The 71200-nt window shown below is 51.5% G+C and overlaps 1 protein-coding gene across 1 annotated transcript; it reads left to right on the forward strand.

Moving 5' to 3' along the window:
* The first annotated feature begins 21266 nt into the window (after positions 1-21266).
* Positions 21267-27530, forward strand: LOC138520150 (uro-adherence factor A-like). The gene is made up of 11 exons (XM_069632634.1): positions 21267-21416; positions 22021-22374; positions 22433-22721; positions 23285-23661; positions 23720-24019; positions 24104-24322; positions 24588-25121; positions 25546-25824; positions 25915-26148; positions 26414-26947; positions 27213-27530. The coding sequence occupies exons 1-11, from the start codon at positions 21267-21269 to the stop codon at positions 27528-27530; spliced, it is 3588 nt and encodes a 1195-aa protein (XP_069488735.1).
* Positions 27531-71200: the final 43670 nt, after the last annotated feature.

Raw genomic sequence — 71200 nt, forward strand, 5'->3', positions numbered from 1 at the left:
GTGGCTATAGACATGGGCGTGGCTGATTGGAAGGGGACGCTGCATAATGATGTTGGTTTAAAAATCTCCGGATTTTTTTTTATTAATTACAGTTTGTGTTTCTCTTTATTTTGTGGCTTTTTGGTTTTTCCTTCTATCCGTTTATGCACTTGTTGAACTTTTGTTTGTCTGCTCGCTTTTAACACTTAATTTACATTACAATGCATTCATGTCAGTTGGCAATCTTGTCCCAGCCCTGTGGAAGAGCACTGCTCGAAACACTTGTTGGCACTTGAGCACTTCATGGCACTTTATTTTGCTACTGTTAAACACTTTGGAGCACAACGTAAAAAGCAACCTTGCTTCATTTGAATAACCAGGAAGAAAACTCAATCACTGTGATTACTTTGCAGAGGCGCCCTTTGAAACTGGCTGTTTCTTTTTTGGAAGCCCCGTTACAGGACTAACCGGCGAGCGCGGCTGCTGCAGCGGAGCACGATTCAATGCCATGACATATGTTATTCATGTTACATAAAAAAAGATGCCCACTGGCGTCTCTGTAACAGGCAGCCAGGAGGGGACCACTAGTGCCCACCTGTATTCTCTCAGCTCGGCAATGTGAGAGGGATGAGCCCACCCCACCCCCGACCCCCTGGTGCGTACGTCCACAGTAAGACTGTCTGCCACCAGGCAGCAGCTGGGTTACATGCCAGCGGAAATCCAGGAAGGGCGCTGATGTGAAGTGACGATGAACGCCAGCACTATTGAAAGCAGTGACCTCCACATCACCCCCACTTGGGTGTCATTGTGCCCACTACAGCCAGAAGTTCCCCTATGCTGAGCGCCCTGGAACCCAAAGGCCGCAAAGCCCCCGGCGAGGTCTATAGTCAGCAACCCTGGAGTCCAAGACCTGAGAGTCCATGGTGAGGTCTATGCTGAGCGCTCTGGAGCCCAAGATGTGAGAGTAGATGGTGAGGTCTATGCTGAGCACCCTGGAGCCCAACACCTGAGATTCCACGGTGAGGTCTATGCTGAGCGCCCAGGAGCCCAAGACCCGAGAGTCCATGCTGAGGTCAATGCTCAGCAACCCTGGAGCCCAAGACCCGAGAGTCCATGGTGAGGTCTATGCTGAGCGCCCAGGAGCCCAAGACCTGAGAGTCCATGGTGAGGTCTATGCTGAGCGCCCAGGAGCCCAAGACCCGAGAGTCCATGGTGAGGTCAATGCTCAGCAACCCTGGAGCCCAAGACCGGAGAGTCCATGGTGAGGTCTATGCTCAGCAACCCTGGAGCCCAACACCTGAGAGTCCATAGTGAGGTCTATGCTGAGCACCCTGGCACTAAAGGCCCCATAGGCCATGTGGGGTCTACACTGAGCGCCCTGGAGCCCAAGACCTGAGAGTCCATGGTGAGGTCTATGCTAAGCACCCTAGAGCCCAAGACCCGAGAGTCCATGGTGAGGTCTATGCAGAGCGCCCTGGAGCCCAAGACCTGAGAGTCCATGGTGAGGTCTATGCTGAGCGCCCTGGAGCCCAAGACCTGAGAGTCCATGGTGAGGTCTATGCTGAGCACCCTGGCACTAAAGGCCCCATAGCCCATGTGGGGTCTACACTGAGCGCCCTGGAGCCCAAGACCTGAGAGTCCATGGTGAGGTCTATGCTGAGCACCCTAGAGCCCAAGACCCGAGAGTCCATGGTGAGGTCTATGCAGAGCGCCCTGGAGCCCAAGACCTGAGAGTCCATGGTGAGGTCTATGCTGAGCGCCCTGGAGCCCAACACCTGAGATTCCACGGTGAGGTCTATGCTGAGCGCCCTGGAGCCCAAGACCTGAGAGTCCATGGTGAGGTCTATGCTGAGCGCCCTGGAACCCAAGACCTGAGAGCCAATGGTGAGGTCTATGCTGAGCACCCTGGAGCCCAACACCTGAGAGTCCATGGTGAGGTCTATGCTGAGTGCCCTGGAGCCCAAGACCTGAGAGTCCATGGTGAGGTCTATGCAGAGTGCCCTGGAGACCAAGACCTGAGAGTCCATGGTGAGGTCTATGCTCAGCAACCCTATAGCCCAACACCTGAGAGTCCATGGTGAGGTCTATACTGAGCACCCTGGAGCCCAAGACCTGAGAGTCCATGGTGAGGTCTATACTGAGCGCCCTGGAGCCCAAGACCTGAGAGTCCATGGTGAAGTCTATGCTGAGCGGCCTGGAGTCCAAGACCTGAGAGTCCACAGTGAGGTCTATGCTGAGCGCCCTGGAGCCCAACACCTGAGAGTCCATGGCGAGGTCTATGCTCAGCAACCCTGGAGCCCAACACCTGAGAGTCCATGGTGAGGTCTATGCTGAGCGCCCGGGAGCCCAAGACCCGAGAGTCCATGGTGCGGTCTATGCTGAGTGCCCTGGAGCCCAACACCTGAGAGTCCATGGTGAGGTCTATGCTGAGCGCCCGGGAGCCCAGAGCCCAAGAGTTCATGGTGAGGTCTATGCTGAGTGCCCTGGAGCCCAAGACCTGAGAGTCCATGGTGAGGTCTATGCTCAGCAACCCTGGAGCCCAACACCTGAGAGTCCATGGCGAGGTCTATGCTCAGCAACCCTGGAGCCCAACACCTGAGAGTTCATGGTGAGGTCTATGCTGAGTGCCCAGGAGCCCAAGACCCGAGAGTCCATGGTGAGGTCTATGCTGAGCGCCCTGGAGCCCAAGACCTGAGAGTTCATGGTGAGGTCTATGCTGAGCGCCCTGGAGCCCAAGACCTGAGAGTCCATGGTGAGGTCTATGCTGAGCACCCTGGCACTAAAGGCCCCATAGCCCATGTGGGGTCTACACTGAGCGCCCTGGAGCCCAAGACCTGAGAGTCCATGGTGAGGTCTATGCTGAGTGCCCTGGAGCCCAAGACCTGAGAGTCCATGGTGAGGTCAATGCTCAGCAGCCCTGGAGCCCAAGACCGGAGAGTCCATGGTGAGGTCTATGCTGAGCACCCTGGAGCCCAAGACCTGAGAGTACATGGTGAGGTCGATGCTCAGCAACCCTCGAGCCCAAGACCCAAGAGTCCATGGTGAGGTCTATGCTGAGCACCCTGGCACTAAAGGCCCCATAGGCCATGTGGGGTCTACACTGAGCGCCCTGGAGCCCAAGACCTGAGAGTCCATGGTGAGGTCTATGCTGAGCATCCTGGAGCCCAAGACCTGAGAGTCCATGGTGAGGTCTATGCTGAGCAGCCCTGGAGCCCAAAACCTGAGAGCCCATGGTGAGGTCTATGCTGAGCGTCCTGGAGCCCAAGACCCGAGAGTCCATCGTGAGGTCTATGCTGAGCGCCCTGGAGCCCAAGACCCGAGAGTCCATGGTGAGGTCTATACTGAGCACCATGGAGCCCAAGACCCGAGAGTCCATGGTGAGGTCTATGCTGAGCGTCCTGGAGCCCAAGACCTGAGAGTCCATGGTGAGGTCTATACTGAGCCCCCTGGAGCCCAAGACCTGAGAGTCCATGGTGAGGTCTATACTGAGCACCCTAGAGCCCAAGACCCGAGAGTCCATGGTGAGGTCTATGCTGAGCAGCCCTGGAGCCCAAAACCTGAGAGCCCATGGTGAGGTCTATGCTGAGCGTCCTGGAGCCCAAGACCCGAGAGTCCATGTTGAGGTCTATGCTGAGCGCCCTGGAGCCCAAGACCAGAGAGTCCATGGTGAGGTCTATACTGAGCACCCTGGAGCCCAAGACCCGAGAGTCCATGGTGAGGTCTATGCTGAGCGTCCTGGAGCCCAAGACCTGAGAGTCCATGGTGAGGTCTATACTGAGCCCCCTGGAGCCCAAGACCTGAGAGTCCATGGTGAGGTCTATGCTGAGCGCCCTGGAGCCCACGACCTGAGAGTCCATGGTGAGGTGTATGCTGAGCACCCTGGAGCCCAAGACCTGAGAGTCCATGGTGAGGTCTATGCTGAGCACCCTGGAGCCCAAGACCTGAGAGTCCATGGTGAGGTCTATGCTGAGCAACCCTGGAGCCCAAGACCTGAGAGTCCATGGTAAGGTCTATGCTGAGCGCCCTGGAGCCCAACACCTGAGAGTCCATGGTGAGGTCTATGATGAGCGCCCTGGAGCCCAAGACCCGAGAGTCCATGGTGAGGTCTATGCTGTGCGCCCTGGAGCGCAAGACCTGAGAGTCCATGGTGAGGTCTATGCTGAGCATCCTGGAGCCCACGACCTGAGAGTCCATGGTGAGGTCTATGCTGAGTACCCTGGTGCCAAAGGCCCCAGAGGCAGCTGAAGACGATGCTGTTTTACTAGAATTGACTGTGCTTAGCTACTCGCCACTCTTTCTGCCTCACGGCGCCTAGATGCCCACAGGCTTTGGCGCGTTACAAGCCTAATAACATAACAATAACATAACATAACAGAGCCCATGTGGGCTCTATGCTGAGCGCCCTGGAGCGCAAGACCCGAGAGTCCATGGTGAGGTCTATGCTAAGCACCCTGGAGCGCAAGACCCGAGAGTCCATGGTGAGGTCTATGCTGAGCGCTCTGGAGCGCAAGACCTGAGAGTCCACAGTGAGGTCTATGCTGAGCACCCTGGAGCCCAAGACATGAGAGTCCATGGTGATGTCTATGCTGAGCGCCCTGGAGCCCAAGACCTGAGAGTCCATGGTGAGGTCTATGCTGAGCGCCCTGGCACCAAAAGCCCCAGAGCCCATGTGGGGTCTACACTGAGTGCCCTGGTGCAGAAGGCCACAGAGTATGTGGTTAGATCAATACTGAATTCTGTGGAGCCCAAGAGCTTCGGCGCCACCTTTGAGGTGTGTGCACAGCCCCATAAGTGTTAATCAGAGCCCCTAGTGAGATCTGTGCTGATCCATGTTATGCTGTGTTCAGAACCGACACTGAGGTGGGTGCTGAAGCTCAGAACTCTCACTCAGGTGGGTGCTGAAGCTCAGAACCATCACTGAGGTGGGTGCTGAGGCTCAGAACCATCACTGAGGTGGGTGCTGAGGCTCAGAACCATCACTGAGGTGGGTGCTGAATCTCAGAAATAACCATCACTGAGGTGGGTGCTGAGGCTCAGAACCATCACTGAGGTGGGTGCTGAGGCTCAGAACCATCACTGAGGTGGGTGCTGAGGCTCAGAACCATCACTGAGGTGGGTGCTGAATCTCAGAAATAACCATCACTGAGGTGGGTGCTGAGGCTCAGAACCATCACTGAGGTGGGTGCTGAGGCTCAGAACCATCACTGAGGTGGGTGCTGAAGCTCAAAAAGAACCATCACTGAGGTGGGTGCTGAGACTCAGAACCGTCACTGAGGTGGGTGCTGAGGCTCAGAACCATCACTGAGGTGGGTGCTGAAGCTCAGAACCATCACTGAGGTGGGTGCTGAAGCTCAGAAAGAACCATCACGGAGGTGGGTGCTGAGACTCAGAACCATCACTGAGGTGGGTGCTGAGGCTCAGAACCATCACTCAGGTGGGTGCTGAAGCTCAGAACCATCACTGAGGTGAGTGCTGAGGCTCAGAACCATCACTCAGGTGGGTGCTGAAGCTCAGAACCATCACTGAGGTGGGTGCTGAGGCTCAGAACCATCACTGGGGTGGGTGCTGAGGCTCCTCAGGTGAGTGCTGAGGCTCAGAACCATAATTGAGGTGGGTGCTGAAGCTCAGAAAGAACCATCACTGAGGCGGGTGCTGAGACTCAGAACCATCACTGAGGTGGGTGCTGAGGCTCAGAACCATCACTGAGGTGGGTGCTGAGGCTCAGAACCATCACTGAGGTGGGTGCTGAAGCTCAGAAAGAACCATCACTGAGGTGGGTGCTGAGGCTCAGAACCATCAGTGAGGTGGGTGCTGAGGCTCAGAACCATCACTCAGGTGGGTGCTGAGACTCAGAACCATCACTGAGGTGGGTGCTGAGGCTCAGAACCATAATTGAGGTGGGTGCTGAAGCTCAGAAAGAACCATCACTGAGGTGGGTGCTGAGGCTCAGAACCATCAGTGAGGTGGGTGCTGAGGCTCAGAACCATCACTCAGGTGGGTGCTGAGACTCAGAACCATCACTGAGGTGGGTGCTGAGGCTCAGAACCATAATTGAGGTGGGTGCTGAAGCTCAGAAAGAACCATCACTGAGGTGGGTGCTGAGACTCAGAACCATCACTGAGGTGGGTGCTGAGGCTCAGAACCATCACTCAGGTGGGTGCTGAAGCTCAGAACCATCACTGAGGTGAGTGCTGAGGCTCAGAACCATCACTCAGGTGGGTGCTGAAGCTCAGAACCATCACTGAGGTGGGTGCTGAGGCTCAGAACCATCACTGGGGTGGGTGCTGAGGCTCCTCAGGTGAGTGCTGAGGCTCAGAACCATAATTGAGGTGGGTGCTGAAGCTCAGAAAGAACCATCACTGAGGTGGGTGCTGAGACTCAGAACCATCACTGAGGTGGGTGCTGAGGCTCAGAACCATCACTGAGGTGGGTGCTGAGGCTCAGAACCATCACTGAGGTGGGTGCTGAGTCTCAGAACCATCACTGAGGTGAGTGCTGAGGCTCAGAACCATCACTCAGGTGGGTGCTGAAGCTCAGAACCATCACTGAGGTGGGTGCTGAGGCTCAGAACCATCACTGAGGTGAGTGCTGAGGCTCAGAACCATCACTCAGGTGGGTGCTGAAGCTCAGAACCATCACTGAGGTGGGTGCTGAGGCTCAGAACCATCACTGGGGTGGGTGCTGAGGCTCCTCAGGTGAGTGCTGAGGCTCAGAACCATAATTGAGGTGGGTGCTGAAGCTCAGAAAGAACCATCACTGAGGTGGGTGCTGAGACTCAGAACCATCACTGAGGTGGGTGCTGAGGCTCAGAACCATCACTGAGGTGGGTGCTGAGGCTCAGAACCATCACTGAGGTGGGTGCTGAGACTCAGAACCATCACTCAGGTGGGTGCTGAAGCTCAGAACCATCACTGAGGTGGGTGCCGAGGCTCAGAACCATCACTGAGGTGGGTGCTGAGGCTCAGAACCATCACTGAGGTGGGTGCTGAAGCTCAGAAAGAACCATCACTGAGGCGGGTGCTGAGACTCAGAACCATCCCTGAGGTGGGTGCTGAGGCTCAGAACTATCACTGAGGTGGGTGCTGAGGCTCAGAACCATCACTGAGGTGGGTGCTGAGTCTCATTAAGTGAATTGAAGACTCTATGGTGAGCTCTGTGCTCGGCCTCATTAGCAGAACCACAAGTCTGGTCTGTTATTAACCCCATCACGTTCGGCACCCTCATTGAAAAGGTGCTGCACATTTGAGGGCCAAGTGTCCTGGCGACTTATTGGGAGTGTTGGGGAGGCTGGTTAGGCTGTCTCTCCGCCTCCAGGACCAACCCATTCTTAGCATGGCCACACAGAAACATGGCCACCTAAATATTTACACTTATGAACAAAGAAAGAAAGGACCATTTGGGCTTGGGTTCAAGATAGGTCACAACCAGCTCATTATCTGAGGATCAAATTAATAGAGGGAAAAGCGCCCCCACAAAAGTGTCAGCTGCTTATACCTGCCTTCAAGATGGTAACCATCACAAGAGATGCCCAGTGGCTTTTATAGAGTTATTTGGGAAATGATGCGTTCTAGCATGCAGGCGTGCATGCATGCATGCAGGGTCAGCTTCCACCGCATGCCTGTCTAGGTCCATGGCAGGGAAGGAGCTCACAGGACAACCTTCCTGTGCAAGGTTTAGAGACTGCATGTTATGTTAGGGCTTCTTGTATGGCGCACGGTCACCCAGAGGCATCATGGCGCTGGAGAGGGGAGGAGAACCCTGACAATCAACCATCATCCACCGTAACTTAGAAAAGATATGTTTTTAAGACCTTCCTAAATGCCAGATGGTTATGGATCTTTTTCATTTCGACAGGCAGCTTGTTCCACAGCTGAGCTGCTGCATCGGGAACAGCAAAGTGATGGTACACAGAGCAGACCAGCTGACTCACATCTTAAAGAGCGCTTAGGGAGGTAGCGAGAAAATTTAACACGCAAATATTCCGCGCCCTGACCATGAAGCGTACGATGCACGATACATAGTGGCCCTCATTACAACCCAGGCGTTAAGGGGTTAACGGCGGCGTAAAAGGCTGGCGGTGCCGTTAAACCCTTAACGCCTGATTACGAGGTCCCTTTGCGGGTGGCACTTTAACGCCTGCTTTTAGCAGGCGTTAAAAAACCAACCCGCAAAGGGACCTAGGAGTTAATTACGGCACCGTAATTTACGGTGCTGTAATTAGTGCCTTCCCCAGTCCCACTGAGCCCTATGGGGCAAAAATGGGAATGGGGAAGGGCCATGGCGGCATGGGGAATTAGCGCCCCGCCAACCTCGGAATGGGGAGGTAATTCCCCATTCCGCCATGGCGGAGTCGGTAAGTTACCGGCATGGACCATGGTGCTATTAGCACCATGGTCCAACGCCTGGGTCATAATGAGGGCCAGTGAATTAAATTCAATACATTGGGACCCTAGTAGCCAATGGAGATGGCAAAGGACTGGCGAAATATGTGCACCGTATGGTGATCCAGTCGCTACTCGAGCTGCAAAATTCTGAAGGCGCTGTAGCCGACGGATCAGCCCCTTAGGCTGTGCAGGATACAAGGAGTTGCAGTAATCCAGTCGACTAGCTACCATTGCAGCAACCAGCAGTGCCTGCAGGGGAGTTGGTATTAGATGAAGAATGTGCCGGAGAGTTTTAAAATGAAAAGAAAACGGACTGACAGACAGATGATATCTGGGCTTCCATCGAGAGGGTAGCTGTCATGATAACTCCCAGATTTTTTACTTTCATGGCAGGCACAGGAAGAGGACCCAGAGAGGAGGGCCAGAAAGTTGAAATCCAAAGTGAAGGGTTAGGGGGAGAACCCATCACCAACGCCTCTGTTTTGTCACCATTCAGCTTTACCCAATTAAGGCCCATCCAAGCCCCCACGGCCGTCAGGCATCTATGAAGGCACAATGACACCTCAGTCCGATCAAGATCCAACTGGATCAGGATCTGGGTGTCGTCGGTGTACGAATTGCACCTGACGCCGAAGGAGCGGATGAGACACACTAAGGTCCAGATGTATATGTTGAAGAGAATGGGTGACAAAGTGGATCCCTTAGGAACACCACACGTGAGACACGAAGGTTTAGAGAGAAAAGGGGAAAGCAAAAGAGATTGAGCTCTTTCCTTAAGAAAAGAAGAAAACCAGGCAAGGACTTGACCGGATATGCCGCCTTGGGCCAGCCAGGATAGCAGAGTAGGATGGTCGACCGTGAGATTTAATAATAGCAGGGCTCGGACACCTCCTGCATCCACCAACCTGGCCATGTCATCCTGTACAGAAAGCAGGATGCTCCCTGTGCCCCTGCCTGGTCGAAAGCCAGACTGGGCTGGGTCAAGACAGTCAGACAGCTCCAGGAAAGAAGACAAAAGAGGAGAAACCAGTGCTTCCAGAAGTTTCATAAAAGCAGGAAGAAGAGAAATAGGCCGGAGGTTAGCAGGTATGGAAGGATCCAGCGAGGGTTTTTTTAGGAGTGGAATTACTGTAGCATCCTTTAACTCAGGAGGAATCAACCCTGTTTGGCAGGAAGTATTAACAGCATCCGTAATCAGCCCTATGGGATCAGGTGTGATCTCTTTCAGGACTCTTAGTGGCACAACATCGGAAGGAGCACTTCACTTAATCTGAAGAAGAGCTTTAAGATCCGATTCTTCAGTAAAGAGGGGAAAAGAGGACCAGCCGGGGGTGTCAGTAGCTGTCTCAGGGGAAAGATTACCGGGGACTGTGGCGTTAGCAGCCAATGTAGTGTTCACAGACATATTAGCACGAATAATCTCAATGTTTCTGATAAAGAACTGAGACAAGGAGTCGCACAGTATGAGAGCAGTTTGACGAAGAAGATAAAGACTTAACCACTGCAAATAAAGTTTTAGTTTGAGCCACCAATGTTTCAATTTTCAAAGCAAAGTAAGATTTTTTTGCTGCGATAATTGCAGCAGAGTAGGCCATAGAGCTAACTTTAAATATGGTCCTCAGCTGCGAATCATAGTTGCAACGCCATTTACGTTCAGCTTGTCTAAGCTGTAGCCTAGCAAACTTCAACTCTTCTGAAAACCATGGCTCAGACGGAGGTCTGCGAGTTTGTATAAGCCGTGTTGGAGCCACGTGTTGGGCATCACATGATCCTTACCTGCCGGAAGCTCAACATGTCCTTCACTGGTATGAGGCCAAATAAGATCCTACCGACTCTGGAAGAATTCCTGTCACCAGACGCCTCAAATGGTGGCATCCCTTCCTCTCTCTGACAAAGTGTCTTGCCATGCCCCTGCTGTCAGCTTGGGTGGCCAGAGGGGGCCTAGTGCCACCAAGCGCTGCATGAAGCTGGGCATAGGGACGGTGCTCCTGAATACTGCACCGTGCCCATTTCTCCTTGAAGGGGCTCAGCATAGGGAGTGGGGCCATGCTCTTGTCCTTTTAATAGACACTCCCACTGTGGAGAGAATTAAAGGACTAGCAGCCTTGTGGTGGAAGTGATCCAAAGGTCTCCAATACAGAAAAAGTGGCAGTCCCAGTAAGAACATCATAATTCCTAGCATGCTACTAATAGGATCATTGGCAAAAGCTGACCCCAAAGATGGGACACTATTAGAAGCACTCGATTCGATGCAGAGGAATCCATGGCCCCTGGGTCTCACAGGGTCATGAATGGATACAGACCTGGCCTTCGGGAACCACGCTGAGCGCACACCCCAGTGGAAACAGAAAAGGTGCCAGGATATAATAACCCAATGACCCTTGCCATCCCCAGGGAGATGTAGATGGCCTCCGAGAAGTGAGAAAAAGGGAAGTGACAGACCCTCAGAACCTAAGAACTGCAGAGAAGGGGAAGACACAAACAGACAAGGTTATTTCCGGACTTCATCTCCCATTTCTTTGGCACTCTAACCTCCGTCAGTACGTGTCTCCAAGGCCCATTGCTCTTGGAAATTCTGAATGTAAACAAGCGGGTCTTCCCCTTCCTGCATCTTTTTTGTCATTATAGCTCCCATATGGGACGGGTCTGGATACAGTACTCTAAGTGCTTTCTAGACTGCCGCTCTGCAGTTATTGAACGGTGCTCCATCATGAGCAGTCTTAACCGTAGTAACACCAGCATACCCTGCTCTTGACCAAACGTCATCAGCTCTCTCACCAAGTATGGCGATCAGGAGACCCTTAATATCCCCGATAGCCAATGTATTTCCTTCCATCATCTTTTCTAATTCATGTATCCATTTCCCAGTGCCAGAAGTTAAACCCAGAAGTTTACACCTTAAATTATCCTTGTCCATAAGGGGCCAAGGTATATACTGTGGTCTAGCTCCCCCTTTCTCTAGCAAGGGAAAATGTGAAACCCCAAACTCACTCTCATCTCCCATCGTCTGTCTATTCACGGCAGGGACAATATTTCTGCACCGCCTTCTTCCTGGCAGCGGTCTTCGTCTGCTCACATATGGTGGCGATTCCCCCCTCTCACCATGAGGTTACCCCTTAGGCTGATCTGACTGCGTCAATGATTTTGACGCCCGAGGTATAGGTCTGTCTAAATCTGACCATCTCACTTCATTATCCATTGGAAAACAACCCTCAGGCCCACATACATCACCCCTCTCTTCTCCACGGAAGGTGTCTCTGTCTTCATTTGACATTTCCTGTGCCCAACTCGTATAACTTCTCTCCTCCTCATCTCTGTGTAGAGTCAGTCTATCTGAAGACAATCCTTGGGCCTCGTACTACACGAGGCTCCCTCTATATCGTACAAATGTGTACTCTCAAGTCGATAATTTTTTCCCTTCCCCTTTGACTCTTTCTGAGCTCTCATGTCATGATAAACTTCATCGATCACTTCCCCAATGCTCCTGGAGTCAAACCCGTCCTTCAGATTTACTCTAGATTGGCCTGGTAATGATTCATATTCCGGGAAGAACGCCTCTATGTCCTCCCACGCTGCTTCTGGTTCGGGATCCCTTACCTACTTCTCCAGGCGATCGAGAGTGTGTGCTCTTTGCCTTCTTTTTCATTCTATGTCATCATCAAGCATTCCTACGCTTTCTTGCTTCCTCCCTTATCCTGTCTTCCTCTTTTTTCTTCATGTCCCTTCTTTCGTTTGCCCTCCGTATCTTCTCATCCTTTCGTCTTTGCATTCTCTTATCCCTTAGCTTCTGTTTTTCATCTTCTATTCTTTTCCTTTCTAACCTTTCCCTCTCATCGATTGCCCTTTGTCTATTGTCTCGTTTTCTCTGCTCCTCTGCTTTTTCCTGCTTCTTCAATTGTTCATCTTGATATAGCTGCTCTCGTCATTGTCTATCTTTTCTTTTCGCCTCTTCTTCTTTCGATCGTTCCTCTCTTTCTCTATCCTTTTTATCTTGCCCATCTTAATCTTCTCTTTGTCTTACATCCTCGATGCCTTTACCATCAAGTTTGAGCAAAATCTGTCCACCCATTCATTCGTTCTGTAAAAGTGCTAACTCATCAGCTTTATCTCTTTCTCCCTTCCATCTCTTTATTTCTGTGGGTTTATCTAAAGATGTGCTTGCTCGATCACTTCTCTCCTTGTTGCATCTCTCCCTGTCCCTCAGGGCTTTAGGGATAATATCTTTCTTGGTATTTCTCTCCGATCCCTCGTCACTGCTGTGTGCAGGCGACTCATACGCCGGGTTACTATACCATGTTGCTGCCTTAAGCTCCCTCAATGGGTACAACCCATCGTCTTTCTTGTTTTCGCAGTCTATTTTCGGCGGGGCGGGGGGAACAGGAGGCTCCTCACCCCCCTCTTTGCATATATTAAGGATCCAATCTATAGGAGCCGGCTCTTCTCTTTCCTCCTGGTACATTTTCTAAAGTTCTAAACTCGATAGTCGGTTGTCTAGCTTTTTTCCCGTACATGCTGCATGCAAATATGTTGTCATATGATGCAGGACTACCTTCGATAGTGACCCTACTTGCAACCATGGCATAACATTTTATCTGCGGTTCCCTTAACCCATTCCGCACTATACTGTTTAAGCTTGGGTGCAAGTTTTGGCAATTGCAAAGGTGCACAAGTGGAGTAACATCCTCAATTTTTGACTCGTCACTCTTGACTATCAATACTCGTTTGCTTTTGTCAGAGATATAGAACAAATATGTTTCATAAAAATAATATAATATGAGCGTGTGCCAATCATCGCAGGCTCCAGTCCATTTAAACCATGTTTTTTACTTTAATCTTGCTAAAAAACACCATCAACTTAAATTCAAACAACCAATTACATTTTCCAACCTCGTGCCAGTAGGTGGTGAAGATTAAGAAGGTGATACAGATAAATGAGGTATGGGAGAGCAAGGAGGTACTGAAGAGTAAGGAGCTGGTGAGGATTACTGAGGTGGTGGAGAATAAGGAGGTACTGAAGAGTAAGGAGCTGGTGAAGATTACTGAGGTGGTGGAGAATAAAGAGGTGGTGAAGAGTAAGGAGCTGGTGAAGATTACTGAGGTGGTGAGAGTGAGGAGGTACTGAGAGTAAGGAGCTGGTGAAGATTACTGAGGTGGTGAGAGTGAGGAGGTACTGAAGAGTAAGGAGCTGGTGAAGATTACTGAGGTGGAGGAGAATAAGGAGGTACTGAAGACTAAGGAGCTGGTGAAGATTACTGAGGTGGTGGAGAATAAGGAGGTACTGAAGAGTAAGGAGATGGTGAAGATTACTGAGGTGGTGAGAGTGAGGAGGTACTGAGAGTAAGGAGCTGGTGAAGATTACTGAGGTGGTGAGAGTGAGGAGGTACTGAAGAGTAAGGAGCTGGTGAAGATTACTGAGGTGGTGAGAGTGAGGAGGTACTGAGAGTAAGGAGCTGGTGAAGATTACTGAGGTGGTGGAGAATAAGGAGGTACTGTCACGACTCGCTCCCTTCGCTCCCGTTCCCACCACTTTGGGGCATGATTTGGGGTTTATTCCCTACTGGACCTTTCCTCCGAACCTTATGCTACAGTGCTATGATGAATTGGGAGCGCTAAATCCCTATTTTCCAAGCTACTTCCCTTCCGGATCCATTCCAGGTTTTTGGCAGCCAGCATGCTTCTTTAACCAAATGACTATGCTTCCCAGAATGCCTGGCCCACTGCTCCACCTCCACCCTTGCAGGACAAGGTTGGGTGGAGGATAGGCAACACCTGTGGCTGCAGGTGCAGCAATCAGCACACCTGAGGCGTGTGCTCGTTAAGCAGCTTTAAAAGCCTCAGTCTTACTTCAGTCCAGCGCTGGTCATCGTTTGCAGTGTTCCTGTTGTGACTAGTCCCTTGTTCCTTGCCTTTGCACCTAGTTCCTAGTTCCTGTTTTCTTGTTCCTCCGCCCTGAATCTCGGATTCATGCGCTAATTGATTTCTGCTCCCTTCATTCCCTTTTTGTCTTCCTCTGTTTGCAGGCAGCATTTCTCAGTGCTTTCCCCTTTTAGATGCAGCCCAGTTTGTCTGTGTTCTATATTTCTTTGACTCTGTCCTTTGCTGCTGTAAACCCGTATGCCTTAGTCTTCCTCTTAGATTAGCTTCCTGTCTTTTCCTTGGAGGGGTAGGGAGAAGTTTGCATTGGTTATTTCGTTTTTCCCTGCTCCTGATCCTTACTTTCTATTGGGATCCATTCCATATTTTCCATTGCACTTCTACATTTATTTCCCATTTTGATTATTAGGTGTGGTGTGCGGTTGTAGCTAGCTCCTGTGTGAATGCTTATGTTTTCCTCACTAATTTGTAATCACTATTCCAACTTAGGTATTTAGTTTTCCTCCCATTGCTGTTATAGCCTTTCTGGGTCCCAGTTTCATCAACAGGATTCGTGGGCTAGCTGACATTCAAGAGGTTTATCTCGTCCTCGTGAGTACTGTTCTTTAGTTTCCTTATTTAATACCATCAAGAGTGTTAGTTCACAGATCCTGTCATTGCTTGCCCTCCACGTGGGTTTAGCGCTGTCAGTACCTGTAACAGCAATTGGGGGTAAGGCGCTTGCCGACTTTCCTTGCGGTCAGGTGCTTACCCCACATCCCTTTTCATATATTGGTTTTGTTGTCACACTCTATTTACACTCCTGGGTTCTAGCATACATGAGTCGTCGTTCCTGTGTGCACGTAGTTTAATTCGAAGCTAATCACTGTGTTATTTAGTGCACATTTCCCTTGCCATATTCGCTGCCTTTGTACTCGCCTGACTAATCCTGACAGAATGACCAGCCCAAAATACCCATTGAAGATGGCAAGTTTAAGAAAGAAAGGCAGCAAGGCCTCTAACAAGTTTGTACAAAAAGCTTCCCCTACGTTTACCTGTGACAATCAAATCACTAGTCCTGACTTAAATGAACTCCTTGTCACGAATGGGCATTTACGTGCAAAGTATTTTTCCCATAGGATGGCACATCCTACATTGCCTGATCCTAGTTCTATCTTTTGTTTTGATCCCGATTCTATGTCAGCGCACGCCTTAGCCGCAGAAAACAACACACTGTTAGACTTATTATACAAGAGTCCCTCTGTTGTTGAACCCCATGATTCCAGTTGTGCTTCACCTCAGATAGAACAGTTTCATGATACAAACATAAAGAATGGAGGGGTTTCTTGCATAACTTCTGTTTTCTACCCTCAGTCTAAAGCATACTCCGTTGCACAGGTACATACTGTAGTCCCTAATGCCAAGAGGTCTAATGTCAATAGTTTGTTTAAGGGAAACACAGACCAAGTTGGTAAGAGAAACTATAAATCACAGAACCTGCAAGCAGTAGAGGACAATGTACAATCGGTGCACATCCAGATTGCTAGTGCAGGATCCAGCCCTGATGCCACTATGCCTCCCCCTGTGCCTACTGATAGTGATGTACAGTTAATGCAGGGCATGCTAAGAGCTAAGCTTGAGGAGTTAAGACAAGAATTCATTTCTTTACAAGAGGAGAATAAAACCTTACACTCTTTACTGAATACACCTCAGACTTTATCTGTTGATGTGGAGGAAGTGAACACTGTTCAGCCCCTGAGTGCAGAGACTTTGGTAAACCATGATATTTGTCGATATGTTAGATCTATTGGGAGTGAAGGTCTTTCGTCTAGCACAGCGCTTAATCTGGGCACAGTTTCTAACAATTGTTCTGCTGTTTGTCAGGGATTGCAGTTAGCTGAAGATTTACAAGCCACTCCTTTACCTAAAATTTCCTGTGTAGCAGTTTGTCATAATTCTGAGCTAGCACACATACAAGCTTCTGATTTCCAAACACAATCCACAATGGTGGCATACACAGATTCAGTCACTACAGTAGGCTTAGGCCCTGCTCTTGATACAGCTGCTGAGACTGAAGTAGATGTTAAAGCTGATGTGGAAAACGATGTTACCTCTGGGTTCACTCTTCCTTCTGCCAATTCTGATCAATACGAACAGTCAGAGACAGTACAGATTTCATGTTCTGATGAACTCATTCCACAGGATACAGAACCAAAAAACCGGCAGGCGATTCCTGAACTGTTGATTGTTAATCTGCCTCTTTCAGAAGCTAAAACAGAGGAATGGACAATTGACGAAATCCTGATTAACAGAGACTTTACTATGGTGATTCCACTGGTTGATTTTGACTTCTACAAAGAAAGAGACTCTGTGTCACCCACTAAAGAAAGGGACTGCAAGGGTACAGCTCAGTCTTTGGTTACTGGTGCCAAGGAGTCTACTGCCCTAAAGGTGCCCTCCATTCCTGAGCCACCAATGTGTCTGTCAACTTCTGAGACTTCTGTCTGTCCTCCTACAACCATTGACTCTTCTATGATCCAATCCACAGCTCTGCCGTCATCTTTGGCTCACGTGTCTTCAACCAATGAACTGCTGCCATGTCTGCCATTTCCTCAAGAGCCAGTCCCAAAGACCTGGACATGTTTGTATTCAGCAACCGAGATTGCTCCAGCTTGCATGCCTTCAGCCTCAAGGTTTCCCCTGACCTGCCAGTCTTCAGCTACAGTGACTCATCCTGCAGATCATCCTTCAGCTTTAGAGCCTCCGGTAGTCCATCATAAGTGCATGTCTTCAGTCCCGGAGTATACTGAGTATTTGCCTTCAGTTCATGAGACGCCTGTATCCTGCTTAGCCTCGCTGCCAATATCAGAGGTATACCTGTCTACACCATCAGATCCTGCTGTATTTTCTTCTGCTCCAGCGATTCCTCCTGAATCCCAACCATTTACTGTCGATGAACGTCTAGCTTGCCTTTCTTTTGCTTCAGGAGGAGCACCAGAATGCCTGCCTTTTCCACAAGACGATTCTCCCAACTGCTTCACTTTAGCATCAGAGCCTCCTAAAAATGCAGCATCAGAGTTTGAGACTTTTGCCAGCCCCCGCTTCAGAGTCATCAAGCTGGACCAAGTGGTGAGTCAGAACCACTCACCTGGGTGTGCACAGGGGGTGGTGCAGACCGGCGTATTACCTGCAGGACTTGTGCAACAGAATTCCGCCAAGAAGCACCAGTTGGGTGCTAGTAACCAAAGGAAGGGAATGACTGCTGCAGTTCAAAATGTGTCTGTTATTGCTCCTTCTGCGAGTGTGCCTGAACTACCAAGTACTGCGTCTATCACTCCTATCAGTATGCCAAACGTCCCTGCTGTTGTATCCCACGTGCAACAAGGTGGTTACACGACTGTCACCAGGAGTACCAGCCTTGTACAACCCATTGGACTTTCAGGTCTCCAAGGCGTAGAACATGTGCAGTCAAACCTTAGTCACTTTCAACCACAAGCCTTTTCCCAGATGGATGACAGAAGAAAATCTGAACCTCTACCTCAGCCGCCACCTTCTCTAATGGCTGAACATAAACCTTTCCTGAAGCCAGCAATTTCCTCTCCTCCCGCATGTCCACTCTCGGCAGAAAGGCTAACAGGGCTTCTACCATTGTCTAAGGCATGTTGCACCAGCCTGCCTCCCTCCTCAAAGACTTATAAGGGTCCACTCCCAGTGACTGAGCTTCCTGGACCTTCCAACTCTGCTTCAGGTCCTGCAAGTCCTTCATGCCTTTCTTCGAACCATGAGTCTCTTCCTCACCAGAAGCCACCGTTTCCATCAGTACCACCTCCAAAGACAAAGCACTCCAATCATGGAAGTCCATCTGCCTTTGCCCACAGGCCACCATTTCTATCAGTGCCACCTCCAAAGAAAAAGCACTCCCATCATGGAAAGAAGATGTCTCGTGCGGGTGGCGGGCACCCGAAGACGGCCGTAGGAGGGGGTATACTGTCACGACTCGCTCCCTTCGCTCCCATTCCCACCACTTGGGGGCATGATTTGGGGTTTATTCCCTACTGGACCTTTCCTCCGAACCTTATGCTACAGTGCTATGATGAATTGGGAGCGCTAAATCCCTATTTTCCAAGCTACTTCCCTTCCGGATCCATTCCAGGTTTTTGGCAGCCAGCATGCTTCTTTAACCAAATGACTATGCTTCCCAGAATGCCTGGCCCACTGCTCCACCTCCACCCTTGCAGGACAAGGTTGGGTGGAGGATAGGCAACACCTGTGGCTGCAGGTGCAGCAATCAGCACACCTGAGGCGTGTGCTCGTTAAGCAGCTTTAAAAGCCTCAGTCTTACTTCAGTCCAGCGCTGGTCATCGTTTGCAGTGTTCCTGTTGTGACTAGTCCCGTGTTCCTTGTTCCTTGCCTTTGCACCTAGTTCCTAGTTCCTGTTTTCTTGTTCCTCCGCCCTGAATCTCGGATTCATGCGCTAATTGATTTCTGCTCCCTTCATTCCCTTTTTGTCTTCCTCTGTTTGCAGGCAGCATTTCTCAGTGCTTTCCCCTTTTAGATGCAGCCCAGTTTGTCTGTGTTCTATATTTCTTTGACTCTGTCCTTTGCTGCTGTAAACCCGTATGCCTTAGTCTTCCTCTTAGATTAGCTTCCTGTCTTTTCCTTGGAGGGGTAGGGAGAAGTTTGCATTGGTTATTTCGTTTTTCCCTGCTCCTGATCCTTACTTTCTATTGGGATCCATTCCATGTTTTCCATTGCACTTCTACATTTATTTCCCATTTTGATTATTAGGTGTGGTGTGCGGTTGTAGCTAGCTCCTGTGTGAATGCTTATGTTTTCCTCACTAATTTGTAATCACTATTCCAACTTAGGTATTTAGTTTTCCTCCCATTGCTGTTATAGCCTTTCTGGGTCCCAGTTTCATCAACAGGATTCGTGGGCTAGCTGACATTCAAGAGGTTTATCTCGTCCTCGTGAGTACTGTTCTTTAGTTTCCTTATTTAATACCATCAAGAGTGTTAGTTCACAGATCCTGTCATTGCTTGCCCTCCACGTGGGTTTAGCGCTGTCAGTACCTGTAACAGCAATTGGGGGTAAGGCGCTTGCCGACTTTCCTCGCGGTCAGGTGCTTACCCCACATCCCTTTTCATATATTGGTTTTGTTGTCACACTCTATTTACACTCCTGGGTTCTAGCATACATGAGTCGTCGTTCCTGTGTGCACGTAGTTTAATTCGAAGCTAATCACTGTGTTATTTAGTGCACATTTCCCTTGCCATATTCGCTGCCTTTGTACTCGCCTGACTAATCCTGACAGGTACTGAAGAGTAAGGAGCTGGTGAAGATTACTGAGGTGGAGGAGAATAAGGAGGCACTGAAGAGTAAGGAGCTGGTGAAGATTACTGAGGTGGTGGAGAATAAGGAGGTACTGAAGAGTAAGGAGCTGATGAAGATTACTGAGGTGGTGGAGAATAAGGAGGTAAGGAGCTGGTGAAGATTACTGAGGTGGTGAAAGTGAGGAGGTACTGAAGAGTAAGGAGCTGGTGAAGATTACTGAGGTGGTGAGAGTGAGGAGGTACTGAAGAGTAAGGAGCTGGTGAATATTACTGAGGTGGTGCGAGTGAGGAGGTACTGAAGAGTAAGGAGCTGGTGAAGATTACTGAGGTGGTGGAGAATAAGGAGCTGGTGAAGATTACTGAGGTGGTGGAGAATAACGAGGTGGTGAAGAGTAAGGAGCTGGTGAAGATTACTGAGGTGGTGAGAGTGAGGAGGTACTGAAGAGTAAGGAGCTGGTGAAGATTACTGAGGTGGTGAGAGTGAGGAGGTACTGAAGAGTAAGGAGCTGGTGAAGATTACTGAGGTGGTGAGAGTGAGAAGGTACTGAAGAGTAAGGAGCTGGTGAAGATTACTGAGGTGGTGAGAGTGAGGAGGTACTGAAGAGTAAGGAGCTGGTGAAGATTACTGAGGTGGTGAGAGTGAGGAGGTACTGAAGAGTAAGGAGCTGGTGAAGATTACTGAGGTGGTGAGAGTGAGGAGATACTGAAGAGTAAGGAGCTGGTGAAGATTACTGAGGTGGTGAGAGTGAGGAGGTACTGAAGGGTAAGGAGCTGGTGAAGATTACTGAGGTGGTGAGAGTGAGGAGGTACTGAAGAGTAAGGAGCTGGTGAAGATTACTGAGGTGGTGAGAGTGAGGAGATACTGAAGAGTAAGGAGCTGGTGAAGATTACTGAGGTGGTGAGAGTGAAGAGGTACTGAGAGTAAGGAGCTGGTGAAGATTACTGAGGTGGTGAGAGTGAGGAGGTACTGAAGAGTAAGGAGCTGGTGAAGATTACTGAGGTGGTGAGAGTGAGGAGGTACTGAGAGTAAGGAGCTGGTGAAGGTTACTGAGGTGGTGAGAGTGAGGAGGTGCTGAAGAGTAAGGAGCTGGTGAAGATTACTGAGGTGGTGAGAGTGAGGAGGTACTGAGAGTAAGGAGCTGGTGAAGATTACTGAGGTGGTGGAGAATAAGGAGGTACTGAAGAGTAAGGAGCTGGTGAAGATTACTGAGGTGGAGGAGAATAAGGAGGTACTGAAGAGTAAGGAGCTGGTGAAGATTACTGAGGTGGTGGAGAATAAGGAGGTACTGAAGAGTAAGGAGCTGGTGAAGATTACTGAGGTAGTGGAGAATAAGGAGGTACTGAAGAGTAAGGAGCTGGTGAAGATTACTGAGGTGGTGGAGATAAAGGAGGTGGTGAAGAGTAAGGAGCTGGTGAAGATTACTGAGGTGGTGGAGAATAAGGAGGTACTGAAGCGTAAGGAGCTGGTGAAGATTACTGAGGTGGTGAAAGTGAGGAGGTACTGAAGAGTAAGGAGCTGGTGAAGATTACTGAGGTGGTGGAGAATAAGGAGGTACTGAAGAGTAAGGAGCTGGTGAAGATTACTGAGGTGGTGGAGAATAAGGAGCTACTGAAGAGTAAGGAGCTGGTGAAGATTACTGAGGTGGTGGAGAATAAGGAGGTACTGAAGAGTAAGGAGCTGGTGAAGATTACTGAGGTGGTGGAGAATAAGGAGGTAATGAAGATTAAGGAGCTGGTGAAGATTACTGAGATGGAGGAGAATAAGGAGGTACTGAAGAGTAAGGAGCTGGTGAAGATTACTGAGGTGGTGGAGAATAAGGAGGTACTGAAGAGTAAGGAGCTGGTGAAGATTACTGAGGTGGTGAAAGTGAGGAGGTACTGAAGAGTAAGGATCTGGTGAAGATTACTGAGGTGGTGGAGAATAAGGAGGTACTGAAGAGTAAGGAGCTGGTGAAGATTACTGAGGTGGTGAGAGTGAGGAGGTACTGAAGAGTAAGGAGCTGGTGAAGATTACTGAGGTGGTGAGAGTGAGGAGGTACTGAAGAGTAAGGAGCTGATGAAGATTACTGAGGTGGTGAGAGTGAGGAGGTACTGAAGAGTAAGGAGCTGGTGAAGATTACTGAGGTGGAGGAGAATAAGGAGGTACTGAAGAGTAAGGAGCTGGTGAAGATTACTGAGGTGGTGGAGAATAAGGAGGTACTGAAGAGTAAGGAGCTGGTGAAGATTACTGAGGTGGTGAGAGTGAGGAGGTACTGAAGAGTAAGGAGCTGGTGAAGATTACTGAGGTGGTGGAGAATAAGGAGGTACTGAAGCGTAAGGAGCTGGTGAAGATTACTGAGGTGGTGAGAGTGAGGAGGTACTGAAGAGTAAGGAGCTCGTGAAGATTACTGAGGTGGTGAGAATGAGGAGGTACTGAAGAGTAAGGAGCTGGTGAAGATTACTGAGGAGGTGAGAGTGAGGAGGTACTGAAGAGTAAGGAGGTGGTGAAGATTACTGAGGTGGAGGAGAATAAGGAGGTACTGAAGAGTAAGGAGCTGGTGAAGATTACTGAGGTGGTGGAGAATAAGGAGGTACTGAAGAGTAAGGAGCTGGTGAAGATTACTGAGGTGGTGGAGAATAAGGAGGTACTGAAGAGTAAGGAGCTGGTGAAGATTACTGAGGTGGAGGAGAATAAGGAGGTACTGAAGAGTAAGGAGCTGGTGAAGATTACTGAGGTGGTGGAGAATAAGGAGGTACTGAAGAGTAAGGAGCTGGTGAAGATTACTGAGGTGGAGGAGAATAAGGAGGTACTGAAGAGTAAGGAGCTGGTGAAGATTACTGAGGTGGTGAGATAAAGGAGGTGGTGAAGAGTAAGGAGCTGGTGAAGATTACGGAGGTGGTGAGAGTGAGGAGGTACTGAAGAGTAAGGAGCTGGTGAAGATTACTGAGGTGGAGGAGAATAAGGAGGTACTGAAGAGTAAGGAGCTGGTGAAGATTACTGAGGTGGTGGAGAATAAGGAGGTACTGAAGAGTAAGGAGCTGGTGAAGATTACTGAGGTGGTGGAGAATAAGGAGGTACTGAAGAGTAAGGAGCTGGTGAAGATTACTGAGGTGGAGGAGAATAAGGAGGTACTGACGAGTAAGGAGCTGGTGAAGATTACTGAGGTGGTGGAGAATAAGGAGTTACTGAAGAGTAAGGAGCTGGTGAAGATTACTGAGGTGGTGGAGAATAAGGAGGTACTGAAGAGTAAGGAGCTGGTGAAGATTACTGAGGTGGTGAGAGTGAGGAGGTACTGAAGAGTAAGGAGCTGGTGAAGATTACTGAGGTGGTGAGAGTGAGGAGGTACTGAAGAGTAAGGAGCTGATGAAGATTACTGAGGTGGTGAGAGTGAGGAGGTACTGAAGAGTAAGGAGCTGGTGAAGATTACTGAGGTGGAGGAGAATAAGGAGGTACTGAAGAGTAAGGAGCTGGTGAAGATTACTGAGGTGGTGGAGAATAAGGAGGTACTGAAGAGTAAGGAGCTGGTGAAGATTACTGAGGTGGTGAGAGTGAGGAGGTACTGAAGAGTAAGGAGCTGGTGAAGATTACTGAGGTGGTGGAGAATAAGGAGGTACTGAAGCGTAAGGAGCTGGTGAAGATTACTGAGGTGGTGAGAGTGAGGAGGTACTGAAGAGTAAGGAGCTCGTGAAGATTACTGAGGTGGTGAGAATGAGGAGGTACTGAAGAGTAAGGAGCTGGTGAAGATTACTGAGGAGGTGAGAGTGAGGAGGTACTGAAGAGTAAGGAGGTGGTGAAGATTACTGAGGTGGAGGAGAATAAGGAGGTACTGAAGAGTAAGGAGCTGGTGAAGATTACTGAGGTGGTGGAGAATAAGGAGGTACTGAAGAGTAAGGAGCTGGTGAAGATTACTGAGGTGGTGGAGAATAAGGAGGTACTGAAGAGTAAGGAGCTGGTGAAGATTACTGAGGTGGAGGAGAATAAGGAGGTACTGAAGAGTAAGGAGCTGGTGAAGATTACTGAGGTGGTGGAGAATAAGGAGGTACTGAAGAGTAAGGAGCTGGTGAAGATTACTGAGGTGGAGGAGAATAAGGAGGTACTGAAGAGTAAGGAGCTGGTGAAGATTACTGAGGTGGTGAGATAAAGGAGGTGGTGAAGAGTAAGGAGCTGGTGAAGATTACGGAGGTGGTGAGAGTGAGGAGGTACTGAAGAGTAAGGAGCTGGTGAAGATTACTGAGGTGGAGGAGAATAAGGAGGTACTGAAGAGTAAGGAGCTGGTGAAGATTACTGAGGTGGTGGAGAATAAGGAGGTACTGAAGAGTAAGGAGCTGGTGAAGATTACTGAGGTGGTGGAGAATAAGGAGGTACTGAAGAGTAAGGAGCTGGTGAAGATTACTGAGGTGGAGGAGAATAAGGAGGTACTGACGAGTAAGGAGCTGGTGAAGATTACTGAGGTGGTGGAGAATAAGGAGTTACTGAAGAGTAAGGAGCTGGTGAAGATTACTGAGGTGGTGGAGAATAAGGAGGTACTGAAGAGTAAGGAGCTGGTGAAGATTACTGAGGTGGTGGAGAATAAGGAGGTACTGAAGAGTAAGGAGCTGGTGAAGATTACTGAGGTGGAGGAGAATAAGGAGGTACTGAAGAGTAAGGAGCTGGTGAAGATTACTGAGGTGGTGGAGAATAAGGAGGTACTGAAGAGTAAGGAGCTGGTGAAGATTACTGAGGTAGAGGAGAATAAGGAGGTACTGAAGAGTAAGGAGCTGGTGAAGATTACTGAGGTGGTGGAGAATAAGGAGGTACTGAAGAGTAAGGATCTGGTGAAGATTACTGAGGTGGTGGAGAATAAGGAGGTACTGAAGAGTAAGGAGCTGGTGAAGATTACTGAGGTGGTGGAGAATAAGGAGGTACTGAAGAGTAAGGAGCTGGTGAAGATTACTGAGGTGGTGAGATAAAGGAGGTGGTGAAGAGTAAGGAGCTGGTGAAGATTACTGAGGTGGTGGAGAATAAGGAGGTACTGAAGAGTAAGGAGCTGGTGAAGATTACTGAGGTTGTGAGATAAAGGAGGTGGTGAAGAGTAAGGAGCTGGTGAAGATTACTGAGGTGGTGGAGAATAAGGAGGTACTGAAGAGTAGGGAGCTGGTGAAGATTACTGAGGTGGTGGAGATAAAGGAGGTGGTGAAGAGTAAGGAGCTGGTGAAGATTACTGAGGTGGAGGAGAATAAGGAGGTACTGAAGAGTAAGGAGCTGGTGAAGATTACTGAGGTGGTGGAGAATAAGGAGGTACTGAAGAGTAAGGAGCTGGTGAAGATTACTGAGGTGGAGGAGAATAAGGAGGTACTGAAGAGTAAGGAGCTGGTGAAGATTACTGAGGTGGTGGAGAATAAGGAGGTACTGAAGAGTAAGGAGCTGGTGAAGATTACTGAGGTGGAGGAGAATAAGGAGGTGCTGAAGAGTAAGGAGCTGGTGAAGATTACTGAGGTGGTGGAGAATAAGGAGGTACTGAAGAGGAAGGAGCTGGTGAAGATTACTGAGGTGGTGGAGATAAAGGAGGTACTGAATAGTAAGGAGCTGGTGAAGAATACTGAGGTGGTGAGAGTGAGGAGGTACTGAAGAGTAAGGAGCTGGTGAAGATTACTGAGGTGGTGAGAGTGAGGAGGTACTGAAGAGTAAGGAGCTGGTGAAGATTACTGAGGTGGTGAGAGTGAGGAGGTACTGAAGAGTAAGGAGCTGGTGAAGATTACTGAGGTGGTGAGAGTGAGGAGGTACTGAAGAGTAAGGAGCTGGTGAGGATTACTGAGGTGGTGAGAGTGAGGAGGTACTGAAGAGTAAGGAGCTGGTGAAGATTACTGAGGTGGTGAGAGTGAGGAGGTACTGAAGAGTAAGGAGCTGGTGAAGATTGCTGAGGTGGAGGAGAATAAGGAGGTACTGAAGAGTAAGGAGCTGGTGAAGATTACTGAGGTGGTGAGATAAAGGAGGTGGTGAAGAGTAAGGAGCTGGTGAAGATTACGGAGGTGGTGAGAGTGAGGAGGTACTGAAGAGTAAGGAGCTGGTGAAGATTACTGAGGTGGAGGAGAATAAGGAGGTACTGAAGAGTAAGGAGCTGGTGAAGATTACTGAGGTGGTGGAGAATAAGGAGGTACTGAAGAGTAAGGAGCTGGTGAAGATTACTGAGGTGGTGGAGAATAAGGAGGTACTGAAGAGTAAGGAGCTGGTGAAGATTACTGAGGTGGAGGAGAATAAGGAGGTACTGAAGAGTAAGGAGCTGGTGAAGATTACTGAGGTGGTGGAGAATAAGGAGGTACTGAAGAGTAAGGAGCTGGTGAAGATTACTGAGGTGGTGGAGAATAAGGAGGTACTGAAGAGTAAGGAGCTGGTGAAGATTACTGAGGTGGTGGAGAATAAGGAGGTACTGAAGAGTAAGGAGCTGGTGAAGATTACTGAGGTGGAGGAGAATAAGGAGGTACTGAAGAGTAAGGAGCTGGTGAAGATTACTGAGGTGGTGGAGAATAAGGAGGTACTGAAGAGTAAGGAGCTGGTGAAGATTACTGAGGTAGAGGAGAATAAGGAGGTACTGAAGAGTAAGGAGCTGGTGAAGATTACTGAGGTGGTGGAGAATAAGGAGGTACTGAAGAGTAAGGAGCTGGTGAAGATTACTGAGGTGGTGGAGAATAAGGAGGTACTGAAGAGTAAGGAGCTGGTGAAGATTACTGAGGTGGTGGAGAATAAGGAGGTACTGAAGAGTAAGGAGCTGGTGAAGATTACTGAGGTGGTGAGATAAAGGAGGTGGTGAAGAGTAAGGAGCTGGTGAAGATTACTGAGGTGGTGGAGAATAAGGAGGTACTGAAGAGTAAGGAGCTGGTGAAGATTACTGAGGTTGTGAGATAAAGGAGGTGGTGAAGAGTAAGGAGCTGGTGAAGATTACTGAGGTGGTGGAGAATAAGGAGGTACTGAAGAGTAGGGAGCTGGTGAAGATTACTGAGGTGGTGGAGATAAAGGAGGTGGTGAAGAGTAAGGAGCTGGTGAAGATTACTGAGGTGGAGGAGAATAAGGAGGTACTGAAGAGTAAGGAGCTGGTGAAGATTACTGAGGTGGTGGAGAATAAGGAGGTACTGAAGAGTAAGGAGCTGGTGAAGATTACTGAGGTGGAGGAGAATAAGGAGGTACTGAAGAGTAAGGAGCTGGTGAAGATTACTGAGGTGGTGGAGAATAAGGAGGTACTGAAGAGTAAGGAGCTGGTGAAGATTACTGAGGTGGAGGAGAATAAGGAGGTGCTGAAGAGTAAGGAGCTGGTGAAGATTACTGAGGTGGTGGAGAATAAGGAGGTACTGAAGAGGAAGGAGCTGGTGAAGATTACTGAGGTGGTGGAGATAAAGGAGGTACTGAATAGTAAGGAGCTGGTGAAGAATACTGAGGTGGTGAGAGTGAGGAGGTACTGAAGAGTAAGGAGCTGGTGAAGATTACTGAGGTGGTGAGAGTGAGGAGGTACTGAAGAGTAAGGAGCTGGTGAAGATTACTGAGGTGGAGGAGAATAAGGAGGTACTGAAGAGTAAGGAGCTGGTGAAGATTACTGAGGTGGTGAGAGTGAGGAGGTACTGAAGAGTAAGGAGCTGGTGAAGATTACTGAGGTGGTGAGAGTGAGGAGGTACTGAAGAGTAAGGAGCTGGTGAAGATTACTGAGGTGGTGAGAGTGAGGAGGTACTGAAGAGTAAGGAGCTGGTGAAGATTGCTGAGGTGGAGGAGAATAAGGAGGTACTGAAGAGTAAGGAGCTGGTGAAGATTACTGAGGTGGTGGAGAATAAGGAGGTACTGAAGAGGAAGGAGCTGGTGAAGATTACTGAGGTGGTGGAGAATAAGGAGGTACTGAAGAGTAAGGAGCTGGTGAAGATTACTGAGGTGGTGGAGAGTGAGGATGTGGTGGAGATTGAGGAGGTGATGGAGAGTGAGGATGTGGTGGAGAGTATGGAGGTGGGGGAGAGTAAGGAGGAGGAGTATCAGAAGGAGTGAGCTGGCTAGAGGGGGAGCTAAAGTATGAGGGGAAAGAGTAAAGAGGAGGTTTGAGGCGACATTAGGAGGGGTGAGGTGCAGCAAGCAGGAGTTTGGGGGCATGGAGGAGGTGTGAGGAGCAAGGGAGAGGTGAGTATTGAGGAGGTGTTTGGAGAAGAGGAGGTGGGCAGGAGGAGTAGGAGATTAGGCTGCAGGGGTTGAGGAGAAGGAGCAGACTCGCTGCAGGGAGGCAAAATGGAGCCCAGGAGGAGGCGCTTTCACCTCGTGGCACATCGAGTCGGTACAGGAGGGGTGCACTGCAGAGGACTAGGGGGCTAAGACCGCTGCGACTGTAGGGGGCGGGGGGCATGACAGTGTCCCAGTGGGGTCTCCGCCTCGCCCCATTAGCTGGTGGTTCTTGGGGAACTCTCCACGCTCACCCCTGTAGGTGGTCCTCGGCACCCCTACTAAGTATACTTAGCAGGTGCCCCCCAAGAGGTTTGAATGCACTGGATGATGAGCTGCCTGGAACAGTGGGGGTCCTGTAAGGGGGCGGGCAGTAGAGGGAGGGGAGACCCCAGTCATGAAGATGATCGTTTAGCAGCTGCGGGGCCGCGGGGGCTCTGGGAATGCTGCTTCAGCAGACAGGAGGTGGGATAAGTTGGGAGGGCAAGGGGGGGGGGCGGTGAAGACTGAGAAATAGGCCAAGCGAGAGTGCCTCAGGGAAGCAGAGAGAGGGGGAGACGAGGACAACATTGGGGGGAATAATGGGAAGGGGGTCGATGCCGGAAAGAGAGAGGCGTGGGAAGGGGAGCTTCTTGAATAGTGCACCCGGGGATTGGGACTGAACCTCGAGGCGCTCCGCGGCTGGGAGGTCGGGGCGCAATGCCCCTGGGGGTACACTGCAGCCTAGTGCCAGCCCCTCATACTGGCTGGCAGGGGGTACTGCTTGCTCCCCAGGCCGCCCACTAGTGCCCACCCCTCACACTGGCTGGCAGGGGGTACTGCTTGCTCCCCATGCAGCCCACTAGTGTCAGCCCCTCACACTGGCTGGCAGGGGGTACTGCTTGCTCCCCATGCAGCCCACTCGTGCCAGCTCCTCACACCGGCTGGCAGGGGGTACTCCTTGCTCCCAATGCAGCCCACTAGTGCCAGCCCCTCACACTGGCTGGCAGGGGATTCTGCTTGCTCCTTGTGCTGCCCACTAGTGCCAGCCCCTCACAATGGCTGGCAGGGGACACTACTCAAGGTGCCCCCGAGCTCGAGTGCCACACATTGCCCGTGCTTGCTCCCCATGCAGCCTAGTGCCAGCCCCTCACACTGGCTGGCAGGGGCTACTGCTCAGGGTGCCCCCCAGCTCGAGTGCCAAACGTAGCCTGCCTGTGCTTGCTGCCCATGCAGCCTAGTGCCAGCCCCTCACACTGGCTGGCAGGGGATACTGCTCAGGGTGCCCCCCAGCTCGAGTGCCAAACGTAGCCTGCCTGTACTTGCTGCCCATGCAGCCTAGTGCCAGCCCCTCACACCGGCTGGCAGGAGGTACTGCTTGCTCCCCATGCAGCCCACTAGTGCCAGCCCCTCACACCGGCTGGCAGGAGTACTGCTTGCTCCCCATGCAGCCCACGAGTGCCAGCCCCTCCCACTGGCTGGCAGGGGACACTGCTTGCTCCCCATGCAGCCCACAGGTGCCAGCCCCTCACACTGGCTGGCAGGGGCTTCTGCTTGCTCCCCATGCAGCCCACTAGTGCCAGCTCCTCACACCGGCTGGCAGGGGACCCTGCTTGCAACTTGTGCTGCCCACTAGTGCCAGCCCCTCACACTAGCTGGCAGGGGACACTACTTGCTCCACATGCAGCCCACTAGTGCCAGCCCCTCACACTGGCTGGCAGGGGGTACTGCTTGCTCCCCATGCAGCCCACTAATGCCAGCCCCTCACACTGGCTGGCAGGGGACACTGCCTGCTCCCCATGCAGCCTAGTGCCAGCCCCTCACACTGGCTGGCAGGGGGCACTGCTTGCTCCCCATGCAGCCCACTAGTGCCAGCCCCTCACACCGGCTGGCAGGGGGTACTGCTTGCTCCCCATGCAGCCCACTAGTGCCAGCCCCTCACACTGGCTGGCAGGGGACACTGCTTGCTCCCCATGCAGCCTAGTGCCAGCCCCTCACACTGGCTGGCAGGGGGTACTGCTTGCTCCCCATGCAGCCCTCTAGTGCCAGCCCCTCACACCGGCTGGCAGGGGACACTGCTTGCTCCTTGTGCTGCCAACTAGTGCCAGCCCCTCACACTCGCTGGCAGGGGATTCTGCTTGCTCCCCATGCAGCCCACTAGTGCCAGCCCCTCACACCGACTGGCAGGGGGTACTGTTTGCTCCCCATGCAGCACACTAGTGCCAGCCCCTCAGACTGGCTGGCAGGGGATTCTGCTTGCTCCTTGTGCTGCCCACTAGTGCCAGCCCCTCACACTGGCTTGCCAGAGATACTGCTTGCTCCCCATGTTGCCCACTAGTGACAGCCCCCTGTATTCCTCGTGTGCCCTTTCTCAGAGGAGCAGGTGCCTCTGTTCACTGCAGGAGCAGGGCCTCGCTTCACAGCTGAGCTGGAGCATCAGCCGACTGAAAGGTAGGCCCCCTGGCTGCCCTGCCACCCTTTGCAGAGAGCAGTTTTCGCCACCGCTGAATTGATCCAAAAGCACATGTAAATTGTGCTTATGTGCTGCCGACCTGAAATTACTGATTTGTGTATTATCTACTTTTGAAAATCGTTGTTCAACCGAAAATCACCATGCCTCCATTGCCTACCATGAGGCGACACCAATCCAAGATGGACACCTCCCCAGCCCACTTATGCAGCCTAGTTGCAACCACAACCAGGCCCTCCAGGTTGCCCTGATTGGCCTCTCACCCCTTAAGAGGACCAATCCCTCGCCGGCAGGTGAGCGCCGGGCCACCCACTAAGGAACCCGAACAAGGAACAAACTCCTGTCCTGATCCTCTCCAGATCCTCTCCAGAGCCGACAGAGACCAGGGCAAGGAACTCTGCTCGAGCTTCTTGAACCTGCTTGGAATCATCCTCCTGAAACCCTCTCCTGTGACGGGTAAGAAGTCCTAAAACTGTCTCTAACAATTTGCTTGACTCATTCTGTGCACTGCATCTAGAGCACTTCACTGACTTTGAAGCAGTGCACATGACTCAGTTCTCAATGCCGCAATCTCCAACCCCCATCACCCTGGCCTTAGCTGCTAACATAAGGCTATCATACTTTACCATCAATGCCTCACTCACACCTAGCTTTTTGACTAGGTACTCATGCCTGCAGAGCTTAGTTTGTATTTTAGCCTTTGACTGTGTACTCCTGCCTCTGAGCCCCATTTGCATTTAGCATTTTTACTGTGTATTTCGCCTCTGAGCCCCATTTGCATATAGCATTTTTACTGTGTACTCCTGCCTCTGAGCCCCATTTGCATTTAGCATCTAGCATTTTTACTGTGTATTTCGCCTCTGAGCCCCATTTGCATTTAGCATCTAGCATTTTTACTGTGTATTTCGCCTCTGAGCCCCATTTGCATTTAGCATCTAGCATTTTTATTGTGTACTCCTGCCTCTGAGCCCCATTTGCATTTAGCATCTAGCATTTTTATTGTGTACTCCTGCCTCTGAGCCCCATTTGCATTTAGCATTTTTACTGTGTATTTCGCCTCTGAGCCCCATTTGCATATAGCATTTTTACTGTGTACTCCTGCCTCTGAGCCCCATTTGCATTTAGCATCTAGCATTTTTATTGTGTACTCCTGCCTCTGAGCCCCATTTGCATTTAGCATTTTTACTGTGTATTTTGCCTCTGAACCCCATTTGCATTCAGCATCTAGCATTTTTACTGTGTATTTCGCCTCTGAGCCCCATTTGCATATAGCATTTTTACTGTGTACTCCTGCCTCTGAGCCCCATTTGCATTTAGCATCTAGCATTTTTACTGTGTATTTCGCCTCTGAGCCCCATTTGCATTTAGCATCTAGCATTTTTATTGTGTACTCCTGCCTCTGAGCCCCATTTGCATTTAGCATCTAGCATTTTTATTGTGTACTCCTGCCTCTGAGCCCCATTTGCATTTAGCATCTAGCATTTTTATTGTGTACTCCTGCCTCTGAGCCCCATTTGCATTTAGCATGTTTACTGTGTATTTCGCCTCTGAGCCCCATTTGCATCTAGCATCTTTACTGTGTATTTTGCCTCTGAACCCCATTTGCATTCAGCATCTAGCATTTTTACTGTGTACTCCTGCCTCTGAGCTCCATTTGCATTTAGCATCTAGCATTTTTATTGTGTACTCCTGCCTCTGAGCCCCATTTGCATTTAGCATTTTTACTGTGTATTTTGCCTCTGAACCCCATTTGCATTCAGCATCTAGCATTTTTACTGTGTATTTCGCCTCTGAGCCCCATTTGCATATAGCATTTTTACTGTGTACTCCTGCCTCTGAGCCCCATTTGCATTTAGCATCTAGCATTTTTATTGTGTACTCCTGCCTCTGAGCCCCATTTGCATTTAGCATGTTTACTGTGTATTTCGCCTCTGAGCCCCATTTGCATTTAGCATGTTTACTGTGTATTTCGCCTCTGAGCCCCATTTGCATTTAGCATTTTTACTGTGTATTTTGCCTCTGAGCCCCATTTGCATCTAGCATCTTTACTGTGTATTTTGCCTCTGAACCCCATTTGCATTCAGCATCTAGCATCTTTACTGTGTTCCTCTGCCTATGAGCCCCATTTGCATCTAGCATTTTTACTGTGTATTTCACCTCTGAGCCCCATTTGCATTTAGCATTTAGCATTTTTACTGTGTACTCCTGCCTCTGAGCCCCATTTGCATTTAGCATCTAGCATGTTTTATGTGTACTCCTGCCTCTGAGCGCCATTTGCATTTAGCATCTAGCATGTTTTATGTGTACTCCTGCCTCTGAGCCCCATTTGCATTTAGCATCTAGCATTTTTACTGTGTATTTTGCCTCTGAGCCCCATTTGCATTTAGCATCTTTACTGTGTATTTTGCCTCTGAACCCCATTTGCATTCAGCATCTAGCATCTTTACTGTGCACTTCTGCCTCTGAGCCCTTCCTGCACGTTGCCTTTTTAATATGTTTCATTAATTGCTGAGCCTGACTGCCACTTCTTGAGTATATTTTGCCTACACGACTGCCACTTTCTCAGCCGCTGACACAGCCTGAGTTTCTATACCATTGACATTGCATCTGGCTCACGATGAGTAAGTGTAAAATGTTGCCAGCCTCAGACATCTATTGCCCACCGCCCTGGTCTCTTAGGCTGCAGCCCACCCGCAGTCTCTCACTATTCATCACATCCTGGGCATTACTGTCTTCTCTTCTCCCGAACGTGTCACCAAGCACCACCAGCGAACTGGCACTCTCCTGGCCCACTACCGACACACTCCACTCCTGCCCTTATTATCCAGCAGCCCTATCTACCATGGCTGCCCCTAACCCATACTTAAACGACCCAGCACTCTGGATTCGCCACTTTGCCACAAACCCACACCAAATCGCCCCTGCATTACAAGCATCAGAAACTCGAGACTTGGCTCCAGATGCCGTCAGGACCCTAATATCCTAGCCCCGCGTATTGCCAGTTCAGTCACATCACCAGCCCGTCTCCACCCATGCCCGCAACACGAGACTAGCCACGAGGCTTCACCCCCCACCTTCACATACCTTCTCTCACATTCACAGCTCACCCACCCCATCCCCATCCAATATATACCCACTCCGGCCCGCCCTCATTGAGTCTCACCCCACAGCAGACACCTGCACTATACAAAAAACAAAGACTACCACCATCCCTTGCAATACCACCCCAAGGAACAATATCATCAGGAACTCCTATCCCGGCATAGGCATAATGAGACGCGACCGCCTCAGATCCAGGACTCGCACCACCTCGACGCCGTCTAGCATAGGCCCGAGCAAAAGAAGAACTAATCCCAAACCATCCACTCATCTCACACACACAACAGCATCCCCCCTCCAGTCTGCTTCCTGCTCCAATGCCACCTCCCCCCACACACTCAACAGTAAACCACACCAAGCAACCGCCAAAACAATCATAGGCGCACTCACCAACGCTAGATCACTAGTCGCCCAAGCCCTAGATATAGCCAACATCATCTCTCTCAACAAACTAGACTTCATAGCTGTTACTGAGACCTGGCTCCACGCAGCATTAGGTCCCACCCTAGCGCTAGCCATCCCAAATGACTACACCATCTACCGAGCAGACAGATAAACAGCCAAAGGCGGCGTTGTAGCCATTATTGCAAGAAGCACATACAAAACCAATCACTCCCATCTGCTGAACTACTCACCATCAAAATATCCACAACCACCACAAGCACAATTACCACCCATCTCATCTATAGACCGCCGGGCCCCATATCCTCTTTCAACGACAATATAGCTCTCCTGCTTTCTAACAACACTAAACACAACTGACAGCTAATTATTCTAGGCGACTTCAACCTGGTATACCATGACGATAAAGATGACAAAGCAAGCACAGTCGCTAACACTATATCAGAATTAGGATTCACCCACCACATATCTCAACCCACTCACAACAAAGGCCGCATCCTCGACTGGATAGCAGACCTCAACTGCAACACCAACATCCTCTCCAACACACCCGGTGCCTGGACTGACCATCACCTCATCACTTTCACCATCAACAAAGACAAACAAACACCTGCGACTCCTCCCAACGCTCCACCCACACTCACAAGAAACAGCAAAAATATTACAGTCGAAAAACTCATCCCTTTACTCCAACCCATCATTGACTTCACACCCACCATTACCAACCCCACTGAATTTGTAGACCTCTACAACACTACGATTCTCAAGGCCATAAACACAGTAGCACCACTCAAACTACGGAAAGCCAAACCACGCGCGCATCTCAACTCATGCTTCACTCCTGAACTAAAAACTTTCCGCAAAAATAAAAGACAAGCTGAATCAGCGTGGAAGCAGTCCCCTTCCGCCAACAATAAAACAGCCTATTCACTTGCCTCCAATACCTATAAGTCCGCAATCATTCAACAACAAAAAAACATGTACAATGAGAGAATCTGCAATGCCAAATCTAACACCAAAGAGCTCTTCAACATCCTGAGAGACCTAGAGTCTCCATCCCCCATCCCAGACACATGTACCAAAGACATCTCTTGGTGTACCAACATACAAGAAGCACTCCTTGGCAAAATTGCTATGCTGCAAGCCAAAATTGAGTCAAACAAAGATAGTCTTACTTTCACAGACAATCCCATCCCTCCCACTCACACCTCACGATTGGACGACAATAACCTATTTGAATTTTCCACCATCACTACCAAAGAGGTTGAAGACATAATGAACTCTCTAAAACCTTCCAAATGCCAAGGTGACATCTGCCCTGCTCCAGTCATCAAAGACGCGGCCAAACCTCTTGCCCCCTTCATCACATCTCTAATAAATTCGGCCTTCACATCCAGCACAGTACCCAACAACCTAAAGGACTCCTGGGTTTTACCGCTACTTAAGAAACCCACTCTAGACCCCAGTGTCCCCACGAACTATCGACCTATTACCACAGTGCCCTTCCTCCTAAAAGCCCTTGACAGAGCTGCCTACCTGCAGATCCAGAACCACCTAAAGAAAAATAACTTGCTAGGGCTAAGACAGTCGGGCTTCTGCCCCAAACACGGCACAGAGACAGCCTTGATCGACCTCAAGACACAAATGGACAACCTCAAAGACAATGGCAAACTAGCCCTTCTTTTCCTCCTTGACTTGTCGGCCGCCTTTGACCTGGTAAATCATGACATTCTCTGCAAACATCTAGCCTGAGCAGCCAAATTCTCTGACAAGGCCAATGCCTGGATTCAGTCCTTCCTGAATAACAGATCTATGAGGGTCTTTTCTCCCACAGCCTCTGCCGAACCAGCCCCCGTTACTTGCAGCGTCCCCCAGGGCTCCTGTGTTTCCCCCACACTATACAATGTGTTTACAAAACCCCTCTTCAACATACTAGACCACTTGGGTGTTATCTACACGAACTACGTCGATGACACTCAAATACTCATCCCACTAAAAGGCGATTATTCCACCGACAATACAGTACTCAACAACATTGTTAGGGAGAATTCTCTGTTTAGGCTGAATTTCCTAACCTAGTGAGTCCCCCAGCAGCTTTGCTGGATTTCTGGAGTTTGTTTTTTCCATCCTGCCAAGAGTGAGACTCTTTTTCTCCCACTCTTGGACATGAATGTGGTTAATTCCTTTGAATGTCAATGTGTTCTATGGGCTATGGGGTCTTTTACTCCATAGGGTCTCATATGTTTTACTATGTGTGTTACACCACACCCTCCATGCCGTAACACTGGGGCGTCCTAGAGGATCCCCACCATAGACTCCATACCCTGGGACTGACTACTGTCTCCCAGGGCATGTAAAGTCACCATTGGCTTTACTAGACCTAAAATTACTAACAGAACTAGTACAAACCATCCTATTGTGGACGTACTAGTAGGGGTAATTCGATTACTCCTGGGTCTGTTATTCGAGGGGGGCACTGTCCGTTCCCCCCTCATCGAGTTTTGGCTGGTGGCAGTGGAAACTACTCGTTATATTCGACCCCGAATATAACTCTATGGGATTCTTCCCATTGTTGGAGGTTAATACACTTTCTCGTTAATCTCTAACATACCACCGGTTTATTTATCTTAAATAAATCTATCTGTTGGTATTTTCTGCCAGAACTCGGTTTTTAAAATGGCGTCTGTGTTCGTCTCTGTGACTCCTAAACCAAAGGTTGAGCCCTTTGTTCCACTTTTGGCGGACTTCTGCACAGAGGCCCTCCAAAGTGGTGCCATTCTGTCTGGGTACCACAGGGGGCGTGGGAGGGGGTTTAGGCACCCTGGACTGAGTTGCCTTGCCAACTCAAGTCTCACTCTGGTGTGATTGGCCCAAGTGGTGAGCCACCCCGCTCACCACTTAGCGTGTTTTGATTGACAGCTAGGCTGAATGAATGGGGGTTTTCTGCATAAAAGCAGGGCTTTTGGGACTGGATCTTCAGAAATCGCCACAGGACCTAAGAATCCAACGAGGGTAAAGCTGAGCAGACCTGCTCCGGTGGAGCCCTGCTGAACCGACTCACCACTTCCCAATGACAGAGGAGATCTCCCCGCTGGAGAGTCTTCTTCCCCTGACTGGTGGGAACAACCAGTCCCCTTTGCTTTTTCTTCGCTTCCAGGGCGTAGTGGTCGAATTGCCCATGCTGAGCACACTGGCAACCGGATAGCCACTAACCGTACCGCGACCAAAAGGTGGTGCCTTGTGACGGAGCACTCCGCGGCTGGTCTCTTCCCTGGAGGTGCAACGATCTTCAACTTTCCTTCGACGACGAGAGCATCTCTTCTCTTGGCAAAGCCCCGACTTGCATCCACTACCAGGAACAACTGCCCCCGCCGGAGCTGTCTCTCCACATACAAGGTACCATGTCTGCCTGGCTTCCTGTTGTCAGTTAGCGTGAGGTGTCTTAATCCTCGCCTCTCCATTGGGTCGCCTCCAAGCCTTCTTAACTTTCTGTTCTGAACTGGTCCAATCTTTCTATAACATTTTGCGACAAAGACTCGAAGTGCATTTCCACTGTGATACTTTTTGGGACATATCGCCTTGCCTCTCTCTGAGTGGGCCTGGCCTCTGAACTTTGCGATCTACAGTAGACCCTGCCTTACTTGCCTTGCATTTGTACGTAAAAGTGTTGGTACCGAGTTGATTTCATACCCTGCCTTTTCTCTCCCGCCCTAACGAATATTAGAGTGCCATCTAGGTTAAAGCATTCACCTCTGTCTGCAAATAAGTGGTGCCGTGGAACCTAGACTTGTCAAACTATTGTTAGGGGGATTGATTTACTTATAGTAATTGTGATTGAAGTTGTTTGCCGTATTAGTGCCAGTGTGTTTTCCATAGATGTGTTTTTGTAAATAAATAACTATATATCTTTACACCAACGCTCTGTTCCTTGTTTTTCTTGTTCTACTGTGTAAATTGCCCTATTTTGTGTACTCCACATACTGCCTAACTCTTCTTGAGGGAAGTCTGACTGCTCAGCCACAGCAACCAAGTGAATCTGTGTGGTACAGACTGCTACGAAGTGGGTTTACTGCAAAACACCTGTAGTCCTAAATCTTTTGCAGTGGTCCCAGAGGGACCTGCACAGGTTTCCGCCTAACACTGGTGTACAGCGGTGGGATTTGTATCGAGTATACAGTTTAGAGTGCTTTTCAGCACTTTAGGATAACTAACCACAAAGCTTAGCACTAAAAGCAACTTTCAAAAACATGTCTACTATGGAAGTTTACAGTCAAGAATCCTTGTCAGGTGAAAATACTGAGAGTTTACGAGCCCTCGGTAGACAAGAGAATCTTTCTGTAAGAGGCAAGAAAGTAGAACTGATAGCGATATTGCTGGCAAACCAAAGTCTGGCTACTGGTTCAGAGGAACCAACTTCTCCAGCAAATGTAGATAAAAGTAATGGTGTTGATCTAAATCAAAGTTCTGATGATAGTGATGAAGAGGCTGAAGAGGAAGGAGAGGCTAACAAAACTGTCTCCCCTGCTCCTCTGCCTGCCTTACCAGCTGTACCTACGGGGCCCATACCAAGTCCCACATGTAACCCCCCTTATTTTGAACTTGAAAAAATGAAGCTCGAATTAGAATACAAATGGTTTTTGGCCCAGTCTGAAAGAAACCAAGAGCTAGAGTTCAGACGGATGAATGCCCAGGCTGAGCAGAAGCAAGCTGAGTTAAGGCTCAGAAAAATAGAACTTAATCACGAGTTAGAGATGAAAAAGTTGTCTGTGGAAAATGCTTCTCTCTCCTCTGGTTCCTCTAGAAGCTCCAGTCCAAAAAGACCCGGATGCCGAAGGAATTAGTGGGTGTGTATGAACCGAGATTGGATGTGTTGGATTGGTTAAAACTGTTTGAATATAATCATGGGCTCCAGGACATCACAGGGAATGAGTTACTGCCCTGGTTGTTCTCTAGGCTTCCCCCTGTTGCGACTGATGTGGTAATGGAGTTGGGGGACGTGGATAAGAAGGATTACGAAAGTGTGAAACTAGCTTTGATAGTTAGATTCGGGAAGACCCCTTCCCAGTATCTTAAGAGGTTTAGAACCCTCAAAAAGCATGATGGTACCCCTTGGGCTACCTGGGTGAGTGAAGGGTTGAAAAACTTAGAGGGATGGATTAAGGGTTACAAAGTGAACACTTATGAGGGTATGAAGAATCTTTTTATGTTGGAGTCTATTTATGATGCCTGTTCTCCTGAGCTCAGACAGCACTTGGCTGATTCGAAGGAATTGGATTCCAGGAAGCTAGCTAAGGCTGCTGACGTGTGGGTTGCCAACAGGGTTACACATAAGGATTCTGGGGCAACTCAGAAAATGGATGAGGGAAAACAGCCTAAAAAAGACTCAAAAGAGAATTCGAATAACTCAAATTCCAAAGAGGGCCCCAAACAAAACCAGAAGGGCAAGCCACAAGGAAAACCACAGCAGAATAGTGTGTCTTCGGGTGCCAAACTGGAAGGAGGCCAGAACAAGCCACCATTCCAGAAAGCATTCGGAAAATGCTTTGTTTGTGGCTCGACTGACCACGTGAAAGGAGATCTCAGATATAAGGGTAAACCTTCAGGGGTCCAGCTTGTTTCCTTAGCCTTCGCTCCAGAGGAGGAAGTCCAAATGGCAAGTGGAAACTTTCTACTGCTGGCTTATGAACCCATTGGAGTCTCAGCCAGTGTTTCTTTAGTATCTCTGGGGTTGTGGGAACAACAGAATTTAGATGTCTATAATTCTATCCCCGATAATACTAAAGAGTATTATAAGGACAGTGTCCAGGTGAATGGTCAGGAGACTCCTGCCATTAGGGACACTGGGGTCAGCATAACTGTGGTGGATAAATCTTTTTTTCAGGCTGAGGATGTTGCTAAGGCACCCAAACGCCTCACCAAGTTAGCTGGAGGGCCTGTGCAGATGCTTCCCCAATTACCAGTTCTCATCCAGTGTAACGACATGACTGGGAAGATACCTGTCAGCATACAGAGTGAGGTACCAGGACGCGTTCTGTTGGGTAACGATTTGAAAACTCTCGGAGTTGTGTCGCATACCCCCAGACCTCCTAGTAAATGGTTACAGGAGCTAACCAGACCTGCAAAGGAGAGAACCATGCGAGGTACTCTCCAGGAGATGATGAAGAAAGATATCACTCCTGCTCCACTGGAATTGTCAGCTGCTGTCTCCAGGAAATCAGAAGCGAAAGGGAAACCTAAGACTTCTATACCGAAACCAGCAGCCAGCATTTCAGTGCAGCCCACAAGGACTTCCCCGCGGTTGTCCAAAGTTACACCCCTAACTCCACCTCCAGCTGAGGCTGAGAGGGAGGTACAACCCTGTGTGGTAGAATTAGACTCTGAAGAGGAGCTAATGGAAGGCCAAGAACTCATTGGAGATCTGGATCCTGTTGACCATCCTGAGCTGCAGTATTTACTGGCAGAAGGTGGACCCAGCAGGACAGACTTCAGTAAGGGACAGAGAAAATGTCCAACTCTGGAAGGTCTTCGCCACCAGGCAGAAGCTCAGGCTGAAGGGCAAGAGCCTCGGAAATACAGGTTGCACTGGGAAGATGGCCTCTTCTACAGTGAACCGACCGAGTCTGCACCTGGAGACTACAAACGACTTGTAGTACCCCAAGAGAACAGACCACAGTTCTTGCAGTTAGCCCACGAAATTCCTTTGGCTGGTCACTTGAGTTTCAAGAAGACTAAAGAAAGGCTCTCTCTCTACTTTTATTGGCCAAAGATGGGGGCCGAAGTAGAAAAACACTGCAGGAGCTGCCACACCTGCCAGACCTCTGGTAAGGTTGGCTCCAAGAATGTGGCACCTTTAGTGCCTCTCCCAGTTGTGGGAGTCCCGTTTGAGAGAGTAGGGATTGACATTGTTGGTCCCCTTGATCCTCCAACCTCCTCAGGCAACAGGTTAATACTTGTTGTAGTAGACCATGCTACTAGGTATCCTGAGGCAATTCCTATGAGGACTGTTACAGCTCCGGCTGTGGCTAAGGCCCTCCTTGGTATTTTTACCAGGGTCGGGTTTCCTAAGGAAGTAATCTCTGACAGGGGGTCAAACTTTATGTCCCACTACATAAAAGCCATGTGGAAAACCTGTGGAGTTACTTACAAGTTCTCAACAGCCTACCACCCCCAAACCAATGGGCTGGTAGAACGGTTCAACCGAACCATGCAGAGCATGATAGGTGCTTTAGAGGAACCCCTTAAGCGTAAGTGGGACCTTCTACTGCCATGCCTTCTCTTTGCTTATAGAGTAGTCCCTCAGGAGGGAGTAGGTTATTCTCCCTTTGAGCTTCTCTATGGTCATCCCGTCAGAGGTCCATTGGCCCTGATTAAGGAAGGGTTGGAGAGTGCTCCTTCCCCCAAGCCAGTCAGAGTGACTGACTACGTGATAGGTCTCCGGAGGAGAATGTCGCACATGATGACAGAAGCAAGCGATAACTTGAAAGCTGGACAAGCATTGGTCAAGCACTGGCATGATCAAAAGGCTAACATGGTTGAGTTCGCTCAAGACCAGCTCGTTCTCGTTATGACCCCAACAAGGCAGAGGGCCTTGCAAGACAAATGGATGGGACCCTTCAGAGTTGTGAGTAAACTCGGAGAGGTCAACTATCTGGTGGACTTGGGCAATCCCAAGGAGGCTCCGACAGTCTTCCACACCAACCGACTCAAAGCGTATGTCTCAAGACCTGATGTAGGAACGTTGCTTCTAGCATCATCAGAGGAAGTAGAAGAGAGTGAAGCTCTTCCAGATCTCCTCAGAGGCTTACCTTTAGACAAAAAAAATTGAAGGAGTAAATCTCTCTTCAAATCTGACACCTGAGCAACAAGAAGAGTGCAAATTTATGTTGAATCAGTTTGCCTCTCTGTTCTCACTTTCACCAGGCTTGACCCCTTGGGGCCAGCATGACAAACTTACTGGTGACTGTCTGCCAGTCATAAGCAGAGGATTCCGGATGTCAGAAAACGTATGAACCCACATCAAAGGTGAGGTCAGCAAGATGCTTGATCTCGGGGTAATAGAGCCCTCTACTAGTCCATGGTCTAGCCCAGTTGTGTTAGTACCAAAGGCCGGATCTAAAGAACTTAGATTCTGCATGGATTATAGAGCTCTTAAGGCAGTCACCAAGACTGATGCCCACCCTTTGCCAAGAACAGATGAATTGGTGGATAAACTTGGCGCAGCCAAGTTCCTCAGCGCATTTGACTTGACATCAGGCTATTGGCAAATAGCCCTGACAGACCATGCCAAGGAGAAAACTGCATTTTCTACCCTCGTTGGCTTATACCAGTTTAAGGTAATGCCCTTCGGATTGAAAAATGCACCTGCTACATTTCAACAGATGGTAAACCAGGTTCTGAATGGGATGGAGGACTTCTGCATGACATACTTGGATGACATAGCAGTGTTCAGCAATTCCTGGGAAGAACATGTAACCCACCTGAGAGATGTTTTGCAGGCTCTTGGACGAGCCAATCTGACCATAAAGGCGAGTAAATGCCAAATTGGACAGAGTAAGGTAGTCTATTTTGGACATGAGGTAGGAGGTGGAGAAATAAGGCCTTTGCCCAATAAGATTGAAGCTGTGCAAAATTGGACAACACCTACTACTCAGACCCAAGTGAGAGCCTTCCTAGGCCTCACTGGGTATTACAGGAATTTCATTGAGAACTATGGGACCATAGCTTCTCCTCTGAATGTCATCTCCTCTCCCAAATTTTCTAAAAAGGTTAGATGGAACGAGGAGTGCAATCAGGCTTTTGAAAACCTGAAAAAGGCTCTTTGCCAAGCCCCAGTACTCAGAGCTCCTGATTACCACCAAACTTTCATTGTGCAGACAGATGCTTCAAATGTAGGAATAGGTGCAGTACTCAGTCAACTGGATGAGAAAGGTAGGGAGCACCCCGTTTGCTTCATCAGCCGCAAGCTGAAGGATCCTGAAACAAGGTGGGCAACAATCGAAAGAGAATGATTTGCTATCATGTGGGCTCTGAAGAAGTTTAGGCCATACTTGTATGGTCTACTTTTGTCATTCAGACTGACCACCAACCCTTGAGATGGTTAATGCAAATGAAAGGGGAAAACCCAAAACTACTGAGATCGTAGATGTCATCGACTGGAGGTATGAGATTCATCCAGGAGTGGATTAAATCCTCCTGTCCCTTAGTCTGGGGGGGGCTAGTGTTAGGGAGAATTCTCTGTTTAGGCTGAATTTCCTAACCTAGTGAGTACCCCAGCAGCTTTGCTGGATTTCTAGAGTTTGTTTTTTCCATCCTGCCAAGAGTGAGACTCTTTTTCTCCCACTCTTGGACATGAATGTGGTTAATTCCTTTGAATGTCAATGTGTTCTATGGGCTATGGGGTCTTTTACTCCATAGGGTCTCATATGTTTTACTATGTGTGTTACACCGCACCCTCCGTGCCGTAACACTGGGGCGTCCTAGAGGATCCCCACCATAGACTCCATACCCTGGGACTGACTACTGTCTCCCAGGGCATGTAAAGTCACCATTGGCTTTACTAGACCTAAAATTACTAACAGAACTAGTACAAACCATCCTATTGTGGACATACTAGTAGGGGTAATTCGATTACTCCTGGGTCTGTTATTCGAGGGGGGCATTGTCCCGCCCCCCCTCATCGAGTTTTGGCTGGTGGCAGTGGAAACTACTCGTTATATTCGACCCCGAATATAACTCTATGTGATTCTTCCCATTGTTGGAGGTTAATACACTTTCTCGTTAATCTCTAACCTACCACCGGTTTATTTATCTTAAATAAATCTATCGGTTGGTATTTTCTGCCAGAACTCGGTTTTTAAAATGGCGTCTGTGTCGTCTCTGTGACTCCTAAACCAAAGGTTGAGCCCTTTGTTCCACTTTTGGCGGGCTTCTGCACAGAGGCCCTCCAAAGTGGTGCCATTCTGTCTGGGTACCACAGGGCGTGTGGGAGGGGGTTTAGGCACCCTGGACTGAGTTGCCTTGCCAACTGAATTCGCACTCTGGTGTGATTGGCCCAAGTGGTGAGCCACCCCGCTCACCACTTAGCGTGTTTTGATTGACAGCTAGGCTGAATGAATGGGGGTTTTCTGCATAAAAGCAGGGCTTTTGGGACTGGATCTTCAGAAGTCGCCACAGGACCTAAGAATCCTACGAGGGTAAAGCTGAGCCGACCTACAACGACGACACTTCTGGTGGAGCCCTGCTGAACTTACTCACCACTTCCCAACGACAGAGGAGATCTGTTCTGACTTGAGTGTCGTGTAGACCGATGAGACCTCCGTCCCCAAGTGACGCACAGGGGAACTAAAAGAAACCCGCTGTACGACCTTTGAGGCCACAGGTGGGAGATGACTTCCCAGATCCACGGAACCTCTGGAACACCGATGCTGCTGTCAAAAAGGAACGAGGTTAAGTACCAGGCAACTACAATACATATTCAGTAAATCAAGGGATCTAAAAGGTCTTACCTATCGGGTGTTAGGAAAACCCAGGAAACCTAGTAGAGGTTCGAGACTCAGATGATGCGGCGGTCCCTGAAATAGTAGGACCGTAAGATAGCGTGGATGTAGGATCAGCCACCTGTAGGAGTGAAGGCGTGACTTGGATCCCTAGAAGGGAAATGGCGTAGGAGTTCAGTGAAGTACCAAGGGATGATCCATAGACAAGTCAGGATGTAGTCCAAAGTCCGGCAACAGGTAAACAGTTCCAAGCAAAGGTACAAAGGGTATCTGAAGGAGTCCGAGGTAGAGTTCCGTGATCAAGGTAACAGTGGAGCAATACGTAACGCCAAACAGAGTCTGAAGACAGCTGAGAAGCAATGAGTGTTCTGTCTCTCAGACCTTTATACTGTGCGTTTCTGGGTCATGTGACGTCTCTGGGTCATGTGACGTCCACCAAGGTCAGGTGAGGAACGCCACTCTGGATCACGTGATCGACGTGGAGACGTAACACCTCCCCTTCTGCTATACGTTCTCCAAGGCAATTGCCAATGCAGAAAGGGTTGCAATCGAGCCCGTACACCATAGCTGGTACAGAGTTTCCGGTCCTTTGGGTTCACCGAATCACTTGAGCCTCGAACCGTGGGAGGAGATGGTGGGGAAATGTGAGCAGTGTCCTGGTGTGTAGCGGACTGGTGCGCAGAGGATCGCCTAACATAGCCCCTCGCCAATGGCCCACGAACCCGTGGGCAGGACGGATGATCCCTATGAAAGCGGGCCACCAACCGAGGGGAATCTATATCCAAGGCGGAAACCCAAGAACGCTCCTCCGGGCCGTATCCCTTCCAATCCACTAGATACTGGAGCCTACCCCTAAACCATCGGGACCCCAAAATGGCCGACACCTCAAAGACATCAGGAGAGGCCAGGGACACCGGCGCAACAGGGGCTCGGAGACGGACAGAGTCGGGACAGGGTTTGAGGAGGGAGACATGGAATACAGGATGGATACGCCAAGATCTAGGAAGCACTAGACGAATTGCCACCGGGTTCACAACCTGAGAGATTACATACGGGCCGACAAAACGAGGCAGCAATTTCCGGCAACCCACTAGGCGAAGATGACGTGAAGACAACCAGACCCTAGAACCCACCACCAAAGGAGGAGCAGCTAGACGTTTGCCATCCACACGGGCCTTCATAGAAGCCTTTGCTTCAGTGAGATGGACCACAGTACTAGCATGTATAGCAGACAGATCCCTAAGACATGTCGTGGCCGCAGGATTTGAAGAAATAGAAGCATCAGGGACCGGCAAGACCTTGGGATGTTGGCCGTAGAGGGCGTAGAAAGGCGAATAACCTGTAGCTGAATGAGCCGCGTTATTGTATGCGAACTCAGCAAGCCGTATAACGGCCAACCAGGAGGTCTGGTGTTGCAATATAAGGCAGCGAAGATACTGCTCCATGGATTGATTCGTCCTTTCAGTCTGCCCATCAGTCTCAGGATGATAGGCCGAAGAATACCTGGTATCAATGCCCAACAATTTAGTCAACGACCTCCAAAAACGAGAGGTGAACTGTGATCCTCGATCGGATATAATGACCGAAGGGAGTACAAATAACATGAACACGTGTTCAAAAAACAAGTCCGCCAAGACCGGAGCCGAAGGAATACCCTTACAAGGAACAAAACAAGCCATTTTTGTGAACGTGTCCACCACTACCCAGATGGAGTCAAAACCTTGTGACTTGGGGAGATCGGTAACGAAATCCATAGACAGCGTATGCCAAGGTCTGGGAGGTACCGGAAGCGGAAGTAGTAACCCAACCGGTCGGCCTCTCCGATGTTTAGCCTGAGCACACACTGCACACGAATTGACATAACACTCCACATCGCGCTTCATAGAGGGCCACCAACACCAGCGCTTGAGAAGATCTAAAGTGCGCTCCTGACCGGGATGGGCATTAAAAGGAGCATCATGAGACCACTCAAGGGCCAGATTACGAGTGTCAGGTGTGGGAAGAAACAGGCGTTCATGCACGAAAGGCAAACCATCAGAATACACGGGGTCCCATTCTCGCAACTGTTCGGAATGAATGCTAGTCCAGGTTCGGACCGAGTCTTATAATGACAATGAGGGCGTACAGAGACAAATTACATGACTCTTTCCGAGAACAGTGTCAGGGAAGGTTGGCAACTCGACCCCACCCGGGGAACGTGACAAGGCGTCTGCTTTACCATGTGAAGTTCCAGGACGATGCATAATATGAAAATCAAAAGAGGAAAAGAAAAGATGCCACCGAACCTGTCTGCTATTAATGCACTTCAATGAAGCCAGGTCCTGTAAATTTCGATGATCTGAGTATACAGTGATTGGATGTTTAGCCCCCAGAAGATGATGGCGCCAAACACGAAAGGCGTCCATGACAGCCAGGAGTTCCTTCTCCGTAACGGTGTAGTGAGTCTCAGTACTGGAGAACTTACGGGAATGGTATGCCGCTGGGTGTAATTTGCCTGTTGTAGGACATGATTGGGACAATACCGCACCGAGAGCAAAAGAAGAGGCATCCGCTTCAACTATGAATGGAAGATCAGGATTGGGGTGCTGGAGCACCGGTGCGGTAGTGAAAGCGGTTTTCAAAGCCTCAAAAGCCTCCTGATGTTCCCTTTGCCAACGATAGGGTACCTGAGGACTGGTCAGGGCCGTGAGTGGGGCAACAATTGTGGAAAAGGAGGAAATGAAACGCCTATAAAAGTTGGCGAAGCCCAAAAAGGACTGCAAGGACTTGAGTGTTTTAGGTACTGGCCACTCTAAGACAGCTCTGACCTTGGAATCGTTCATGGATAACGCTCCCGGAGTAATGTGAAATCCCAGAAACTCAACAGACGTTTTATGAAACTGACATTTCTCAGGTTTGGCAAATAAGGAATGTTTTCTGAGACGGGATAGTACTTCTCGGACATGTTTTACATGGTCATCAAGATTACGAGAAAAGATCAAGATGTCGTCCAAGTACACAACCATGTATACATCCAAAATATCCCTGAATATGTCATTCATAAAGCGTTGGAATGTGGCCGGGGCATTACACAGACCGAAGGGCATGACTAGGTATTCATACAAGCCATAACGAGTACAGAAAGCAGTTTTCCACTCATCGCCCTCGCGAACGCGTACTAGATTGTATGCGCCGCGCAGATCAAGCTTGGTGAAAACAGAAGCATGTGATAAGTGGTCCAGAAGGGGTGTGATTAACGGAATTGGATACCTATCCTTTTTTGTGATGGCATTAAGACGCCGATAATCCACACAAGGACGTAAATCCCCCTCTTTCTTAGGTACAAAAAATATAGGGCTTGCAGCTGGTGATGTAGAGGGGCGGATGTGTCCTAAACGAAGGGCGTTCTGTACATACTCTTTCAATGCTAGTTCCTCCGAAGGAGATAAAGAATAAATCCTGCCCGAAGGAATAGTGGAATCAGGGATTAATTCGATTGGGCAGTCATATGGTCTATGTGGAGGTAGTACCTCAGAAGAGCCACGATCAAAAACTGATTCGAATGCTTTGTACTCAGACGGAATCCCAGACACCAACCCCCCAACGGTATGAGGAGTCACAAGCTCAGATCCATCAACACTCAGCGTGAGTTGAGCTAAGGCTCCCAAAGCCCGAGAAGGGGTATCAGTTGTTTGATGGATCGGGAGACAATAATTCTGACAGATCTCGGATTCGAAGAGCACAGTGCCTGATTGCCAATTAATCAGCGGATTGTGTTCACGTAACCATGGTATCCCCAATATGATACCGAATTGAGGTGTGGTGATTAAGTCAAAACTTAAGGTCTCTGTATGAATATCTTGTATGGTCAACAAGAGAGGTGTAGTTTGGTGTCTAACAGGACCAGAAACTAACGCAGAGCCATCTACGGCTTGAACAGGTTCAGGTCGGGTTTTTATCACTAAAGGTAGATTGAGGGAATGGGCTAAAGCAATGTCTATGTAATTTCCAGTAGCACCTGAATCAATGATGATTGTGACTGTTTGAAGAAGGCCTGTAGAGGGACATAGTGTAGCGTTTACAGAGACGGGTTGAACACGAGCAAAGGCAAGAGGGGTACCCGGAGATGGAGACTGAACACTCGACCTGCTCTCCGGATCTAAGGTCGAGCTGTCCGAAAAACCTGGCTCTTCTTGGGACATCGAGGACACTCTTTCACATAATGTCCCATGGTGCCACAATAAAAGCATGCATTATCCACCCTTCTACGTTCTCTCTCAGATGTTGTAATAGGGATACGTAAACCTCCCACTTGCATAGGTTCTTCCGTACTGGAAGCAGGAGTACTGGCAAGTGTAGGATTGGAAGAAACCCCCAACTCGGCTCTACACTCCGATCGCCGTGCATCTACTTGTAATGCAAGATCAACTAGTTCCTGATACTGAGTGGGCATAGAAGGGATCACTGCCAAAGCATCTTTCATGATGTTACTCAACCCTCTATAAAAGACAACTGCCCGCTTGCTTTCTGGCCATGATGTTTCAGCAACTAATTGATTGAACCGGGTGATGTATTCTATCAAAGTCCTTCTACCCTGAGTTAGTTCTAACAACTCCAAATCCCTAGACTGTGCCTTGTATCGGGTATCAAATACTCGAGACATTTCTAGAACCAACAGATCAAAGTCATAAAGGACTGGATTATTATTCTCCAACAGAGGGTTAGCCCAAGCTGCAGCTGTCCCGGCTAAATGGGAAAGGGCAAAGGCGGCTTTAGCAGTGGAAGTAGGAAAGGCCAAAGGTCTGCACAAAAAATGTAACTTGCACTGGTTAATGAAGGTCCTGAATTTCTTGGGGTCACCTTGAAAACGTTCAGGAGCGGCCAGGGGGGTAGGGGTTGGGAGGATGACCGGAGTTGGGACTGTAGTATTAGCCAAGGGAGGAGGTGTGGTTGAGGAACTAGCATCTCCGAACTCAGGGTCTGCAGGAAGGGAATGCTGAACACTCTGTATGGAGTCTAACCTTTGGTGGATCACGGTATTCGCGGCGGCCATATCTGCCCTTAATACTGTAATCGCCTGGACTAAAGCAGCTATGGGTTCTTCCGTGGATCCCTGCATTGTCTAACACGACTATACGGCTTCTCAGTCTGTTCTGACTTGAGTGTCGTGTAGACCGATGAGACCTCCGTCCCCAAGTGACGCACAGGGGAACTAAAAGAAACCCGCTGTACGACCTTTGAGGCCACAGGTGGGAGATGACTTCCCAGATCCACGGAACCTCTGGAACACCGATGCTGCTGTCAAAAAGGAACGAGGTTAAGTACCAGGCAACTACAATACATATTCAGTAAATCAAGGGATCTAAAAGGTCTTACCTATCGGGTGTTAGGAAAACCCAGGAAACCTAGTAGAGGTTCGAGACTCAGATGATGCGGCGGTCCCTGAAATAGTAGGACCGTAAGATAGCGTGGATGTAGGATCAGCCACCTGTAGGAGTGAAGGCGTGACTTGGATCCCCAGAAGGGAAATGGCGTAGGAGTTAGTGAAGTACCAAGGGATGATCCATAGACAAGTCAGGATGTAGTCCAAAGTCCGGCAACAGGTAAACAGTTCCAAGCAAAGGTACAAAGGGTATCCGAAGGAGCCCGAGGTAGAGTTCCGTGATCAAGGTAACAGTGGAGCAATACGTAACGCCAAACAGAGTCTGAAGACAGCTGAGAAGCAATGAGTGTTCTGTCTCTCAGACCTTTATACTGTGCGTTTCTGGGTCATGTGACGTCTCTGGGTCATGTGACGTCCACCAAGGTCACGTGAGGAACGCCACTCTGGATCACGTGATCGACGTGGAGACGTAACACCTCCCCTTCTGCTATACGTCCTCCAAGGCAATTGCCAATGCAGAAAGGGTTGCAATCGAGCCCGTACACCATAGCTGGTACGGAGTTTCCGGTCCTTTGGGTTCACCGAATCACTTGAGCCTCGAACCGTGGGAGGAGATGGTGGGGAAATGTGAGCAGTGTCCTGGTGTGTAGCGGACTGGTGCGCAGAGGATCGCCTAACAAGATCTCCTGGCTGGAGAGTCTTCTTCCCCTGACTGGTGGGAACAACCAGTCCCCTTTGCTTTTTCTTTGCTTCCAGGGCGTAGTGGTCGAATTGCCCATGCTGAGCACACTGGCAACCGGATAGCCACTAACCCGTACCGCGACCAAAAGGTGGTGCCTTGTGACGGAGCACTCCGCGGCTGGTCTCTTCCCTGGTGGTGCAACGATCTTCAACTTTCCTTCAACGACGAGAGCATCTCTTCTCTTGGCAAAGGCCCTACTTGCATCCACTACCAGGAACAACTGCCCCCGCCGGAGCTGTCTCTCCACATACAAGGTACCGTGTCCGCCTGGCTTCCCTGGTGTCGGTTAGCGTGAGGTGTCTTAATCCTCGCCTCTCCATTGGGTCGCCTCCAAGCCTTCTTAACTTTCTGTTCTTAACTGGTCCAATCTTTCTATAACAATTTGCGACAAAGACTCGAAGTGCATTTCCACTGTGATACTTTTTGGGACATATCGGCTTGCCTCTCTCCGAGTGGGCCTGGCCTCTGAACTTTGCGATCTACAGTAGACCCTGCCTTACTTGCCTTGCATTTGTTCGTAAAAGTGTTGGTACCGAGTTGATTTCATACCCTGCCTTTTCTCTCCCGTCCTAACGAATATTAGAGTGCCATCTAGGTTAAAGCATTCACCTCTGTCTGCAAATAAGTGGTGCCGTGGAACCTAGACTTGTCGAACTATTCTTAGGGGGATTGATTTACTTATAGTAATTGTGATTGAAGTTGTTTGCCGTATTAGTGCCAGTGTGTTTTCCATAGATGTGTTTTTGTAAATAAATAACTATATATCTTTACACCGAAGCTCTGTTCCTTGTTTTTCTTGTTCTACTGTGTAAATTGCCCTATTTTGTGTACTCCACATACTGCCTAACTCTTCTTGAGGGAAGTCTGACTGCTCAGCCACAGCTACCAAGTGAATCTGTGTGGTACAGACTGCTACCAAGTGGGTTTACTGCCAAACACCTGTAGTCCTAAATCTTTTGCAGTGGTCCCAGAGGGAGCTGCACAGGTTTCCGCCTAACAAACATTTATTCCAATATCCAAGAATGGATGCCCAAACACGGACTCTGCCTCAACGATGACAAGACTGAGCTTCTTCTCCTAGGCTCCCAATCCAGATTTAATCAACTCGACAAACTTTTTCAGACATTCACCATTGACGGTAATAACATTTCTATCTCCAACAGCGTCAAAACTCTTGGTATTTACCTTGACTCCTCCCTCACACTGACAAGACAAATCAACTCTATCTCATCCGCCACCGCTTACACATGTAAGCTCATCAATGCCAGTAGACCTTACCTCTCGACCTCCAACTGCACCACCCTAGCCAGAGCACTAGTGCTATCCAAAGTTGACTACTGTAACGCTCTCTACCTGGGCATTAGCCAAAAGAACATCAACAAGCTTCAAGTTATTCAAAATAACGTACTAAGAGCAGCCATGAACATGCCCAAACACGAGCACATCTCTGATACCAGACGCGACTGTCATTGGCTATCTATACCTCAGAGAATCTAATATAAACCACTCTCTCTCACACAAATTCTTATCCAATCAAGCACCTAGATAGCTCTCTGACAACTTCACGCATCATACACCATCTCGCCCAACCAGATCAGCCCAAACCCACTGCTTAAATATCCCCAGATGTAAGCTCCAAAAAAGCAGGCGGCACTAGTTTCCAGTGCTTGCCGCCAAACTCTGGAACTCACTACCAGCCGATCTCAAATCCGAACCATCCTTTCACCATTTCAGACACAGCGCCACAACCTGGCTACTGGCCAAAGAAGTATAAAACGCCGACTTATTATATCACATGTGTATATATTGTATATTCTGCACATTCTCAAACCTTGTAAATACATCAAAATCTGTATATATTTCCTGTAACTGTGTTATAATGTGTATAGTATCAGCAACTGTATTATAATGTCTTCGCTTCATGTAATGCTCGCATACTCTTACCATGCCTGTAACACTTGCCTGTAATACGTTCACTTCTGTGTAACGATACCAAGCGCCTGGATGCCCCACGGCCAGGCGGCGCTATATAAATAATAAACTAAACTAAACTAAACACTGGCTGGCAGGGAATTCTGCTTGCTCCCCATGCAGCCCATTAGTGCCAGCTCCGCACACTGGCTGGCAGGGACACTGCTTGCTCCCCATGCAGCCTAGTGCCAGCTCCTCACTATGGCTGGCAGGGGACACTACTCAGGGTGCCCCCTCAGCTCGTGCACCACACATTGCCTGCCGGTGCTTGCTCCCCATGCAGCCCACTAGTGCCAGCCCCTCACACCGGCTGGCAGGGGATACTGCTTGCTCCCCATGCAGCCTAGTACCAGCCCCTCACACTGGCTGGCAGGGGATTCTGCTTGCTCCTTGTGCTGCCCACTAGTGCCAGCCCCTCACACTGGCTTGCCAGGGATACTGCTGGCTCTCCATGCTGCCCACTAATGCCAGCCCCTCACACTGGCTGGCAGGGGACACTGCTTGCTCCCCATGCAGCCCACTTGTGCTAGCCCCTCACACCTGCTGGCAGGGGGTACTGCTTGCTCCCTATGCAGCCCACTAGTGCCAGCCCCTCACACCGGCTGGCAGGGGATACTGCTTGCTCACCGTGCAGCCCACTAGTGCCAGCCCCTCACACTGGCTGGCAGGTGATACTGCTTGCTCCCCATGCAGCCCACTAGTGCGAGCCCCTCACACCGGCTGGCAGGGGATACTGCTTGCTGCCCATGCAGCCTAGTACCAGCCCCTCACACTGGCTGGCAGGGTATTCTGCTTGCTCCTTGTGCTGCCCACTAGTGCCAGCCCCTCACACTGGCTTGCCGGGGATACTGCTTGCTCCCCATGCTGCTCACTAGTGCCAGCCCCTCACACTGGCTGGCAGGGGACACTGTTTGCTCCCCATGCAGCCCACTAGGGCCAGACCCTCACACCGGCTGGCAAGGGATACTGCTTGCTCCCTGTGCAGCCTAGTGCCAGCCCCTCACACTGGTTGGCAGGGGCTACTGCTTGCTCCCCATGGAGCCTAGTGCCAGCCCCTCACACCGGCTGGCAGGAGACACTGCTTGCTCCCCGTGCAGCCCACTAGGGCCAGCCCCTCACACCGGCTGGCAAGGGATAATGCTTGCTCCCTGTGCAGACTAGTGCCAGCCCCTCACACTGGCTGGCAGGAGGTACTGCTTGCTCCCCATTCAGCCTAGTGCCGGCTCCTCACACTGGCTGGCAGGGGACACTGCGTGCTCCCAATGCAGCCCACTAGTGCCAGCCCCTCACACCGGCTGGTAGGGGTACTGCTTGCTCCCCATGCAGCCCACTAGTGCCAGCCCTTCACACTGGCTGGCAGGGGACACTACTCAGGATGGCCCCCAGCTCGAGTGCCACACATTGCCTGCCTGTGCTTGCTCCCCATGCAGCATAGTGCCAGCCCCTTACACGGGCTGGCAGGGGATACTGCTTGCTCCTTGTGCTGCCCACTAGTGACAGCCCCTCACACTGGCTTGCCGGGGATACTGCTTGCTCCCCATGCAGCCCACTAGTGCCAGCCCCTTACACCAACTGGCAGGGGGTACTGCTTGCTCCCCATGCAGCCCACTCGTGCCAGCCCCTCACACAGGCTGGCAGGTGATACTGCTTGCTCCCCATGCAGCCCAATAGTGCCAGCCCCTCACACCGGCTGGCAGGGGACCCTGCTTGCAACTTGTGCTGCCCACTAGTGCCAGCCCCTCACACTGGCTGGCAGGGGACACTACTTGCTCCCCATGCAGCCCACTAGTGCCAGGCCCTCACCCTGGCTGGCAGGGGATACTGCTTGCTCCCCATGCTGCCCACTAGTGCCAGCCTCTCACACTGGCTGGCAGGGGACACTGTTTGCTCCCCATGCAGCCCACTAGGGCCAGACCCTCACACTGGCTGGCAGGGGCTACTGCTTGCTCCCCATGGAGCCTAGTGCCAGCCCCTCACACCGGCTGGCAGGAGACACTGCATGCTCCCCATGCAGCCCACTAGTGTCAGCCCCTCACACCGGCTAGCAGGGGGTACTGCTTGCTCCCCATGAAGCCCACTAGTGCCAGCCCCTCACACCGGCTGGCAGGGGGTACTGCTTGCTCCTTGTGCTGCCCACTAGTGCCAGCCCCTCACACTGCCTGGCAGAGGATTCTGCTGGCTCCTAGTGCTGCCCACTAGTGCCAGCCTCTCACACTGGCTTGCCGGAGATACTGCTTGCTCCCCATGCAGCCCACTTGTGCCAGCCCCTCACACCGGCTAGCAGGGGGTACTGCTTGCTCCCCATGAAGCCCACTAGTGCCAGCCCCTCACACCGGCTGGCAGGGGGTACTGCTTGCTCCTTGTGCTGCCCACTAGTGCCAGCCCCTCACACTGCCTGGCAGAGGATTCTGCTGGCTCCTAGTGCTGCCCACTAGTGCCAGCCTCTCACACTGGCTTGCCGGAGATACTGCTTGCTCCCCATGCTGCCCACTAGTGCCAGCCCCTCACACTGGCTGGCAGGGGACACTGCTTGCTCCCCATGCAGCCCACTTGTTTCAGCCCCTCACACCGGCTAGCAGGGGGTACTGCTTGCTCCCCATGAAGCCCACTAGTGCCAGCCCCTCACACCGGCTGCAGGGGGTACTGCTTGCTCCTTGTGCTGCCCACTAGTGCCAGCCCCTCACACTGGCTGGCAGGGGATTCTGCTTGCTCCTTGTACTGCCCACTAGTGCCAGCCCCTCACACTGGCTGGCAGGGGCGACTACTTGCTCCCCAGGAAGCCCTCTAGTGCCAGCCCCTCACACTGGCTGGCAGGGGATACTGCTTCCTCCCCATGCAGCCCACTAGTGCCCGCCCCTCACACTGGCTGGCAGGGGTCACTACTCAGGGTGCCCCCCAGCTCCAGTGCCACACATTTCCTGCCTGTGCTTGCTCCCCATGCAGCCTAGTGCCAGCCCCTCACACTGGCTGGCAGGGGCTACTGCTTGCTCCCCAGGAAGCCCACTAGTGCCAGCCCCTCACACCGGCTGGTAGGGGACACTGCTTGCTCCCAATGCAGCCCACTAGTGCAAGCCCCTCACACCGGCTGGCAGGGGGTGCTGCGTGCCCCTTGTGCTGACCACTAGTGCCAGCCCCTCACACTGGCTGGCAGGGGATTCTGCCTGCTCCTTGTGCTGCCGACTACTGCCAGCCCCTCACACTGGCTAGCAGGGGACACTACTCAGGGTGCCCCCAGCTCGAGTGCCACACATTGCCTGCCTGTACTTGCTCCTGGTGCAGCCTAGTGACAGCTCCTCACACTGGCTGGCAGGAGGTACTGCTTGCTCCCCATTCAGCCTAGTGCCGGCTCCTCACACTGGCTGGCAAGGGACACTGCGTGCTCCCCATGCAGCCCACTCGTGCCAGCCCCTCACACTGGCTGGCCGGGGACACTGCTTGCTCTCCATGCAGCCCACTAGTGCCAGCCCCTTACACCGACTGGCAGGGGGTACTGCTTGCTCCCCATGCAGCCCACTCGTGCCAGCCCCTCACACTGGCTGGCCGGGGACACTGCTTGCTCTCCATGCAGCCCACTAGTGCCAGCCCCTCAGACTGGCTGGCAGGGGCTTCTGCTTGCTCCCCATGCAGCCCACTAGTGCCAGCCCCTCACACCGGCTGGCAGGGGATTCTGCTTGCTCCTTGTGCTGCCCACTAGTGCCAGCCCCTCACACCGGCTGGCAGTGGATTCTGCTTGCTCCCCATGCAGCCCACTGGTGCCAGCCCCTCACACTGGCTGGCAGGGGATTCTGCTTGCTCTCCATGCAGCCTAGTGCCAGCCCCTCACACTGGCTGGCAGGGGCTTCTGCTTGCTCCCCATGCAGCCCACTAGTGCCAGCCCCTCACACCGGCTGGCAGGGGACCCTGCTTGCAACGTGTGCTGCCCACTAGTGCCAGCCCCTCACACTGGCTGGCAGGGGATTCAGCTTGCTCCACATGCAGCCCACTAGTGCCAGCCCCTCACACTGGCTGGCCGGGGACACTGCTTGCTCCCCATGCAGCCTAGTGCCAGCCCCTCACACTGGCTGGCAGGGGGCACTGCTTGCTCCCCATGCAGCCCACTAATGCCAGCCCCTCACCCTGGCTGTCACGGGGTATTGTTTGCTCCCCATGCAGCCCACTAATGCCAGCCCCTCACACTGGCTGGCAGGGGACACTGCTTGCTCCCCATGCAGCCTAGTGCCAGCCCCTCACACTGGCTGGCAGGGGGCACTGCTTGCTCCCCATGCAGCCCACTCGTGCCAGCCCCTCACACCGTCTAGCAGGGGGTACTGCTTGCTCCCCATGAAGCCCACTAGTGCCAGCGCCTCACACTGGCTGTCAGGGGGTACGGCTTGCTCCCCATGCAGCCCACTAGTGCCAGCCCTCACACTGGCTGGCCGGGGACACTGCTTGCTCCCCATGCAGCCTAGTGCCAGCCCCTCACACTGGCTGGCAGGGGGTACTGCTTTCTCCCCATGCAGCCCTCTAGTGCCAGCCCCTCACACCGGCTGGCAGGGGACACTGCTTGCTCCTTGTGCTGCCAACTAGTGCCAGCCCCTCACACTCGCTGGCAGGGGATTCTGCTTGCTCCCCATGCAGCCCACTAGTGCCAGCCCCTCACACCGACTGGCAGGGGGTACTGTTTGCTCCCCATGCAGCACACTAGTGCCAGCCCCTCAGACTGGCTGGCAGGGGATTCTGCTTGCTCCTTGTGCTGCCCACTAGTGCCAGCTCCTCACACCGGCTGGCAGTGGATTCTGCTTGCTCCCCATGCAGCCCACTGGTGCCAGCCCCTCACACTGGCTGGCAGGGGCTTCTGCTTGCTCCCCATGCAGCCCACTAGTGCCAGCCCATCACACCGGCTGGCAGGGGACCCTGCTTGCAACTTGTGCAGCCCACTAGTACCAGCCCTTCACACTGGCTGGCAGGGGACACTACTCAGGATGGCCCCCAGCTCGAGTGACACACATTGCCTGCCTGTGCTTGCTCCCCATGCAGCCTAGCGCCAGCCCCTTACACTGGCTGGCAGGGGATACTGCTTGCTCCTTGTGCTTCCCACTAGTGCCAGCCCCTCACACTGGCTTGCCGGGGATACTGCTTGCTCCCCATGCAGCCCACTCGTGCCAGCCCCTCACACTGGCTGGCCGGGGACACTGCTTGCTCTCCATGCAGCCCACTAGTGCCAGCCCCTCACACCGACTGGCAGGGGGTACTGCTTGCTCCCCATGCAGCCCACTCGTGCCAGCCCCTCACACTGGCTGGCCGGGGACACTGCTTGCTCTCCATGCAGCCCACTAGTGCCAGCCCCTCAGACTGGCTGGCAGGGGCTTCTGCTTGCTCCCCATGCAGCCCACTAGTGCCAGCCCCTCACACCCGCTGGCAGGGGATTCTGCTTGCTCCTTGTGCTGCCCACTAGTGCCAGCCCCTCACACCGGCTGGCAGTGGATTCTGCTTGCTCCCCATGCAGCCCACTGGTGCCAGCCCCTCACACTGGCTGGCAGGGGATTCTGCTTGCTCTCCATGCAGCCTAGTGCCAGCCCCTCACACTGGCTGGCAGGGGCTTCTGCTTGCTCCCCATGCAGCCCACTAGTGCCAGCCCCTCACACCGGCTGGCAGGGGACCCTGCTTGCAACTTGTGCTGCCCACTAGTGCCAGCCCCTCACACTGGCTGGCAGGGGATTCAGCTTGCTCCACATGCAGCCCACTAGTGCCAGCCCCTCACATTGGCTGGCCGGGGACACTGCTTGCTCCCTATGCAGCCTAGTGCCAGCCCCTCACACTGGCTGGCAGGGGGTACTGCTTGCTCCCCATGCAGCCCACTAGTGCCAGCCCCTCACACCGGCTGGCAGGGGACACTGCTTGCTCCTTGTGCTGCCAACTAGTGCCAGCCCCTCACACCGACTGGCAGGGGGTACTGCTTGCTCCCCATGCAGCACACTAGTGCCAGCCCCTCAGACTGGCTGGCAGGGGATTCTGCTTGCTCCTTGTGCTGCCCACTAGTGCCAGCCCCTCACACCGGCTGGCAGTGGATTCTGCTTGCTCCCCATGCAGCCCACTGGTGCCAGCCCCTCACACTGGTTGGCAGGGGCTTCTGCTTGCTCCCCATGCAGCCCACCAGTGCCAGCCCCTCACACCGGCTGGCAGGGGACCCTGCTTGCAACTTGTGCTGCCCACTAGTCTCAGCCCCTCACATGGCTGGCAGGGGATTCAGCTTGCTCCCCATGCAGCCCACTAATGCCAGCCCCTCACACTGGCTGGCAGGGGACACTGCTTGCTCCCCATGCAGCCTAGTGCCAGCCCCTCACACTGGCTGGCAGGGGGCACTGCTTGCTCCCCATGCAGCCCACTAGTGCCAGCCCCTCACACCGGCTGGCAGGGGGTACTGCTTGCTCCCCATGCAGCCCACTAGTGCCAGCCCCTCATACTGGCTGGCCGTGGACACTGCCTGCACCCCATGCAGCCTAGTGCCAGCCCCTCACACTGGCTGGCAGGGGGTACTGCTTGCTCCCCATGCAGCCCACTAGTGCCAGCCCCTCACACCGGCTAGCAGGGGGTACTGCTTGCTCCCCATGCAGCACCCTAGTGCCAGCCCCTGAGACTGGCTGGCAGGGGATTCTGCTTGCTCCTTGTGCTGCCCACTAGTGCCAGCCCCTCACACCGGCTGGCAGTGGATTCTGCTTGCTCCCCATGCAGCCCACTGGTGCCAGCCCCTCACACTGACTGGCAGGGGCTTCTGCTTCTCCCCATGCAGCCCACTAGTGCCAGCCCCTCACACAGGCTGGGAGGGGACCCTGCTTGCAACTTGTGCTGCCCACTAGTGCCAGCCCCTCACACTGGCTGGCAGGGGATTCAGCTTGCTCCCCATGCAGCCCACTAGTGCCAGCCCCTCACACTGGCTGGCCGGGGACACTGCTTGCTCCCCATGCAGCCTAATGCCAGCCCCTCACACTGGCTGGCAGGGGGTACTGCTTGCTCCCCATGCAGCCCACTAGTGCCAGCCCCTCACACTCGATGGCAGGAGATTCTGCTTGCTCCCCATGCAGCCCACTAGTGCCAGCCCCTCACACCGACTGGCAGGGGGTACTGCTTGCTCCCCATGCAGCACACTAGTGCCAGCCCCTCAGACTGGCTGGCAGGGGATTCTGCTTGCTCCCCATGCAGCCCACTAGTGCCAGCCCCTCACACCGGCTGGCAGGGGACCCTGCTTGCAACTTGTGCTGCCCACTAGTGCCAGCCCCTCACCCAGGCTGGCAGGGGATTCAGCTTGCTCCCCATGCAGCCCACTAGTACCAGCCCCTCACACTGGCTGGCAGGGGACACTACTTGCGCCCCATGCAGCCTACTAGTGCCAGCCCCTCACCCTGGCTGTCAGGGGGTACTGCTTGCTCCCCATGCAGCCCACTAATGCCAGCCCCTCACACTGGCAGGCAGGGGACACTGCTTGCTCCCCATGCAGCCCACTAGTGCCAGCCCCTCACACCGGCTGGCAGGGGACACTGCTTGCTCCTTGTGCTGCCAACTAGTGCCAGCCCCTCACACCGACTGGCAGGGGGTACTGCTTGCTCCCCATGCAGCACACTAGTGCCAGCCCCTCAGACTGGCTGGCAGGGGATTCTGCTTGCTCCTTGTGCTGCCCACTAGTGCCAGCCCCTCACACCGGCTGGCAGTGGATTCTGCTTGCTCCCCATGCAGCCCACTGGTGCCAGCCCCTCACACTGGTTGGCAGGGGCTTCTGCTTGCTCCCCATGCAGCCCACCAGTGCCAGCCCCTCACACCGGCTGGCAGGGGACCCTGCTTGCAACTTGTGCTGCCCACTAGTCTCAGCCCCTCACATGGCTGGCAGGGGATTCAGCTTGCTCCCCATGCAGCCCACTAATGCCAGCCCCTCACACTGGCTGGCAGGGGACACTGCTTGCTCCCCATGCAGCCTAGTGCCAGCCCCTCACACTGGCTGGCAGGGGGCACTGCTTGCTCCCCATGCAGCCCACTAGTGCCAGCCCCTCACACCGGCTGGCAGGGGGTACTGCTTGCTCCCCATGCAGCCCACTAGTGCCAGCCCCTCATACTGGCTGGCCGTGGACACTGCCTGCACCCCATGCACCCTAGTGCCAGCCCCTCACACTGGCTGGCAGGGGGTACTGCTTGCTCCCCATGCAGCCCACTAGTGCCAGCCCCTCACACCGGCTAGCAGGGGGTACTGCTTGCTCCCCATGCAGCACCCTAGTGCCAGCCCCTGAGACTGGCTGGCAGGGGATTCTGCTTGCTCCTTGTGCTGCCCACTAGTGCCAGCCCCTCACACCGGCTGGCAGTGGATTCTGCTTGCTCCCCATGCAGCCCACTGGTGCCAGCCCCTCACACTGACTGGCAGGGGCTTCTGCTTCTCCCCATGCAGCCCACTAGTGCCAGCCCCTCACACAGGCTGGGAGGGGACCCTGCTTGCAACTTGTGCTGCCCACTAGTGCCAGCCCCTCACACTGGCTGGCAGGGGATTCAGCTTGCTCCCCATGCAGCCCACTAGTGCCAGCCCCTCACACTGGCTGGCCGGGGACACTGCTTGCTCCCCATGCAGCCTAATGCCAGCCCCTCACACTGGCTGGCAGGGGGTACTGCTTGCTCCCCATGCAGCCCACTAGTGCCAGCCCCTCACACTCGATGGCAGGAGATTCTGCTTGCTCCCCATGCAGCCCACTAGTGCCAGCCCCTCACACCGACTGGCAGGGGGTACTGCTTGCTCCCCATGCAGCACACTAGTGCCAGCCCCTCAGACTGGCTGGCAGGGGATTCTGCTTGCTCCCCATGCAGCCCACTAGTGCCAGCCCCTCACACCGGCTGGCAGGGGACCCTGCTTGCAACTTGTGCTGCCCACTAGTGCCAGCCCCTCACCCAGGCTGGCAGGGGATTCAGCTTGCTCCCCATGCAGCCCACTAGTACCAGCCCCTCACACTGGCTGGCAGGGGACACTACTTGCGCCCCATGCAGCCTACTAGTGCCAGCCCCTCACCCTGGCTGTCAGGGGGTACTGCTTGCTCCCCATGCAGCCCACTAATGCCAGCCCCTCACACTGGCAGGCAGGGGACACTGCTTGCTCCCCATGCAGCCTAGTGCCAGCCCCTCACACTGGCTGGCAGGGGGCACTGCTTGCTCCCCATGCAGCCCACTAGTGCCAGCCCCTCACACTGGCTGGCCGGGGACACTGCTTGCTCCCCATGCAGCCTAGTGCCAGCCCCTCACACTGGCTGGCAGGGGGTACTGCTTGCTCCCCATGCAGCCCACTAGTGCCAGCCCCTCACACCGGCTAGCAGGGGGTACTGCTTGCTCCCCATGAAGCCCACTAGTGCCAGCGCCTCACACTGGCTGTCAGGGGGTACTGCTTGCTCCCCATGCAGCCCACTAGTGCCAGCCCCTCACACTGGCTGGCCGGGGACACTGCTTGCTCCCCATGCAGCCTAGTGCCAGCCCCTCACACTGGCTGGCAGGTGGTACTGCTTGCTCCCCATGCAGCCCACTAGTGCCAGCCCCTCACACCGGCTGGCAGGGGGTACTGCTTGCTCCCCATGCAGCCCACTAGTGTAAGCCCCTCACACTGGCTGGAAGGGGGTACTGCTTGCTCCCCATGCAGCCCACTCGTGCCAGCTCCTCACACCGGCTGGCAGGGGGTACTCCTTGCTCCCCATGCAGCCCACGAGTGCCAGCCCCTCACACTGGCTGGCAGGGGATTGTGCTTGCTCCTTGTGCTGCCCACTAGTGCCAGCCCCTCACACTGGCTGGCAGGGGACAATACTCAGGGTGCCCCCCAGCTCGAGCCCCACACATTGCCTGCCAGGGCATGCTGCCCATGCAGCCCACTGGTGCCAGCCCCTCACACTCTCCAGACACAGCGTATGCACGTGAATTCCGGGGAGGTGGCAGTTTATGCCAGGTTGGTGGCCGTGCACCCAGGGGTGAGGTCAGTACATTGTCCTGGACTGGTCTGCGGTAAGACCCAGGCTCGAGTGGAGTATATGCCAGGACTGGGCTGAGGCCTGCAGTGGAAAAGCACAGGTAAGGGGAGACACACACGTGACTGTAATGAGAGCTTCATGCGAGGACCAAAGAGAAGCAGCAACAAAGAAACAGGGCAGGTGCCTCTGACAGGTGGATGAAGGAAGGATGACTAAGGGCACAAAAGACAGCCCTCACCTCAGTCAACACAGCTGGACCCACCTGCAGAGGGACCACAAAGCCACGCGCCAGCAGCTGCTCTTGCAGTGTCCAAGGGTCTCAAAGGGGACAAAGGCGCCAGAGGGACCTCGCAGGGCCTCAGAACTCACCGCCCAGCCCTGAACATGTGGTGCCTCTGTGAGTTCTTTGCAGTGCAGGGAAACAGGGTTACGTCTCGCACAGGAGTGCAGAGACACGTCCCATGAAGTCAGTTTCCAGGCAATGCAGTGTCCAGGGCACACACCAAAAAAGTGACCCCGCCCTCATGAGTTTGCGGCACACCCCCATGACGCAAACTAGACTCCACGCATGCCCTACCTAACATGATGCTAAACATCAGTGTGCACAGACGCACGCAGCCCAGCAGGTCCCTGAACAAGCCATGACAGGCTGCAGTGCAGCTGACCACACAGGAGGTGTGCAGTGCAGCTGACCACACAGGAGGTGTGCAGCTACTGCCTCGTATTCATACCAGGGTGGAGGGGGTGGGGAGGTGTTCACAAAAAGGCGCTATAAGCGACTGTTGTGAAGCCGAACTCCTTCACGGAGTTAAGAACTGGGACGAGGAAGAGGAGGACGCAGAGCCAATGCATAAGGATTTTCTTTTAATGTATATTTTGGCAAGGGACAGAGTAGGGGCCTCTTTGACTCCTCGCCCCCAAGTTTACAAGCAAAGTGTAAAGTCACTTAGTTCTATTACAAATGCTGACGCTGCACAATACCTAATCCCCCACACTAGCGTGAGATGGGGGTTTAGATTCTATAAAAGACAAGGAGGTGAGTATTATGCATTAACAATCTTTACTGAGATCCACAGCAGCAAAGAAAAAACTTTGTAAAACGAAATTTTTCCAAGAAACATAAAGTCATAACAATGCAATGGGAACATCCCAGTTCAACATGGTGGGCAGGTCATGCCCTGGAGGTAGCCAATAGGGAGCGAGCCAATCCCATATAGGTCCATTCCTTTAACAACTCCCCCTCTTTCTGAAGCTGATCCTTTTCACACGACCACCGAACAACTTCTCCACGTACAATGAAGACCAAACTCCTATGGAGACGCCGGAGCTGAACCGTCAGCAACTTGGAGCGGAAACTCTTTCCTCTTCCTGCGTCGAAGCCATCAATCGAAAGCTGAAACAACAACCAACACCAGTAAGGGTGGGTGGGTGGGATAATACTCGCCTCCTTGTCTTTTATAGAATCTAAACCCCCATCTCACGCTAGTGTGGGGGATTAGGTATTCTATGGCAAGGCAGGAGGCTCATATTATGCAAGTTCAAAGCCCTTGCATTACATTCACCGCCACATGAGCAATACGTTTATGGTAAAATGTCTTAAAAGTTGACTCCCTTGACCAGTCAGCTGCTTTTAGAATCTGACCCAAGCTACCCCCCAGAAAGGCTGCTTTAGAGGCCATAGCGCCACGGACTGAGTGGGGACCAAAGGAGGAAGTGTCAACCCCTGCCTCTCGCATAACCCATTTGATCCATCTGGCCAAAGTAGAAGGTGAGACCGGCTTATGGGGTTTTCAGAATGAAATCAGCAGCTGAGAGGTATTGGGAGGTCTAAAACGTTCAGTTTTGAGCTCAAAACATTTCAGACAATTAACCACACATAATTTACAATCTTCAGGAAAAGCTGGATAGGATATCGATGAAGTCATGCATTTAGTCCTTTGTGAGATAAAGAAAGTAACCCCCTGAGGGGTGAACATCTTATTATCCACATCCAAAGCTCTGATATCAGAGACCCTTTTAATAGATACTAGACATAGTAACATAGCAAGTTTGGCAAATAACTGCTGCAGGGACAGTTCTTCATTAAGAGGCCAGGACCTGAAGAGCTGCAGAACCATATTAACATCCCAAAGAACCGAATACTTCGGTTGTGGTGGAACCTTAATACGGATAGATTTGAGGGCTCTTCGCACCAAAAAATGCCTACCCACCGGTTCCCCTTTAACCAAAAGGTGTCCTGCTGAAATAGCTGAACGAAAACCATTAACAGTCCTGTAGGCTTTTCCTTCCTTATACAACTCCACTAAAAAATTAACCACCTCTACAGGAGGGGCCGAAACGGGATTGAGGTGCCTAGCCACACACCAGCTAACCCATTTGTTCCATGCTGAGGAATACCCCGCCTTAGTAGAGGGTGCCCAGGAGTCCCTGATGACCGCCATAGAGTCTTGCGAAAGTCCTCTGAAGCACCAGGAAGAGCTGAAATCTTCCAAGCCATAAGGGCAAGGTGTCCCCGCAGGACCAACTCGTGAGGGTGACCCTCCGGATCCACCAGCAATAGGGGATCGGGAGGGAGGAGACGGGGAATATCTACTGCTAATTCCAGCAGAGCCGGAAACCAGACCTGAGAGGGCCAAAAGGGGGTAACTAGAACCAGAGACGCCGCTTGTGTGCGCGTTTGGACCAGAACCCGCGCTATCATGGCAAAGGGAGGAAAGGCATACCCCAACTGACCCGACCAATCCTGGAGGAAAGCGTCGGTGCCCAGAGCTAACGGATCTGGTCTCCAACTGTAAAACCTGGGAACTTGACAATTCAGTCTCGAGGCAAACAAGTCTATGGTCAGGGGACCCCAGAGGGACGCTAAGCGGGCGAAAAGAGATCTGTTCAACATCCAATCGCTCCTGTCTTGCAGGTGCCTGGAGTTCCAATCTGCCACTTGGTTGCTTACTCCCGGGAGGTATTCCGCTTTCAATATAATATCCCTGTCGAGGCAAAAATGCCAGAACTCTCTTGCCAAATCCACCAAGACCTTGGACCTGGTACCCCCCAGATGATTGATGTACCTCACCGCAGAGATGTTGTCCATGCGGAGGAGAACACAACAATTCCCCCGATCCTTGAGGAGACTCCGAACCGCAAAGGACCCCGCTAACAACTCTAGGCAGTTGATATGTAGTTGTTTCTCTGACTCAGACCATTTCCCACCTGTGGAAACCTGACCTAATCTGGCTCCCCAACCTGATCTGCTCGCATCTGACTCCAGTACGACATCCGGAGATGGGCCAAATATTGCCTTGCCATTCCATGCCTCCATGTGCCTGAGCCACCACAGGAGTTCCAATCTGGCTTCCGGCGGCAATACCAACGTTTGGGAGTAAGAGAGACATTTGCTCAAATGCTTGGCTTTTAAGCGCTGCACGGCTCTGTAATGTAGGGGAGCAGGGAAGATAGCCTGAATGGATGCTGACAGCATTCCCACAACTCTGGCTAACTGCCTGAGGGAGATCCTCCCTCTTTTGAGGAGCAGACGAATTTCCTTCTTTATCTTGGAGAGTCTGGTGTCTGGGAGAAGAAGGATGCAAAGCTTTGAATCTATATTGAAGCCCAGAAATTGGATACATTGCGTAGGCTTCAATATGGATTTTTTTACATTTATCACAAAACCTAGATCCTGCAAGAGGGTCACAGTGAATTTCAGATGAGAACACAGAGTTTGATAATTCTGGGCTAGGAGCAACATGTCCTCCAAATAAATTATGATCCGAATCCCCCGGGATCTGAGAAGGGCCATCACCGGCCTCATGAGCTTGGTGAAGCACCATGGGGCCGAGGACAGGCCAAACGGAAGGGATGCAAACTGCCACACCCGCCCCCCCCCATTGAAACTGGAGAAACTCCTGATGCGGGGGAAAGACGGGAACAACTAGGTAAGCGTCTTTGAGGTCCAATTTGACCATCCAATCTGCAGGGAGAAGGGTGTCCCTGAGTAAATGAATTCCCTCCATTTTGAAGTGGTGATACACCACAAAAGAGTTGAGGGCTTTCAGATTGATTACTGGGCGAAACCCCTGGTCTGGTTTCGGAACCAGAAAAATGGAGCTTAGAAACTGAGAACCCTTGAAAGAAGCCGGGACTACCGCCCCCTTGGAGATGAGATCCCTTACCTCCAAATCTATGAGGGACTGTTTGACTTCGTCGAACACCAGAGGAAGGGGAAAGGACAACTGACAAGGTGGGGCATAGAATTCTATTTGATAACCCTGAACCGTTTGTAACACCCAAGGATCTGAAGTGAGGGCCTCCCACTGTGGAAGAAACTTGGCTAGTCTGCCCCCTAGACTTTTGAGGGAAAAAACTTTGAGCACCTGAGAAAGTACCTGATGGCCCTCTTGATCTTCCGGCTCCTCTGCCGGCACGTCCTCTCCAACTCGAGTTTTGTTGTGGGTAGAAGTGGTTATGTGCTCCCCGAGCAGAGGAGGTATGGTGTGCGCCACGGGGCGCAAACTGGCGGGGACGGGAGGAGCCCTGGGAAAATCGGCCGGAGGAGCGGGCCCTACCTCGTCCAGCCTTGTTAAAAACCTTTGGGGCAAAGACCTTTTTTATATTAACCTGCACCTGGTCCAGCGCTGTAAAGGTGTGAACATAAGCCGACAAGTCTTTCAGGAAAGAATCCCCAAATAAATTACCCTGTGCTGAAGGGCCACCTTCTCTTTCGGCCATGTCTGCCAACTTGGAATCCAACCTCATCAACAATGATTTTCTCCTCTACCTACATATGGAGGCATTAGCGTTGCCGAGCAGGCATACCGTACGTTGGATCCAACCCCTTAATGCGTCAACGTCAACCGGGGTATTAGAGGCCGCCGCCTCTTCTGCCATTTCAAAAATCTGCGTGACTGGACCCAGGATGTCCAACAGTCTGTCTTGGCAACTACGCCACGCTTTATCGACCCCCTTCTTGGGGTCCTTCCCTTTTTGGGACAGAAAAGCCGCCATAGACTGGTCTATTTCTGGCGCTAAAGCCACCTTGTCTGCAAGCACAGGTCTGGGACATTCCGACAGCATCTTATTACGATCCTCTTTGGGCATAGGGCGCCTTATCCAGAACTTGAGGAACGAGGAAACCTCCTCAGAGGGCTGCCACTCGGCTGACCTGGGGTGCTGAATCAGGGCAGGGTCAAAGAAAGGCACCCCGCTACCATCAAGCAGGGGCGCTTGCTGAGGGCCCACAGAAGTTACTTTCTTTTTCCGCCTCTTAGGGGGCGAATCAGAATCAACAGAACTTTCTGAGGATGACACCGCAATAGGGTACTCCTCCGGCGCGAAACGCGCGTGCGCAGGCCCAGGTGTGGAAGTGAAAGGTTGATGAGACTCTTCCCACCCTCTCTTTAAAGTTCTTTTAGGGGAAGATATGGGTGAAATGGCCAAGGGGGGACTGAATTGTCCCTGGATATGTTTAGTTTTGGCCGTACATTTTTTAGGGGCCAGGGTTGCAACAGATGGGGAAGCATCATGGGAGGGGTGGAAATCCGCAATGCGGGATATTAATCTGTCAAAGGCAGACACCAAGGTGTTATTTAAACCAATTAAAGCTGTGTCCAAAGAGGACTGAATAGCTTGAGCCACTGAAGGCTGGGCATGACAGGATTGATCCCCTATATTGTCTCCAGACCTGTCGCTTTTCTTGGCAGTACGTACTTGAGTGCTGGCATCAGCAGAGGAGGGGAGCACCCCCTTATCCATGACAGCACTTGGCAGTATTCCACTCGGAATAAATATATATAAATATATAATATGTCAACAAACAGCCGGGCAAGCTGTTAAACCATGCAAGCCTAGCAGGCTGAACCCACAATTCCACAGGGATTAATATCAGGGGGAGGGCCCCCTAGGCCTCACACAGGCAGAGGCTGCTGACTAGCAGTCAAAAGCACGCGAGCAGCGTGAGGGAAAAATTATAAAACAACATATGTTAAAGAACCTTTGTAATTATACAAGAACAATCCACCCAAATTATTTTTTCTATTTACACAGAAAAAACCCCCCCCAGGCGGATAGCAGGTTCGAACCGCCAACCTCCAAACTAGCAGTGGCACACCTACAGCATGTGCCAGAGACCCAGTGAAAACGCACGCAGTCTGTCAGAATATAAGCTTTCTGACTCAGGCTGCCGCGCGATAAAACAAACAAAGCAGACGCCGCGGCCCTGAACTGGGACGCGCGCCTGAAATAGAACGCTGCGAGCGTTCGCAACAATGTGTCCCTAAGGACCCACACAGCGTGTGAGAGGGAACTCGCGCCTTTCAGGCAGCGCGCAGCACCAAGACGCGGAGCGGGCTCCAATTAGGAACGCCACGCTCGCGTGTGTGAAGGAACATGAAATAAAATGAAAACTCTCAAGGAAAAAAAGCACACGCTTTAAACGAACGCCGTAAATAAGGCAAACAAAGATAATAGAGTAATAAATCAATCAATTCCTACAGAAATGCCACAATGTAACAAGTACAAGCTAAGCAAACTGTAGGTGTGACTTAGCTGTGGGTCAGCAGCAAAGAAAGAGGGGGAGTTGTTAAAGGAATGGACCTATATGGGATTGGCTCGCTCCCTATTGGCTACCTCCAGGGCATGACCTGCCCACCATGTTGAACTGGGATGTTCCCATTGCATTGTTATGACTTTATGTTTCTTGGAAAAATTTCGTTTTACAAAGTTTTTTCTTTGCTGCTGTGGATCTCAGTAAAGATTGTTAATGCATAATATGAGCCTCCTGTCTTGCCATAGAATCTAACTTTCTGGCACTCACTGCTCGTCGAAAGTGCTCAAGTATCCCATTGCCCTGCATGGAGAAGGATGGCCAGCCCTGTGTTTGCTTTTTATTTATTTATCATGCACCAAAGCCCACAGGCATCAGGGCGCACATTAACACAAAACACAACACCAAGAAACAGGACATGGAGAAATACAAAGCAGCACAATCTACTCGAGTAAACCAGCTTTCAACCGCTTCCTAAAGGGAATATTTTTTTCCTGACGCAACTCATTCAGAAGAGCGTTCCGTACAAATGCTGCTTGGACTGGGAAGGAGCAACTGTTCCACCTCACTCGCTTGGTTCTAGAGCCCACCAGGCGACTAGTGTTGCAGGAACTGTGACAAATCAACTTCCAGGACACCAGTGATCCAGGGATGAATATCAGTTTATAAACCATCAATCAGCCCCACACCTCTAGTACACCAGAAGAGACCTGAACAGATTGGAAACACAAGAAATTATAAAACTCCTTGCCCAATTTTGGTAATGTGGCCCGAACGGCAGCCTTATCTCCACAAGGTCGTGGATCGTTAATTAGTTACAACACAGCGAAAATACAGTTATTACCCAATGATAAAAGGGACTGTCCCATCAAGGTTGTATAAAAATATCTACTTTATTATTATCACAACAGACAGTTCTAGCACACTACAAAATGCAACAAACCCCATAAAGGAATGCAGAGGACAGACATTTTCAAGAAGAAAAGGGGATGCACTCTGGATACTGACAAGGGGGTAGTTGGTCAAGTAATTAATCACAATAGTTCAAGGATACTTTGTATCAGAACAAAGGGAGGAATGGGTCATAAAATGTCACTAGGGGCCTTCGGAGAAGGACCAGGGGGTAGAACCATAATATACCTTGTGCTTGTAGACATGTTTGGTGCTCAACAGCGTTGAGTCGGTTTCAGAGTGCTCTGTAGCTTCTGTGACAGAGTTCAAGATGGAAGATAGCTGCGGGTATCAGCCGGCAGACAGTTCAGCGAGCGGGGCTGGATGGATGGCTGCAGGCTGACCTACACGGTGGCTCAGGACAGGAATTGTTGTCTCAGTGCTAATTGAGGGGTCTGAAGCACTGGTCGAGGCGTCTTAGGTGGCGTGAGCGACTGCAGCGTGACAGTAGTCAGTGGTGCAGTTGGTTGCAGCTCAAGGGGCTTGACTTCCTCAAAAATGCAATTTAACGCGGACACTGGCGGATGCTTGTTGATGCATTCCTCCTTGCTTCTTCACTAGGCTTGTGTGGTTCGTTAAGGCGGATAGTCCAAAGCTGAGGAGAGTTTTGCAGGCTAAGGCCTTGTCCTTGGTTTGATCCAGAGACTCTCTAGCACTTCCCGCCTAGGAAGCTTGCTGCAGAGCCTAGGAAGGCCCCTGTGTTCTGGCTAGGTACTGGTTCTGGAGGGTCCTCTGGATGCACTATCTCCCTCTGTTCCCTGGGAGATGTTTACAGGAGGGATCTTGCTTCCCTCTTTGGAAATCGTGGCCTTCCCTCTGGAAATCGTGGCCTTCCGTCACTGGCGGAAGCCAGGTTCCAAATGAGTTCTTGTTACTCCTTGCAAAGACTTCAGATGATCTGCCAAAAGAGGGGCTCAACACTCTTTTAAAGCCAAATGGGCCCCATTGATTGGTGTAGGCTAAGCCGACCTTAATGAACCAATCCTGAGTCCCCACCAACAATCTTCTGTTGTGCGTGAGGTCATAACCATTGTGCTTTGCGAGAGGAAAGATAAAGGGGTGAAAACATGTACTACTAAGTCCCACCCATCATCCTGTCTGCTCTGGATAAAAGGGTCTCTCTGGTTAATTGAGCTCTCTGTGGTTCCAGATTAAAGGCAGGGCTCCCTTGAAGTTGCGGCGAGAACAGACTTTCTGTCTCCATCAAATCGTATACTCCTACCCTCTGAAAGAGGTCCCCCTGTGGCAGTTGCCAACTGTACACCATGTGCCAGACATGACACTTCATTGCCCTTGATACTGAGGGGCGTGAGCTGGCTTTAGATTGACAAAGTGCATATCAAAGGTTGTTGGGGGTTTTCTGTCTTTTGTTAGCCTCTGCAGCTAGGCTCCATGTGGGCTGTTTCAAGTATACTCTATTAGTATGCTAATTAGTTTTAATTGCTGCCACCATTCTGCAGGGCCAACAAAGGGAAGGGCAGATCCATGGAGCATGTGTTATTTAGTTAGGCTGGCCATGGCAAGAGAAAGGTTTTGCCC

Source organism: Ambystoma mexicanum, chromosome 13 (genome assembly GCF_040938575.1).
Source record: "Ambystoma mexicanum isolate Mex_15411 chromosome 13, UKY_AmexF1_1, whole genome shotgun sequence".
NCBI lineage: Eukaryota > Metazoa > Chordata > Amphibia > Caudata > Ambystomatidae > Ambystoma > Ambystoma mexicanum.

Excerpts from the sequence above, each read along its gene's own strand:
- LOC138520150 (XM_069632634.1), top strand. The coding sequence starts at position 21,267 with ATGAAGATTAAGGAGCTGGTGAAGATTACTGAGATGGAGGAGAATAAG. Across the intron at positions 21,417-22,020 it reads AGATTACTGAGGTGGTGAAA|AGTAAGGAGGTGGTGAAGAT; the intron begins GTGAGGAGGTAC and ends GAGGTACTGAAG. Across the intron at positions 24,323-24,587 it reads AGGTGGTGGAGAATAAGGAG|GAGGTGGTGAAGAGTAAGGA; the intron begins GTACTGAAGAGT and ends TGTGAGATAAAG.